General features: G+C 36.7%; 2 protein-coding genes and 1 long non-coding RNA gene across 3 annotated transcripts; 1 reads left to right on the forward strand and 2 right to left on the reverse strand.

Annotated features, from left to right (window-relative positions):
• The first annotated feature begins 1908 nt into the window (after window positions 1-1908).
• Window positions 1909-25405, forward strand: LOC149839550 (uncharacterized). The gene is made up of 7 exons (XM_090002617.1): window positions 1909-3454; window positions 9966-10383; window positions 10719-10863; window positions 22715-22830; window positions 22909-22987; window positions 23215-23448; window positions 24749-25405. Exons 1-7 carry the CDS (start codon window positions 2158-2160, stop codon window positions 25118-25120), a joined length of 2661 nt encoding a protein of 886 aa, XP_089858743.1. The 5' UTR covers window positions 1909-2157; the 3' UTR covers window positions 25121-25405.
• Window positions 25406-46500: 21095 nt separating this feature from the next.
• Window positions 46501-48082, reverse strand: LBD1 (LOB domain-containing protein 1). The gene is made up of 2 exons (XM_090004174.1): window positions 47835-48082; window positions 46501-47158 (listed from the first exon to the last, which is right to left on the reverse strand). The coding sequence occupies exons 1-2, from the start codon at window positions 48048-48050 to the stop codon at window positions 46799-46801; spliced, it is 576 nt and encodes a 191-aa protein (XP_089860300.1). The 5' UTR covers window positions 48051-48082; the 3' UTR covers window positions 46501-46798.
• A 3164-nt stretch (window positions 48083-51246) lies between these two features.
• Window positions 51247-54248, reverse strand: LOC149839552 (uncharacterized). The gene is made up of 2 exons (XR_016431498.1): window positions 54119-54248; window positions 51247-51578 (listed from the first exon to the last, which is right to left on the reverse strand). It is a non-coding gene; the product is annotated as an uncharacterized LOC149839552 (long non-coding RNA).
• Between the last annotated feature and the right edge of the window lie 17841 nt (window positions 54249-72089).

Genomic DNA, 72089 nt, shown 5'->3' on the forward strand with positions numbered 1-72089 from the left:
ATGGCTCCCAAACATAGGGTTTCTCGTTGCCTAGCATTTAGGAAATCACACCCCATGTCTTCTGCTTTTGTTCCTATTTTCAGTGCTTTTTTTTTTTTTGGATTTATAACTCCAAGAAACTGCAGCCGGCACGAAGTCCTGGTCGCGTTGGCTCAGTCTGCGATACGTAAGGTCATGTCTAGCAGCCAAGGCCCCCACCCCACTGCGTTAACCCCCCCTATTGGGTCTTATTTTCAGCGCTTATTCAAGCATATTCTGAGCAGATAACCATTGCTATGATAAGGTGCTCGGTGTTTTCAATATGGTTGCCAACCGGTCAAAACTGGATACTTTCACAACACCCCAACATTACTTTCATGTCCAAGGACAGGGAATGCATCCTCTCAGTTAGGGGTGGCAATTTCTGACACGACCCGCCAACCCGCCTCTTAGGCGGGTTCGGGTTGGGCTTAAGCCAACCCGTTTAATAAACGGGTCGACCCGCGTAACCCGTTTATTAAACAGGTCGGGTTCGGGTTGGGGGTATGCCAACCCGGCTGACCCGTTTAATAAACGGGTTAGGCGGGTGGGCCAACCCGCCAACCTGTCAACCTGACCCGCCAACCTGCCTACCTGCCAACCCGATCCGTCAACCCCCCAACCCGACCCGCGAACCTGAAAACCCGTTTACCCGACCCAACCCAACCCATTTATTAAATGGGTTGGCGGGTCGTGTCGGGTTACCCTTTTATTAAACGGGTCGGGTTCGTGTTGGCCACAGCCGACCCGTTTAATAAACGGGTCGGGTTCGGGTTGAGGTATGCTGACACGCCAACCCGACCCGATTGCCACCCCTACTCTCAGTGGTACAACTTGAACTGAATGAATGATCAATTCAACAATTGTCTAGATTCTAAAACACTGGTCATGGACAACAGTCCCAATGCATTGTTTTCAGCAACGTCTCTCACTGCTCCCAAACAACAACACAACGTCAGATTCAAGGCTCCCAAACATAGCCTTAATCAGCTTACAAAATTTTCAGAAGCTATTCTGATGAACCAGAAAGATAAAGTGGTACATTGAAGAAACCAAAATAAGTTTTTTGTTTAAGCATACTGCCGAACTCATCAATTGGATTTGATAAGCAGTCCAGTTTTTTAAATGTGATCTTCATGGATTAGACGACAACTATAAACACTTTGTCAATAATATAATCACCACAAAACCTCCCATATTCATCATATGCCTCTGGAGTCCCCCAAGCGTGGGCATGCTTATGACAGTGGATCCAATACCCAATTTTCAACATCAAAAGGGAGGAATCCCTTATCCCTTTTGGATCTATCAAATCAAATCCAGAGTCCAAGATTGGCTTGAACCACTCAAACCTGAACGCGTCTACGCCCTAACTAGGACCACATGACTCTGCTCCCATCGATCACAAAAAAAATCAACGGCCATCATACCTTCTCCGTGGATCCACATTTTTTTGTGGTCCGAATCCCACTTCAAAAAGACACGAACGATTCCCCCCAAAACGAATCAAGAGACGCAAAGTTACATTTTTTAAATATATAAGTAGTAAATGGAGAGCCGAGTGATCATTTTAATTAGAATACAGCTAATACGTATCATTGTTTCATCAATCTATCATGCTCCTACTAAGCGTCACGTCAGCTTTATCCAGGATCACTTCAACGAAAAAAGAGTTTGGACAAAAAAAAAAAAACAGGATTTGGATTGCCGCAGAGATGTCTGCGAAATGACTGAAATACCCTCGGGATCTGGATCAGCGTCCCAGGCGTCTCCTCTCGTGTTCCTCGTATCGGCTTCCTGACCGTCCATCCATGGCGATTATCCGATTCTCCGATTGAGCGGCCGTCCTTCTAGGGTTTCTTTCGCGTTCGGAAACGGATAGTCGAATCGCTTCGAGACAAAGATATCGTCTTCCCTCGATATCTAGTGTTTCGAATTTGCTGAGTTTTTTTTTTTCTTTTTTCTTGCTCATTCCCTCAGATTAGGCCGTTTTGGATTTTGGTGTAACTGTTTTCGTTTGAATTTCATCTTTCCTCGAATTCGGATTTTGTATTCTTGTTCTCGTTTCTATAGGTCTTTTTCTTGGTGTTAGTTTGGGTTTTGAGGGGTTTCTTTAGTGTTGGGGTCAGGGTTTTAAGGATGGTGGCATATGGGGCTTTGCCTGGACAGAAGGAAAAGATTTCTTCTGGGAATGAATCTGAATTCGGTCGCTCTCCCGTGGATTCCTTCATCAATTCTATGAATTTGATGAGGGAAGCGCTCGTTCCCCTGGAATCGGGCATCCGACGAACCGTGAAAGATTTGGAATTTCGGTTCTTGTGCGCAAAAGGCACTTCGGTGAAGTCGGATTCGCAATTGTTTGCTCAGTTGAGTGCTAACACACACAGGAAAGATTGCCGGGTTCATAGTTGTTGCTCGACTGGAGCCCCCCGAGACGCTGTTGTTGATGAGAGGAAGATGAACAATTCGATTAAGGTTCTTGTTAAGGGGCTTGGCGGCCTGGTTTTCCGGAACTCTGGGAGGGATCGTAGATCTGATTTCCCAAAGAAGGGGCTGGAAGACGAGGATATGAGTTCATCTACCGCTGGTAAAGATGACGTGTCGTGCTCGAATTGCTTGCAGTTTGCATTCATATGGTCCCTTTTGTTCAACAATTTCGTTCAAGCTATTCCGAGCCCTTTTAAGAGTGTGAAGAAGTGTTTCAAGAAACAGGGTAGGGAAAATGACAATGATGCAGCCTCTTGTCTTGCTCGACTAGATGGTAGAAATGTAATCCAGAGGAGTTTTGAGAGAAATCTTTTGTTTCCGTGTGTTGGGCCATCGCCAATGAATGACGCTTCTTGTGAAAGAACGCATGCCCAGATGAATGATAAGGAACATCATACTGTTAAAGACGGTGAAAAGCCCCCAGTTCAGATCCTCATTGGGTTTGTTTTTGATCGTTTCTCAACAAATCTTCGAAAGGTGGATCAAATTTGTCTAGAAGGCAATGCTTGTAATAACCATGATCACAAAGATAATGCTATGGATTCTAGGCCGGGTGAATCATCATCTCCGCTGTTTTATCATCTAGGGGTTGTAACTAGTATCTTGAAGGGGAGGAAAGCAGATGTTGATTCTCTTTTGGCAAACCTGAGGTTTGCAAGAATGGGAGGGGTACCACCAAGTGTGGTTGGAGTGACTTCAGCCAAAGATGATTGTCAAGATCGTCTCACGAGCACAGCTGATACTGAGGCTAGTTCCCCACAGAAGATTGCATCTGGATTGCTTAATATTCCATTGTCTAACGTTGAGCGGCTGCGGTCCACCATATCCACCGTGTCTCTGACAGAATTGCTTGATCTTGTAACCCAGATAAAAAAGTCTTCAAAAGACCACCCAGACAAGAGGAAACTCTTCTCCGTTCAGGATTTCTTTAGATACACAGAGTCTGAAGGTAAGGACTTGCATTCTTACATCTGTTTTATTGGTTTCTTTCAGCATTCCTTTCTATTGATCATTGTTAATGGCCACTTTAGTGGTCTGCGGAGGTTCAAACGAGGAAAGGCTTACGGTGGATACCTAGGCACCCAGAGACGAGGAAGGGCGTAGCAAGCGACCAAATGCTTTGGGGAGTTGAAAATAAGCATAGATCCGCAGTTCTTTTGACAAGATGATAATGCCTTGAGATACCTGTGATACCTTAAAGTAATATATGAAAACTAGGAATTTGAGGACCTGTGTGCTAACCCTGTGAAACACTTCAGCATACTATTAAAGTAAACCATTGCATAGGCAGGTTGCTTCTCTTCCTCCAACTTTCCTGGGTAACTGGTATCTTCACAGGGTAAAATTTCTCATTGTAAGATTTGTTCTCATGTTGCATGCCCTAAAGTTTTCTATTAGTGGTTGGTTGGTTACTTGTTCTACTTGAGGGGGCGTTGTTAGCCTAAACTCATCCATTGTTGCCATGTCTCTGAATGATACTGAACAAGACACCTGTTTCAAATAACATGATGGAAGCAGATATTCCACAGGTCTTGAAGCTATAAATTTATTTCTCCTCTTTGTCACTCTATGAGCTGTATGAGTTTATCAATTTAAAGAGCAATATGGAGAAGGAAGTGGTTTTAGCATTGTGAATGGCAGAGTGGCTGGCGGACCTATGGAAGACAAGGGCTGAAGCTTTGATTATATGTCTTAGCATCAGTTTATTTCATAGGTATTTTGTCTTGATATAATTCAAGCTGGTCTGTGTTTTATTCAATATTCACTGAAGGGACATCCTTGGGAGCACAACTATATATAGGTAAAGAATGTTGTGGATTACTCAGGATAAATATAAAAGTCAAGAATCTTGTGGGTCACTCATGATCAAATATATTCATCTTGAACTTTGGCCTAGAATACAAGATTCTTTTCAAAGTAGGGTGGCATCAGTCATAGGTATATGAACTTTTCATGGTCAACTTATATATTACATGGAACTGCAGTTTTTTATTATTTTGATATTGCATACACTGCACTGATCAATATAATCTCTGGTGATGTTATTATCAGACACCCATAGAGGAGGTTGAATCGATTCCATTGCTCTTTGTAATTATTATGTTTTGGAGACTTTAGGAGGGAGAAAAAATCATCCTTATCTTAAAGGAAATGTAATAGAAGAAAATAATATTCTTATTTTCTTATTCTTTAGAGGTAACAGGGACGAAAATGAATAGAATGAAGAAAAAGAGAAGTATCTCCATGTTTTTCTCTTAAGTGATGATGTAATTGAAGGTTCTAGTTTATGGACATTTTGGAGGAAGAAGCATTCCCGTCTGTGCACGGAATAGATGTGGAAGGGAAACACATAGGATGGAAAAATAACATCAATCTGCAGTATATCACGTCCTATTTTTTGCTTCCATGCTTAATCCGCAAGCTTGGGTTTGCATAAGTTAGGTGGAGGTAGTTAATTGAACAAGTATAAAACATTGAAAAACCAATTAGATGAAAACTAATATGTATGTTTCACACATATCCTAGGGGGGAGTTGTAACGACCCCAACTCATACTCAAGAAAAAACACAGGTTTTTTTTTTTTGAAACAATTGCGGAAATCTTTCTAGAGACCTAGGGCTTTTACAGTTTCATACAACTAGGAAACTCGACAAACCAGAAGGGATCTTACACCTCATCTTTCAATCCAAACCCAAACTGAATCAACTTTTTTAATTAAGAAATGATAGAGTAATGAGACAATTAAATAAGAACATCATAGTGCATAAAGGAAAATAAAAAGAAAGAGCCCCGCTGTCTATCAAAGTTTGCCAAACAATCATGTGATCCCCTCGTACCTCCTTTCATGAGCAAGTCGTCTCACTGAGCATCTGAGGCTGCGAAAAACATCAAAAGTAGGGTGTCAGAATCCAAAGAATTCTGCGTATGAATCCCTCTAATGAAACAAATAAGCATAAAGAATACAGATATGATTCATGCAATAATTTAGAGGGATGCTATTAGAACACTTTTCATAATTTAATAAGCAGTAAAGACATTCATCATGCAACATGATGCAATATCATAGAATTCAACCATGCATTATAAGTAAGGAACACAAATAAATATGCATGATCTAATGCATAACAGGAAGATGCATGATGTCAGTGCACTTGCATGAATAAATTATTATCTTTATCAAGTTCTCTTATCATATGCATGTCCCTATTAAGATGCACACAATTTAAGTTCCTCTTGTTTTTTTACAGTTGCCCGCAGATACACCAAATAGGTAAGAATTCTCGAGGTCAAGTAAGGTTTTCAGGGTAACTTAGCACATAAGTTGTATTTTATTATTGGGTTTCAAACTTAGCCCTCGACTGAAACAACCTTCAGAACATTAGACCACCTATCTAATGTCGGGACACTAGGGACCACCCATTCACAAGTGTCACTTTTCTTGGTATACCAAAACAACAGCTGTGTCTACACACCACTCCCAAACAAAGTGACAGAAACTCCCTAAAACCGTGGCCAAGCGAAGAACCTCAATATCAAGTTAAGGAGCACAACAACGCACATGGAGTTTTTGTATCCTCACGGTCCCCAAACCGCTAAGCCCAAGATTACCTTTTCGTAGAAGGAACATCAAGGGAACATAAATTATACTGTTCTCTTAATTTATCTTCTTATTAATATCAATTTTTATTATTTGTAATTCACCATACAAAATTAATAATATAAGTTCGCATATCCACATGCGAAGCTTTTCACGGTCCACCCGTGGCATCAATAGAACAGTGCAATTAGAATCACAATATCAAATAAGATTTTTGCAATGCATAAACAAGGAGCACACCGGCTCAAGGCATTCCACTGCCCATGATGATCTACTTTGATCATCCATGCATTCATATGCAAAAATAATTAGGAACATGCCAATGCATTAATTTCATGTCACATGCTTTCAAATGCATAACCATGCATGCTTGTGACTATATCCTTAAGCATGTATTTATATCCAGACGTATGCATTCACATAACCATACCCAAAGCATACTTCTATTCATGAACCAATTCAAGTAAACATGTGAACCAATACATGCTTTTAATCATGAATCAATTCAACTAAGCATGTGAACATTCATGAATCATCTCAAGTAAAACATCTGGATGCTTATATGCAAGCAGGTCCACGAAATGGCACATCAACTTTATATATACCCATCAATGACAAACTTTAGAAAGAAAGAAAAAGTAACTACAAAATAAAGGATCAAGAACATAACATAAACGAATTTAGGGACATGGTGTTGATTGTGCTCATCAAATGCCACGGGCCTTTGCAGCATGTCAGATATCTGCATTAGGTGCTGCTTATGTTGACACAAGATACAGACATAAGCGTTAAAAGAACTGTCACTATAACATAGCCATACACTTTCTTGAGGGATTTACAATGACTCAGCCTCTAAAATATTTTTGCGGCATCAGAACTTGCAAATCATTGATTGAGCCCTATGCCAATAGGAAATTTCACTATATGGTTTTGCTCACTCCAAGTCCATGCTGAATTTTTAGTGACCAGGGATTAGCTGGTGTGAGTCCCTGACTGGGAAACAACCTAATGACAAGGGGAGATAGAGAATAAAGAATTGCAACATGAGAAGTGGGAACTTAACCACACAATTAACATCACAAAAAGCACCCTTTACCATACCATACATTAATCCAAATCCAGTGCAAGTGACAAAAATCTGAAAATTTACTTACATATCTACACACGTTCATTTTATGTATGCACATGCATTAGAAAAATCTTGAAATAACATATCACGCAGGTATGTCATCTCGAGTCAAACCTGTTGAAATTCCACTCTTAGCATGGAATAAAAACCAAAACATATACACTTACCAAAAACTGGAAATTTCATGCATTACTGAATATTTCTATATATATATATATGTATGTATATATTTATATACATATATATTTTTATTTATACATATATGTATTTTTTTTTTAAAGGGTCTTAACACCCAGCCGACCCAGTCAGCTGGGGTCCCAATCAGGCCCTGCCGACCCTGGTCGGCTGAGTCTGGTCTGATCAGACCCAGCTGGCCAGGCCTGTGCTAGTCCAGCCAAAAGGCTGGACTGGGCTTGTCAGGACCCTGCCAGCCCAGGCTGGCCGAGCCAGCCCAGTCGAGGTTACTCGGCTGGGCCTGACAGACCGAGCACCAGCCTAGCCTGGGCCTGCATAAGTGCTGCCAGGGACTTGCAGTTAGGGGTGGCAAAATCTAACACGACCCGCCAACCTGCTTCTTAGCCGGGTTCGGGTTTGGCTTAAACGGGTTTGTGTCGTAAACGGGTCGACCCGCCTAACCCATTTATTAAACGGGTCGGGTTCGTGTTAGGGGTATGCCAACCCGCCAACCCGGCTGACCCGTTTAATAAACGGGTTAGGCGGGCGGGTCAACCCGACCCGCCGAGAGGGGGTGAAGCCCCCCTTCTCCGGCCCTCTCTAGATGGGCTGGAGAAGGAGGGTTTCCTCTTTTGATGAAACTCTCTTTCCCTTTCTAACACTCTTATTTTGACTTTTTTTTCAAAGTTTTCAATTTGCTTTAGAATTCTTTCTAAAACTTTCTTTAGCCCTCTAAGGCATATACAAGGACTCTTTTAAGAAGTCCTAATCAACCCTAAAATAAAAATTCGGAATTGAATGGAATTAATTAATTATTTGGTATGAAATAATTAATAATTATTTAAAAGTTTCCAAAAATAGCCAAATTAACTTGAGAGGCTGTTAAACCTTAATTAACTCAAATTTAAAGCTCCTAAATGAATTTAAAGCTATAAAATCATTGGGCATGGATTTGGATTTGGATCCAAGATCCAAATCCATTTCAAAAATCCAAATAAATTTTTGGACTGGACCAAATATAGATTAATATGGGTCTCGGATAGATCCCAGATCCATATTAATTTAGATCAAATCCATCGAATCCAGTCCAATCCAAATCCAGATCCAAATCGATAAACTGCTCATTTTTCAAAAAAATGTGATTTTGAGGCCAACCAGAACTCGAATTCTGGAAAGTAACATATCGTTGCGCTCGGCATTTCGAGGCGCATCCAACGATATATCACATGAATATAAATCCTGAATTTTGCTTGAAAATAACCTGAATTTCGCTTGAATTTAAAGGTTGAAAATAAAAATCATTCTCATGTTTCGATTGGCTCGTCTCGACCTAGCTGATGAGACCTGGGCCATGCCCAGACTCAAAAGCATCGATCTAAAATCAATGTTCAAACGATTTTTCTCCCATAGCCAATTTTTCGAAAAATCTCAAGTGTGAAAATATGCGATATTACAAGAGCAATGTTGTAGTTACAGATTGCAGTATCATACTGTATAGGATATATTACTGGTATACATATTTATCTTTACCAACTGATGCTGCTAATTTATAAGCTATAAATAAAAAATGTAAATGATATATAGCTAATTTACTCTTGAACATGAACTATAAAGCTTTAGGTACTTATGGTTTGTGAATGTTAACAAGTTCATGAAGTTTTTGGTGCCAAACTACCCTTCTGATACCTTATATATAATGGAACTCTCAAGAGTACCTCATATAATTTCTGAAAAGGTACACTCTTCTAAATTGAAGGTTTATGAAGGTACTGCTGTATTTTGAAATTTTGTCTTTGTCAATTGCATCAAATCCAGCAAAAGATAATTATACCAAATGGAGCTAGGAAGCTTCAGTGCTTGACATCTTGTCTGATATCAGCTCATATTTATCTGTTTACATATCTGTGCTGTCGCATGGATATTCTGTTTTTACTCTTTTATGCGTCACTATGTACCACTTTTGTCGGAAAACTCCATCCTATAGCTTCCCGTATGAATGTTTGATATGACCATATCAGTGTGATAATGCCAAAATCTCTCTGCGTGTGTATGTACGTGTATAGGAAGTCATCAGATTAGATGCCCAGAAGCAAAGGGGCTTTATCTTCATCTTTTGATATTTGTTATCTGAATATGGTCACGATAGCCATATGCTATGTCACAAGGATACGGCTGTGGGTATGGGGATGTAGCCATTTTTATGAAATTCCCAATATCACTAACATATAAGGGGATATGGTACGGGAGGCAAAATGGAGTGTCTGTGTGACATAGACGATATGTTGGAGAAAAAGAAAATGCGAAACTTTAGCCATACATTTATAGACAGCAAAGTTTTTCTATACAGGGAATAAATGTCCTTTGATTATCTCAGAAGCACTTCTTCAATCGTGGTTGCTGTTGTATTGTATGTCAGATTCTTCTAATGGATTTTTTTTTGAAACTGATTATGCATTGTTGTTGAAATGATCTCATGATGTTTGGTAATCCTAGTTGCTATAAAAAGTTGATTCTTTCAAGTGAATTGTGCACAATTAACCACATCTATGTATTATCCAGGTAGGCGTTTATTTGATGAGTTGGACAGAGATAGTGATGGCCAGGTAACACTTGAAGATCTTGAAATTGCAATGCGGAAGAGAAAATTACCCCATAGATATGCACATGACTTTCTTCGGCGCACGAGGAGCCATTTATTTGCCAAGTCCTTTGGATGGAACCAATTTTTGTCCTTGATGGAACAGAAAGAGCCAACTATTCTTCGTGCTTATACAACATTATGTTTGAGCAAATCAGGCACATTGCAGAAAAGCCAAATTTTGGCATCATTAAAAAGTGTAGGGCTTCCAGCCAATGAAGAAAATGCTATTGCTATGATGCGCTTCTTAAATGCTGATGCAGAGGAATCTATATCTTATGGCCACTTCAGAAGTTTTATGCTTTTGCTTCCATCAGAGCGGCTCGAAGATGATCCAAGGCAAGACTACTTTATAGAAGGCAATACAATAACAAATATTTTGTACAAAGGAGGTGTCTGTTATTATCTGGACTTTTTGGAGCTACAAAGTTTGCAGTTATACAGAAACAAGCAACATGTTTTTTTTTCATTTTTTTTTCTTCATTGAGATTTACGCCAATAGAATACTATTATAAGAGAGTTGTTCTTTTATGTGTAAGATCTGTAGCCTATAATGATGATGCCTGACAGAGTTTAGACATGAGCTACATCAGGAATTGTGAAGATAGTGGTAAATACTGTTGCTTTATTAGTATGTTTCCAGGAAATCTTGATATGATTTAATTTCCTGGCAGGAGTCTATGGTTTGAAGCTGCTACAGTTGTTGTTGTTGCTCCGCCAGTTGAAATACCTGCTGAAAATGTTATTAAATCTGCATTGGCAGGTGGCCTTGCTTGTGCACTGTCTACATCTCTTATGCATCCAATCGATTCGATGAAGGTAACATCTTTTCTTGCAACCATTAATAACACCTGTCTTTACTCCGTGGAAATGGCATCTGAGTTATATTACTTGCTAATGTGATTTGGGATTTTAATATTTGTCAAGTTATGCAAAAGTAAATCTCCGGTTTCTTAGGGGCTAATTCCTCCTATTGTGGACCAAATTTGGTGCTTGATTGAATCACTAATTTCCTTAATTGACATGAATTGGAATGGGCAAATGTACTAATTGGACCTGTATCTCAAATGTCATTTTTTGCAAACATTTTATGCTATATTTCTCCATTGAAAATAAGATGAGAGAGAATCGTTTACGGTGGATTGGACATATTCGGCGAAGGCCTAATGATGCTCCAGTTAGAAGGATGGAGAAATGGGAAAATATATTAGTTAAAAGAGGTCGGGGTAGGCCTAGGAAGACTTGGATGGAGATGATAGGAAAGGATATGAATGCTTTGAACCTCACCGAGGACATGGCATTGGATAGAAATGATTGGAGGAGAAGGATTCATGTGGAAGACCCAGAATGATTTTCTTTTTTGGTTCATATCGCCGACCCCAATTATTTTGGGATGAAGGCGTAGTAGTTGTTGTTGTTGTTGTTGTTGGTTGCTTCATGATTTTTACTGAGGCCATCTTTGCTTAAATTTTCGCTTGGACAAGTTTTTTCTTGTGTCAAGACTAGCTAGAGCAGAGTGGAGTTGTGAATCCTTTGACTTTTTGACACATTTGATATAACTATTCTAAATTTCCTCTGTGAGCATGTTTAAATGAATTATGTAGTTTTCAAGGCATTAAACTTTGGTTTACAATGCTAATATGTTTTTTGTAATCGGTTCTTCGTTTAAGAGAATATAATCATAAGCTTATTGTTGTAAGATTATTTTGGGATTGTGCATTTTTTTATCTTGTAAATATGCTGTATTGTTCATTATGAGCTGAGCTTGAGAATACCTGACTGTAGATAGTCTCTGTAATGCCCTAAAATTTCAAACTTGTAAAATTTTGAAAATACTTGGAAAACATTTCATTTTTCAGAGTTTTTATCAGCGAAAATGATTTTTTTGAAAAGCAAAACAAGTTTACAACTTTGGGCACGTTAGCATAAAAATCCATCATTTACCCAAACATATTTAACGAGACAAATAGTGAGTCAAATATTCATTATGAAAACTATCAGTTGTACAAAAGTTAGGGCTTCTCCTTATACAAAACTCCAACTAAAACAGGTGTCCCGGTCACAGAACTGCGAGCAGAAGAGTGAAGTCTCAGGCCATCTCGCATCCCGCCATCGGCTGTCTGAAAAACCTACTCGTCACCAGCGCCCATAAAATGGGTCAGTTTCACAAAAAACTGGTAGGTACGCAAGCAAGACAATATGAAACCAAAATTAAAGCAGGACATATTATGCTAGCATGATAATCAGTTTAAAGCAATAATTAAGTTACACTAGCATGAGTAGTTAATTACGCATGAAATAATCTATTTCTAACATGGATAATTGATTCCATAAGCGGAGAACAGTCAACTAAAGCAATTAACTAACAGAGGATATAAGCATATATAATGAGCAGTTCATCAATCTCAAAAATGCACATTCAAACAAATATTGTGAACAAGATATTATGTTTCGATATTAGCTGGCTTGTAGGTATGTACAAACGCGAAATGTAGAAACAACCGAGACTGATCTGGGGGTTTATTATGTTATATATTTTATGATACCCCAAATTGATAGTTGAGTCTGCTCCTAAGAGAACAGTCAGTGACCAAGAGAGGATTCTCCAAAGGCATTCGTGGCCACAGAAGCATTCTACTTCTGCAAAAGTTCATAGGATCTACCACCTAGGATAATTTCTAGTAGTGCCGTCCCCTAACACTGATGACTGAGGACATTGAGTCATTTGCCTGAGGGGTATTTGTTAACAACCTGTCCATCAGAGTTTTTGTACCATCCATCAACTCTCTTGATGAAAACAAGAGGCGAATGGGCACGTCAGGGGTTACTTAAGTGACACCTCATCCTATATGGTCTGATCCTTTAGACTCACTCGCACATCTTGCTTGTGAAGGCGAATCATCACCATTTTATGTGATTTCAACAAGGTGCTCATTGCACGTTTCGAGGTTTTCATCGACCTCTCATCTTACTCACCGTAGTACAAACATACCGTACCTGTCTAAAGGTACGACTACGATGATAGAGGCATGGATTTCTCAAAAGATAACTCAACACAGAGTTTCACAAGTACATGCTGAAAGAACTTTAAATATTAACATGCATAGACTTGCGAAACAGGAAACAATCATGCATGGTTTGGATTATCTATGAATCTGAAATGCTTCTCCCAAGTGTACCAACTTGGGGGAAAGCTAGTTGCTAAGTTGCAACCCACAACACTCTCTAGCTTTGCTTCGCAAGACTGCATACCTGAGATGCCGGAATTCGTGTAAGGAAACCTCCTCTCGAGACCGTAGCGCCTGTACGCAAATTCGCGTCTTTTTTAAAAAGAGCAAAAATGGTACGCGCTCTTACGCACCCTGCGAGACCTGCATTTAAGGAGTAATAAGTACTCAAAAAACGTGAGTCTGCGCTCTAAGTGCGGCGGCAAGGAAAAACAAGAGCAGAAATACGAAAGCAATTGCCTATGCACATAAAGCGCGACGGCAAAGCAAGTGCGAAATAGTAAAAGCAAATACAAGTCGGTGCATTCTAGCGCGGCGGCAAAATAAGTGGGAAAGACAGGAAAGCAGTAAAGAACAAAAAAAAAACTGCGAAAGTTAAAGCCTATGCACATCAAGTACGTCGACAATAGAAAGCAGTAAAGACAGAAAAGTAAATGCGAAAGTAAAAGCCTATGCACATCAAGCACGGCGGCAACAAAAAAACAATAAAGATAGGAAAATAAAAATGACAAGGATCGCAAAACCGCGTCCTTGAGTTAAAGGCGTACGCATATAGATATACGTATACATATATTGTCCTTTGTCCTTTCTTTTCCATTTTTAAATTTTAATTTTAATTGCTTTATTTTAATTCGTCCATTGTCCTTTGCATAACTTCCCCTACCTTGGAGAGTCGTGACGTTGCGTACGTCATCGAGCATAAGTAATATACGTCTTGGGGCGCGGGCGAGCTTTGTTGCGCAAGCTGCGAAGAACAAAAGAGTGAGTTCTCATAGTACGGGTGTTCAAAAATAAATGAAGGGGGTTGCAAACCCCGAACAGGGAGAAAGAGGGGGCTAAGCTCACTCGGACGAGTGAGCTCGCTACCCCCCCCTCCCTTCGAAACATAAAAAAGGGGGCAGCAAGGGTGGGCTCGGCTGTCAGGCCGAGCTTGACCCTGACCTGCACAAGAAGAGGGACAGGGGGTGGGCTCGGCTGTCAGACTCAGCCCGACCCCGGTCCAACAAGGGAGGACGAGGAGGGAGGCAGGGGTTCTGCCCCTGCCTGCCAGGAGATGTACAAACATGGGCTTCTTGCCTGAGAAAGTAGAGGGAACAGGGAGGGGTCCAGCCCCTCTTCTGCGTACAAAGAGAGCATAAGGGGCTCGGTCCCTCCCCTGCAAACAGAGGACATAGGGAGGGGGCTCAGCCCCTCCCCTGCATACAGAGGGAACGGCCCCTGCATACAGAGGGAACAGTTTGCCCCTCCCCTGCGAAAATGGGAAGGCAGGGAGGGGCTCAACCCCTCCTTTGCGAAAACGGGGAAAATAAAAAGAAGAAGAAGTAGAAGTAGAAGAAGAAGAAAAAAGAAGACAACATAGAGAGGGAGGAGGGTTACCTGAGAGGGCCGACGAAGGGGGAGGTTGAGTGCCGGCATCGGGGCCTCCTTCGGTGAGCCGAAGAGGACGAGGGAGGAGAGAGAGCACGTGAGGGAAGTGGGAAATGACAGCTAGGCTGCCAGTGGCGAGTGGCCGAACGCGGAGTGGGGTCGCCGACGGGGGCTCCGGCGAGCTGCAGGGGACGGAGGGGGCGTCGGGCGAAACAAAGGAACAAAGAGAGAGTGGGCAGCGAAAGGGGAGAGAGGGCTCCTCCGCCGAGGGTCGCCGGCGGCAGTGGTCGAAAAAAGGAAACAGAGAGGGAGCAGGGGTTGGTCGGGCGACGGGGAGAGAGAGAGGGCAGGGGGAGCAGGGTTTCTCGAATGAGAAACCCTCGCCCCTTGCGTGCTTTAAATAAGCACGGGGGAGGCGATAGGGTACCTGGGTTTGGGTCCGGGTCAGATCTGACCCGGGTCCTATATATATATTTATATATATATTTCTAAAAATTTCGGGCCTTACAATCTCAGCTTTTCATTGCTCGAAGAAAATATTGCTTCCATATGCATGTCATGTAATGTAATATTAACCTACATAAGTGGATTCACTTCTCTCTCTCTCTCATATATATATATATATAGGCTAACCTCGAGTATACCATACCCTCTAGTAGAAACAGCCTATTCCGTCACATTTCTTGATTTTTTTTTAAATCAAACCCTATGGGTTTGATCTATTATGGTTTGTTAGTTAAACACTATGTAACATGGACTCTTCTAACAAGGTACTGCACCCGCACCCGCACCCGCACCCGCACCCGCACCCGCACCCGCACCCGCACCCATGCGGGTGCGACACTTGGACACGGCTTCCTTTGTATCAAGTGAAGTCAACCACACTCTACCACACAAAGGTCTATTTCTGTCCAAAAGTAACTTGGACACGGCTTCCTTTGTGTCAAGTGAAGTCAATCACATTGAGGTCCATTTTTATCCGAAAGTAGATTCAGTTAACCCTAACCAAGTCTAGTTTTATCTATATTATATATATATAAATACATAAATGCACACACATACATGTATACATGTAAAGAGTCTTACACGCAATCAAGTCTACAAACAACTTGACAAAACATACATTCACCCAATATGGTAAACCAAAATAGCATACAAAATGCTCCACAACACAAACATAAGAATAGTGCATAAATGCACTTGAATCTGAATATGTAAGAGGTAAAACCCTCTACCTTTGTATTAAAATTACAATGGGCAGCATGCCCTTATTTATAGAGAGGTTACATGAGAGGAGCTATTAAAATAGCTGTTGGGCTACTCCCAACAGCTCTAATTAGAGCCATTGGGAGTAGCCCAACAACTCTATTCAAACAGTCAACATTTTGACTGTTTGACAGAACCTGACAAAAAGGCTGTTGGCTGTTTTGACAGTCCAACAGCTCTAGTCAATTATGACAGTTTGACAAAAAGACAAAAAAATAAGAAAGAAATAAAATTACAAAAATAAATAAATAAAAAAGTATTACAAGAATATAAGTATATACTTTAAATATATAGTTATATACATATATATATATACATATACATACTCTTGTATTATGAAAAGTATGCATATATATATATATAAATATATATATATATATATATATATATTCAAGTATATACATATATATGTCATTTTCTAACAGTCTCCCTCAAACTTATGGTGAAATCACCGAAAGTTTGTCAAGTAAAAAGTTGAATCTTGGTGAGCATAGTGCCTTGGTGAAGAAGTCAGCAAGTTGATATTCTGATGTCACATAGGGAAGATCAATAGTCTTCTTCAAATATTCTTCACGAAAAAAATGGCAATCCATCTCTATATGCTTAGTTCTTTCATGAAATGTATGATTTCGAGCAATGTATATCGAACTCTTATTGTCACAGCACAATCTTGTAGGATTCTAAAGGTGAATCCCCATATCTGAAATCAGTTGTTTGAGCCACACGACTTCCATAGTAGTAGTTGTCATTGCTCTATATTCAGCTTCTGTAGATGATAATGACACCTTTTGTTGTTTCTTGCACCTCCATGAAATCAAAGATTCACCTAGAAATATACAAAAACCAGTTGTTGAGCGCCTGTTATTTGAATCTCCTCCCCAATCAACATCAGAATATGCAATAAGATCTAAGGAGGAAGAAGAGGACAAAAAGACTCCCTTATTTATAGTGCCTCTGATGTATTTAATAATTCTCATGACTGCACTCATATGAGCTGATGTTGGAGCATGTTGAAATTGACTGGCTATATGTACAACATGGGCTATGTCTGGTCTTGTAATACTTAAATACATAAGAGATCCCACTAGTTGTCTGAAGGGAGTTGGATTGTCTAAAGGAACTCCATCATCGGCTCACATTTTCATTCCAACAATCTTTGGAGTATCAACAACTTTATCATATGAAAGTCCTGACCTGTCAATAATATCTGAAGCAAACTTTGTTTGTGACAATATGTATCCTCGGTTAGAGTATGAAACTTTTATACCAAGAAAGTATGTTAGAAACCCAAGATCTGTCATTTCAAAAGAATTTTTCAAAAACTGTTTTACTTTCTTGATTCCCTCCTTGTCACTACCTGTAATTAACATATCATCAACATATAAAAGTAAAATTATAATACCAACAGAAGAGTTCTTGATAAACAAAGCTGTATCAGTATAGCATGGTTTAAAACCATACCTTGTAATAACATTGTTAAAAGTATCAAACCAAGCTTTAGGTGCTTGTTTGAGGCCATATAATGCCTTTTTTAATTTAAAAACTTTACCTGAAGGAATTATTAATCCAGGTGGAATATCCATATATACTTCCTCATTGAGATTCCCATTTAAAAATGCATTTTTAACATCCATTTGAAATATATTCCAATTTTTAATAGCTGAAATAGCTACAAGCATTCGAACAGTAGTCATCCTGGCAACAGGAGCAAAAGTTTCTTCGTAATCTACTCCGTATTCTTGAGAATATCCTTTGACAACTAATCTGGCTTTATGCCTTTCCAAGGATCCATCACTTTTGGTTTTTACTTTAAAAACCCATCTACAACCTATTGTCTTTTTTCCTATAGGTAAATCCAGAATTTCCCAAGTATTAGCATCTTTAAGAGCTTCTAATTCTATGTGCATAGCTTTTATCCATTCAGGTAAATTTTTTGCTTCATTGTAACATGAGGGTTCAAAATATGAGTGGATAGCTATAAGACATGCTCTATGTTTAGGAGAGAATGAATCATAAGACACAAATTTATTTGGGATTCTTGAGGTTCGTTCTGATCTACGAATAGTGGTTTGTTCTTAAGGAATTTCTGATGCTTCATGATTACTTTGATTTACACCTTCATTGAATGCATTTCGATTTCTTCTAGTGTATACTATTGGTTCAACTATTGTTCTATTTTCAATAAGAGGTTCTACATAAATATTTTCATCATTAGACAATAGTTTGAACAAGAAAGAATAATCAGAGTTTATGTCTTCCGACATGTTTTCTTCAAATCCACTTTCATTTTCAACAAAATTAACATTCCTTGAAATGAGAAGTTTATCATTTTTGGTATCATAACATTTAAATCCTTTTTGTGTTTCTGAATAACCAATGAACGCACAGGAAATAGCTTTAGAAGATAGTTTATCTCTTTTATCATTCAAAACATAACATTTGCAACCAAAGATTCTCAGTCTTTGATAGTCAGGTTGATATTTGAATAATTTTTCAAAAGGAATTTCATTAGATAAAGTTTTGGAAGGCATCCTATTTATAAGATATACTGAGGTTAATGCAGCTTCAGCCCAAAGATTTTTTGGAACATTTTTAGCAATAAGAATTCTTGTAGTTTCCATAATATGTCTGTGTTTCCTTTCTGAAATTCCATTTTGTTGGAGGGTTCTGGGACATGATCTTTGATGTAAAATTCCTTCATTTTCTAAAAATTGTTTAAACTCATTTGACAAGTATTCTCCTCCAGAGTCAGTTCTGAGAATTTTGAGTTTACTTTCAAATTGATTTTTAATCATGTTATGGAATGTTTTGAAGGTTGCAAATACATCTGATTTATACTTAAGAAAGTAAATCCAACAATATCTAGTGAAGTCATCAATAAACACAACATAGTAGGAGAATCCGCCTTTAGAAGCTACAGGAGCAGGACCCCATACATCTGAATGAACTAATTCAAAAGGCATTGAGGAGTAAAAAGTTCTTTGACCATAAGGCAAGACTGTCATTTTACCAAGTAAACATTCTTTGCATTCAAAATTATCTTTACAAAGATTCTTGGTAATAGGTACAAAATTTAATTTTCTTATATTTGGATGCCCAAGTCTATGATGCCAAGTCCGTATGTCTTTTGTTTGGGCAGTGTTGCAAAATGATTCCTTTGGAATACAAAAGAAATCCATATAATAGAGATCTCCTTGCCTAGAACCTTCCCCAATCAATTTCTCGGACTGACGATCCTGCACCCAACATTTACTTGATGAGAAAATGACATCACATCCATGATCCGAGATTTGAGAAACAGAAAGTAGATTAAAATGAAGTTTTGGTATAAGTCTTATTTTCGGAATATAAAAGTTGTTATGTTTTGACAAATCATTTTTAAAAATTCCAACACCCTCTATTTCCAAGGCAGTACCATCGGCAGTGGAAACAAATGATGCATTAGGTTGACATTCGGATAGTATAGATCTATGTGGGGTCATATGAAAAGAAGCTCCTGAATCAAGAAGCCAAGAGCACATACCAGGAGTAGAAGAGGTTGCAATGGCCGCTCCTGAGGTAGATCCTTTAAGCAGTGGTTGCAATGCCTCCGTCAGTTGAGATAATGATTTGGTAAGGTCTTTGAGATTCAAAGTATCTTCATCTTGTTTTGATGGTGCAGCCGCAACACGCTTTTCTTGAGGCCTATATTTGTATCTAGGACATTGAGGCCTAATATGACCGGGCTCATTACATTTATGGCAAATGATTTTTTATTCTCCTCGATTCTTATTAAAATGAGGAGGTTTATATGGCTTGATATAGTGTCCTGGTTTTGATGCGGCAAGTGCGCAATACTCTTCTTGACCATTGCTAGAAGTAGCAAGCACACTAACATTTTTACTCATGTTTAGCCTAGTCTCTTCTCCACTAAGTTTAGTGAGAATCTCATGAATAGGAGGAGGTGATGAAGATGATAGCAAGGAGGCCCTTGTTTGTTCAAACTCGAGTCTCAAACCATAGAGAAAAGCGAAAAGTCTCTCTTCTTCAACTTGAACTCTCCGCATTTCTATACACTTTCCTTCCCATTTGGGTTCAAATTGGGCAAGTTGGGTCCAAATGGAAGATAACTCCATAAAATAATCTCTTATATTCTTATCTCCTTGTTTAATGTTTCTAACTTTTTCTTGGAGATAATACTTGTGAGCCATATCTTTTTCGGTAAACATACCTCTAAGATATTCCCATGCTTCATTTGCCTTTTTGTAACACAAAAGGTTTGAGGCAATTTTTGTCTCAACTCCACTAAGCATCCATGAAAGAATTTTGGCATTTTTCATTTCCCATTCATCTAATTTTTTGTAGTATTCTTCCATGGCTTTGTTTTTTTCTTCAAGACTAGTCTCAACGTCATTTTCACCTAATGTAATTTTGGGAGTGAGTTCAAGAATAGTACCTCTTACAAATCCCCACAAACCTTGACCCTTGTTGAATGTCTCCAAGTGTCCCGCCCAAATGTTATAGTTGCTTCCTTCAAGTTTGAATGGCGGAATGAAGTTGGAGTTGCTTGTATTGTGCGGAAAAAAATCACCCATGATGAATCCAAAGAAAAAAAGGAACCACCAATCACGAAAGAAAGAAGACACGCTTTACAAGGCAGCTCACCAATGCACGGTTGATCATACACCAAGCTTTGATACCATGTAAAGAGTCTTACACACAATCAAGTCTACAAACAACTTGACAAAACATACATTCACCCAATATGGTAAACCAAAATAGCATACAAAATGCTCCACAGCACAAACATAAGAATAGTGCATAAATGCACTTGAATCTGAATATGTAAGAGGTAAAACCCTCTACCTTTGTATTAAAATTACAATGGGCAGCATGCCCTTATTTATAGAGAGGTTACATGAGAGGAGCTATTAAAATAGCTGTTGGGCCCAACAGCTCTAATTAGAGCCGTTGGGAGTAGCCCAACAACTCTATTCAAACAGTCAACATTTTGACTGTTTGACAGAACCTGACAAAAAGGCTGTTGGCTGTTTTGACAGTCCAACAACTCTAGTCAGTTATGACAGTTTGACAAAAAGACAAAAAAATAAGAAAGAAATAAAATTACAAAAATAAATAAATAAAAAAGTATTACAAGAATATAAGTATATACTTTAAATATATAGTTATATACATATATATATATACATATACATACTCTTGTATTACGAAAAGTATGTATATATATATATAAATATATATATATATATATATATATATATATATATATATTCAAGTATATACATATATATGTCATTTTCTAACAATACATACATGCATACATACATATATATATATATATATATATATGTATTACTGTCACCGTTATCGATGATATTTTGAAAATACTGTGAGAAATACCGATATTTTAAGGTAGCCAATATAAAAGGTAATATCTCGCGATATTTTTCAAATATCACAAGAAGACAAAATATCGCAATATTTTTTGGAAAAAACTCATTTTTAAAAGTTTGAATTTCCTATTTTTTTGCTTCTTTTATATTTTAAAACCATTAAAACATGTTTCTTTATATTTTTGGAATTAAAATAATGCAAAACTTATTATTTTCTTAGTTTTTTGTTGTTATTTATATTTTTTCAATTTTTTAAACTCCCAAGATATTACTGAGATTTATCAACTTTTGAAAATCTCTCCAAGAAATACCCTCGTCATGAAATTACATTTAACGATACAGGTGACTATGATATATATATATATATATATATATATACACGCATCACAGTTTTTGAAATTGCCATGTCTTACCCCCCACACCCGTATCCGCGTCCGCACCCGCACCCGCACCCGCACCTATGTGACATAGGTTAAAAACATATTTTAGATCATCCGATCACATTGTATAAATAGATTTTTTTGAAGGCTTCAAAATTCAACGGTCCACAGTGTGTAAAAGTTTCACAATTGAGAAAATCAAGTTTTTACGTTGAAACTACTCAATCAAAAGTGCATTCCTTAGTAAGTGGGCCATGCTTATTTTTAGAAACATGGGGGTGGGGAGGGTCTTTGATTTGGGAAGCTAAGGAAATTATTGTCTGAGTTGCTTCACCCCAATTTATAAATATTTGGGCCTACTTGGAACTAAGGCAACTTTAGACCAAATACAAGTTTCAGAATTTGAAGTTTGGGTTGGTAATTTTTGGTGGTGATAATCCCACTCAATGACAGGGTATTTGATGTTTTAGCTGATTTAATTGGAGCTTCTGGAGTCCTTCTCTAGAGATGCTTGGAGTGTCAACTATCTGATTGACATGCACTATTTAATCTCAATTCAAACAATTTTTTATGCATTAGCTGGTAGAGGCATGTTCTTTTTGAGTTATTTGTGTTTTGTTTTCTTCTGGGGTATGGCGTTCCTCTTCTGATTTGCTTGTTTACTATTAATCTTCTTATCATCTCTTTCGGTATTCCTGGTGGTTGTGAGTCTTGCAATTGTGATACAGTTGAGTTGCACATGGCTGAGGATGCCAGTTTATCACGGAAGATCTTTGTGGATGTTCTATTCTTGTAGATGGTGCGAGTTATATTGATAGATGAGATTCTTTGTTTTTTAAAAGGCAAGCTGGGGTTAGGCAGACCCCATCAGTTACCCAATAATACCATTGGGATTTGAACTTACCACATCCCAACACAAGGTGATGTGTACTCACTGCTCCTACCAGACAACCAGAGTCCCCATTGATAGATGAGATTCTGTTCATGTTCTTCAGGTTATTTTGATATAGTTTGATTATTTCTTGGATTTTATCAGACCCGAGTGCAAGCATCAACTTTATCGTTTCCAGAACTTGTAAGGAAACTTCCACAAATTGGACTAAGGGGGTTATACAGGGGTTCCATACCAGCAATTGTTGGACAATTTTCAAGGTAAGTTTGTTTTAAGCAATTCCTTGTGATTGAAATTTGTTTATACTTATCTGATTATGTCACGTTCATTATCAACAGCCATGGACTACGTACTGGAATCTTTGAAGCTAGCAAACTTGTGCTAACCAATGTTGCTCCAACACTTCCTGAAATTCAGGTAATTAAGTTTTTTTTATTTGGATACAGTGGATCTCTTCTTTTTTCGTTTCACCACTGGCTTAGTTCCTGCTGCTTGCCAGTTTACCAACTCATTTAGGCCTGTAGTCTATTTTTTCGCTACACTGCACATTTTTCATAGACGTGTGATTAATTCCAGTGGATGTACGTGCTTAATAAAATTAGCTAGGGGTGCTGAAGAGTATGTTCTTTATCATGTCATTGCAGGTCCAGTCACTTGCCTCTTTCTGCAGCACTGTTCTTGGAACGGCTGTTCGAATTCCCTGTGAAGTGCTGAAGCAGCGGTTACAGGCTGGAATTTTTGACAATGTGGGAGATGCAATAGTTGGCACTTTGCAACAAGATGGTTTGAAAGGTTTCTTCCGTGGGACTGGTGCCACATTGTGTCGGGAGGTTCCTTTCTATGTTGCTGGCATGGGACTATATGCGGAAGCAAAGAAGGTACTGTTGATCTGATGGTGTCAGTAATTACTCTCACGAACAACACTCCTGAAGATTGTTGATTTCTCATTATATGCCTATTAAGCTATGTCACGTAGGGTAGGGTGCAGGTACGACATGGGAATTTCTAAAACTATGGGTATGGGGGTTATTGATGCACACATGCACATGTATGTATGATTTTATGTAACTAAGAGTGTGTGAGAAGGACCGTACAAGAGTGGATAAAAGCAACCTTTTATGCACCTTAAAGATGGATGAGAATGATTCTACATAACGGATAATGGGTCGGGTCCTGATAGGGCCATATTCGAAACTGGTGACACATACCCATGAAGCGTCAGTACCAGTACCAGTGTTAACACCGGTCAGCATGGATGCGGTGCCCTTCTGGAAGTACCAATGTTATATAGCTATCAAGCTATGATATCCAATGGATGAGTCTTTAGCAGGGTTACTGGAAACACTATAAGAGTGGGAAACATGTTTCACTGGAAACCGTTTTGGAAATGAGAAACACTGCAATTCCGAAACGTTTGGGAAACACCAAAAAATTCATGGGAAACACGTTTCCCACACCATGGGAAACAGTTTCCCATGCGTTTCCCCTCACGTTTCCCTTTCGTGGGATAGATGTTTTTTGTTTTATTAATTTATTATATTACATTTTGTTAATCGTTTCTCATGCATTTCCCAGTTTGTTTCCCATGTGTTTCCTGATTCATTTTTCAAATTATTTTCCGTTTCATATGCACCTGAAAAGCCTCATTTCCTGTTTCCGTTTCCCTTTTTGGCAACTTTAGTCTATAGACCGTCAAAAATTCGCTTGACTTCATCATAGCTGCCAATCAATTTAGAGAGAGAGAGAGAGAGAGAGAGAGAGAGAGAGAGAGAGAGAGAGAGAGAGATTCATTGGTTTATCCCCTTTATTGTGGCCTTGTCCCAATGGATAGGAGAGACGATTGGATAATGGACTTTCTTGTGGAGCTGATTAAAAAATTCTGAAGTTTTACTGAAAAGCTCACTTCGGTTTAAGAGAATTTCAGATAGCTTGATGCTCTTAACTGCTTTCTCAGCACCCCTATTTTCCCCACTGCCATTCAATTAATTAGATTGGTTTGTCCATTATTCTTCAGGGCTTGTACATAACTTATCTTTGAACTTGTGCTTTTATTCAGACAAAAAATTAGACGACGAAAGATGCTTGATTAATGGCTGTGTTCGCATTTGTGCTTCTGATATGGATATCTTCATTTCCTGGCTATTCAACTGTTGCTGACATGGATACCTGCATTTTCAGGCTACTCAGCAGAGCCTAAGGCGTGAACTTGAACCCTGGGAGACAGTCGTGGTTGGTGCCTTATCTGGTGGACTTGCTGCTGTTGTCACAACTCCATTTGATGTTATGAAGACAAGGATGATGACTGCTCCACAAGGTGTTTCAGTTAGTATGACAACCATAGCTTTCTCAATCCTGCGTAAGGAAGGCCCATTGGGTCTGTTCAAGGGAGCGGTACCAAGGTTTTTCTGGATCGCACCACTTGGAGCCATGAATTTTGCCGGTTATGAATTGGCAAAGAAAGCAATGGTTGGAAAAGATAATTCGGCCGAAGAAAATTCACAAATAATAGCTGCTAGCAAAAGCCAGGTAAATATACTGGTGCAAAAATAGTTGTTGCTGCTGCCAGTCAAATTTTTTTAATGGACACATCTGGTGGCTGTATTGTATTTGTCGACATCCCTGCAGTTTTACGAGCGTATGTTGCGGTCTATGGCACATAGATGTGCTGTTATTAGCTTGCATGTAAATGATATAAAGACATTGTTTGTAAATTGCTTCTATTAGTATGTTAAGCAAGCTTCACCAGCAGTGCCTACTCTTACCTGTTATGTGCAGATGATGTCTACAGTCACCAAATGTTGATATCATGTATATATGCAAAAATGAACTGCTAAATTCTGTTGAGGTTTTTTTGTGGTGCATTGATCGTACTCTCCTATATACGGCTTAATTTTTTTGTTGTATGTTTTGCTGGTCGGAATGTTTTGTTGTAATAAGTCATAATGTCATATTATAGACGAAGTATGTGAAAAAAGTTATAATATGAAGTGAATGCGTAATGGTTATAATAATATATGGGTGGTCATGATAAAATCATCACGTGATGTGGTGTAGTGCAGTTTTTTAGATTTGTACTGGGTGCGAGTCGGGACCCTAGTTCCCCTTGTCAGACTTGCCGCGTGTGTGTGCGTGCACACACGTGTGAAATGTGAAGCCATCGTATAGGCAAAATGTTTTATACTACTTGCAAGGATCGGCTAGGGTAGTGGTACGCAAAACTTTTCCTTCATTGTAAGAATTTCAAAATGACATGATTGTTTGCTGTGGGTTTGTTCCCGAAAATACCCACGTCACGCAAGAATTTCTAAATGAATGAGGTTGCTTATCGTATTATTTCCTTTTTAAAATTGTTCCTCCGATTTGTTTCAGTAAAATGCCCTTATAGTTATGTGAGGTTTCCGTTTTGTTTTTTCTAATTATTTTTCTAATTATAAGGGTTTCCATTTTGGGGAAAGAAAAAATGCTATGAGAATGACTTTTGTTTATCACTTATGTGAATATGCTAAGTGGACGACTTAAACTGGTAGAAATGATACTCTCTTTTCTTTTTGAGTTTTAAAAAAAATGATTGTATTTTATGAATAATTTGATCTGATTATCTAAAAACCTTGCAATTTTTTATATTCTCTCAATGTCCAAAATGACAAATATTTGATATTGTGAGGACTCTTTTATCCTTTGCAACTGCCAATTTAGGTCTTATTGAGATAAAAGTGTACCTTTCTTCCGTTAGGTCAAACTCTCACTTAAATCTAGAATTACAGGTTTTTTTATGTAGACCTCATGAACTCGCATAAATTTATTTGTGTATTTTTTGACTCTGGCTCAAAACTAGACGAACTTAAATCTGAATTTTAGATTTTTATCGAGTCCAAAAATGCAGGTTTTTAATACTAGGTTACTAAGATACAGATAAAAAAGTAGGTATTTTCAGCGAGAAACAATCACCAAAATGATTATTTCTTGTTATTTATGGTTCTTTTCAGAGGCTGAAGAGACAGAATCTGAAGACATGCCAAACATGTGAACTTGTACCACATTCATCTGCTTTTCAATGAGCCCAAGAATGTCAAAAACTAACTTACGAACAGAGATATTTAACTTTGTCAATCTGACAGTGTTTAATAAAACAAAATATAGAAAATAACAGTATTTGGATCCAAGGTGTATCTAGATCCAAAAATCATAAAAATAATGAATCTACCAACCTCGTAATGCTGATTTTTTAGAAGCTCAAATGTTGAAGTTAAACGAATGGTCCCACCATGATCGTCATTCTATGGACCCCTCCTAAATTTTGAAAACAAAAACAAAGGATTTTCTACTAAAAGATATATTTTTTAAAATACACCCGAAACAGAATCCAGACTTTAAGAGAGTGTGGGCATTGTTCTTCAAGGTAAAGTTTCTTTCCTCCTCCGATAAGCAAGAATCAACCTAATTAGGAACCCTCGATCATTGTTTTTGAAGTGATGATGTTGCGGAGATTCATACCTCGTATGCGAGGCCTAGAAGAAAACGAATTCAGTGGTGGGAGCTACCAAAACTTAAAAAAAGGCACTAAAGCAAATAACATACAAACGTTAGGCTTATCAAAACTTATAAAAACACACAAAATAAATAAAATACAAAAATAAATGAAAACCAAATCTGACATTGAGCTTAGATAACTCTTTTCACGTTGACGAGTATGGGGGAGTACGAGAAACACTTCAGCAAGGCACAAACTCCAAAAGTGGGTGAGACAAGGAATCTAGGTCTTTGGCTAGGCTACGCTAGGTTAGGGTCTGTCAGGATTTCAAAAAAGTGATAATACTATAAGGAACAAAAAGCATATGTTGGAATAGGAGGTGGCTACCTATTTATAGTTTTTTAGGCAGATCCAGATACATTTTCTACGTATCCAAGATTCATCTAGATGTATGGCTTGTATATGGGTTGCCTTTGAATGAAAGGTTGAGATTCATCCAAGGTTTAGTGCCTTAGAGGGTGATTTTATCTAAGTAAATGGCTTTTGAGAATATGAAAGTTGCCGAATGCAATTTTGGAAGGCTAATAAGACAAATCTCATTCCAAAGGCATGCAAAAAAATATGACTCATAAGAGGCCGGTGTTGGAGGATGTTGACAACAAGTTGCGATGACGACAACTTTAGCCTTAACGATAAGTTGAGGTGTCATCATTGAAAACCTTTGACGACAACTTTAGCCTTAACGACAAGTTGTGGTAACATTATTGGAAACCTTTGACGATAATTTTTTACCTCTGAAAACAACTATAGCCCTAACGACAAGTTGAACTGTCATCATTGGAAACCTCTGACGCCAATTCATCATCTTTTGGAATTGTCGTCAGCAAAATCGTGTAAAACATGCCTGACATGCTAACTAGTTTTGTCCATAACTTCATATCCAGATGCCGGTTTGAGATAAATTTTATTGTGTTTAAAAGCTTACACACTCAACTTTAATTCACTTTTTAAGTGAGAACCAAATTTGACTATTTTTGTACTAAAAATGCACTCAAAGTAGGCCCTACTTAAAAAAAGGATTTTTACTAAATAAGTTATCTTGTTTTGGTTATAACTTTCAACTTTGATGTCATATTGACTTGATTTTTGGTTCGTTGAAAAGCTGAGATTTTGCAGTTTAATTTTCTTTTTGGAAAAAAAAACTTGAGAACATAATTTTAAAGACTAAAAATAAAGTTGAATCTGAAAAAACTTTAAAATAGGTCGAAAACACTGGATTTTGGTACATGACTTTGACATGAAATGACTTGATCAAAATTTGTGTGACTACATATTTCCAGGCATTTGTGAAAATATTCCAATCATTTTTCGAGTAGATTATACATATAAGTGATCGTAACACACACACATATATATAAAGTGATTGGTTCCTCCTAATGGTAGGAGGGTGTGGATAGTCCAAATGTTTTATTTTTTTGATAGTTTTTTTACAATATAACCTTTCAGATGTGATCTATACAATTTTTTTAGTTGGAATCAGTCATCTTATTATAACATGCAAAAATGTTTTTATAAGGATTCAAAATCAATAGCTTAGAATTTTTATAAATTTTAAAGATCATAAAATCATATTTTTTTGTCAAAAAAAAACTTTATCCAACAATCAATTCCTAGCAAATAGATCATGTTGAACACATTTGTAGGGTCAGATTTATCAAACATAGCTTAGAACATTGAAAATCAGTATTGTCCACAGTTTTTGACAGTTAAGAGGAACCAATTTCTCTATGATTTGATTGGTTTCAACTAATGTTTGGAGGGTGTGGACAGTTTAAAGGTTTTATTTTTTTAGTTTTATAGAATCTAACCTTATAGATGTGATCTACATAGTTTTTTAGTAAGAATCATCGTTTGAATCATCTGATTATGGCATGCAAACATGTTTTTATAAGGATTCAAAATCAATAACTTAAATTTTTTAATAAATTTTAAAGCTCATAAAATCATACTTTTTCATAAAAAAGGCTTGATCCATCAATCAATTTCTATCAAGTAGATCATCTTGAACATATTTGTAGAGTCAGATTTATCAAACATAGCTTAGAACATTGAAAATAAGTATTGTTCACACTTTCTGGACTGATAGGAGGAACCAATTCCAGTATATGATTGATTGGTTCCTCCTGGTGGTATGGCAGTCTAAATGTTTCATTTTTTTATAGTTTTATAAAATCTAACTTTACATATGAGATCTATATAGGTTTTTTTAACAGGAATCAACTTTTCAAACAACTGATTATGACAAGCAAATAGGTTTTTATAAGGATTCAAAATCAATGGTTTAGGATATATATATATATATATTCCAGGCTATGTTTGATAAATCTAACCAAATAAATGTGTTCAGCTTGATCTATTTACTAAGAATTGATTATTGGATCATGCTTTTTTTATGAAAAATAATGATTTTATGAGCCTTAAAATTTATAGAAAGTCTAAGCCATTGATTTTAAATCTTTATAAAAACATGTTTGCTTGTCATAATCAGATGATTGAAAGGATGAATTCTACCAAGAAAACTATGTAGATCACATTTATAAGGTTAGATTCTAAAAAACAATCAAGAAAATCAAACATTTTGACTGTCCACACCCTCCTACTGTTAGGAGGAACCAATCACTCCTAACTCTCCATAAGTGTGGATAGCATTAATTTTCAATGTTCCAAGCTATGTTTATTAAATCTGACCCTACAAATGTGTTCAATATGACCCATTTAAGACGATATTATACCATCAATTTTTAAACCTTATAAAAACCTACTTGCGTATCAGAATTAGGTGATCCAAGAGTTTATTCCTATAAAACCAAGCATGTAAAGTGCAATTGTACGGTCAGATTTAAGGAAAACATAGAAAAACCCTTCGAAGGTTTGGTTAACACAGTGGTTAGCTAGAAAAGTGGTTAGTAGCTACCACTTTCTATATATTATATATATGTGTGTTTCCCTTTTCACATATCCTAAAAAAATCTCATTTTTTCATCTCAGTTTCTCAACACATTTCCTGTTCTCTTTTCCTTCCTAGCAACCTTAAGTACAAGAAATACCCCTCGCTAGTGAATTAGCAGCTCGATGACATAAATACACTGACACAAATTTGCGCCACTGAATGTTTACCATATGGTCACAAATCGGAGGCTAGTCTTGCGCCATTAAAGAATACTGGCAACAAAAATGCACCACTGAAAGTGCACTTTCACTGGTGCTGCATCTTTTTGCCAGTATTTGAATCAGCAACACAATGTTCACTGGTGCATTCTGTGGCGCCCGGAGAGTGCCAGTGATGGTCTTTACAGGCGATTTTCTAGCGGCAGTAATCGTCCTGTTTTTTGTGAAGTATGGCGCAAGAGTCACAAAATTGAGGATGTAGGGCATCAATGCGTCTGATACGTGATACTGCCAAGTGTTTCAGTTTTAGAACTCCTTACTGCAACATGCGGACCCACTCGAACTTGCTCTCTGTCCGCCCATGCATTGACAACGAAGGCCACTGTCACGAAAACACATCACGGATTTCTCTGTGGATCTCACTATAAATTCCCATTAATTGATATTCCATATTTATTGCGCACACCAATTTTGTTCTTGTGATGGTGACCGTGCTGGCTATGGTTAAAACTTCATGACATATAAACCTAACCATAGAATAAAGCAACCAGTAAAAGCGATAGATACAGATAGTATAAGTTCCTCTCCATATTCTAGCTGAAGAATTCAACATTTAATATGGTCTACTTGGGCTTCCGAGTGGATGACAAGAAAGCCATTGACTTTCCTAATGATAGCCATATCCCTCTCATTTTGTTTAGACTCTTAGGTCATCAGCTCCATCTTTTCCTCTAAAAGGTGTAGGGCATTTTGAGGCCAAAAAGACGACCCAATTAGTGGTGTAAATCCATGCCAACCTGCTTTGAAAAATTAGAAGTCTTCGTTTAGGTTGGGTGAGGTATTTTTTTTTGAAAGGCAGGCTGGGGTTAGGCAGACCTGTTCAACTTACTAATGGGGTATTGAACATAGAATTAACGGTCCCATCCCAACAGGGAAGTGCACTGACTAAACCTTTTATTATTGTACGTAATTATTTAATAAATATGATATTTTCTTGCATTTTGATGTGTTCTTTGGATGATTAATGATTTCATTGTGAAAATTGGTTCTTCGTTCAATCGAATTTGGGTTTGGTTCGGATTCATTGTGTTTTGGGGACACATTTATCATTATAGCAAAGGTTGAAGAACAATTCAGGTAAGGGAGAGGTGAAGAATTTTCACAAATGATTAAAGATATTTTTGTCTTGGTTGTATGAAAAACGCATGTATTGAGTGAAAGACCTAATGAATTATGAGACACATGTAGTCTCACTCTTATAATTGTTTTGTTTTCAAGGACTCGATATCTGGCAGACGGATGGTATAACACGGAGAACTCAAGGGTATCTGCAGTACCAAGCCTGAGACTGCTTTTGGGGGGTTGTTTTTTGTATTATGTTGTGCACATACTATATATTTTGTAAATCTTTATGCTGAGAAATGAAATAACGTAATTTGTGCAAATATTTGTACATACAACAACAACTATGCCTTCATCTCAAAACAATTGGGGTCGGCGATATGAACCCAAAAAGAAAATCATTCTGGGTCTTCCACATGAATCCTTCTCCTCCAGTCATTTCTATCCAATGCCATGTCCTCGGTGATGTTCAAAGCATTCATATCCTTTCCTATCACCTTCATCCATGTCTTCCTAGGCCTACCCCCGACCTCTTTTAACTAATATATTTTCCCATTTCAAATATTTGTACATGATTGAGAAAAATATTTTGAGGTTGAACAATGGTAAATTATGATTGGCTTAAGGCTGGTGCCTAAATGGTACATGTTAAACATAACGTTGACCTAATGCTGGTGCCAAAATGGTACAACAACTAAATAATTAAAATATTAATTTGCCCAAAGATGCGAACTGTGAAAATTGTGGTCCTGGTTTGGAACCGTGTTTTGAAAAAAGAGATTCAAAAAAGGAAAAGTCTTTGCTATGCTTGAAAAAAAAAAAACTGGGCATTAGTGACAGCTCTTACCAACCACGTGGAGCCCTCCTTGACTTTTTGACAGCTCTTACCAACGTACGTATTTGTATTCTATCCTACCGTTGCCAGGAAAGGCCAGTACATTTGCTCATATATGGTCCAACTAATTTTTGTCATCCAGCGGAAAGCGTCTCTGTTGCTGCCCTTTGGGCTAATCTTCATAAAGCTCTGTAATTTTTAACGTTATAATCATGAAATGTGATTATTTTATTTCTTTCGAAGGAAAATAATACTCCAACCTAGTCAAAATCGAGTAATTCTCCAAGTAGACTACAGCATGAAGAAACCATTTCTATTGGACGCCTTGTTGGCAGATATTCATGAGGCACTCTGTTCATTGATACTAATGCTTAAATGATTTAATTTTGTCCATTGTATTCATGGTGCATTTTGGTAGATTAAAGAGTGTTTTGTTAAGTACATCAATGAATTACGATCAACGAGATAATCAAATCTCTGTCTTTTTTGTTTGATAGGTCAGGGAAAAATCCCTCAACCTACATATTGGCTGGCCTCCTGTTATCTTGAAATCTTATACCGACTCTTGGATTATAGAAATGGATCATAGGTATTATAGGCATTATAGGAATGGACTCTGGGATCATCTGATTCTGACATGTGGGTAGGTTTTTATAAGGTTTGAAGTTAAATAGACGTTTTACAATTTCAATAAATATTCAAGTTAAAAACTTCATGTTCTTTTGATTGTAAAACATGATCCAAATTTTATTTTCTAGCAAAACCAAGTTGTCAAGATACATCTGTGGGGTCAGATTTACGAAAAACATCCCAAAACCCCCTATTCGCTCATGGTAGGCTCATAACTGTTTTAGGCACCTACTCTCCAATATATATATATATATAGTAATATATATAGTAATTGGTTCCTCTTAATGGTACGAGGATTGAACAGTGTAACTTTTTTAATTATTTTTTGACACTTTTTTTAGAATTTAATGTGAACAACGTTGTTTGTTTAGTGGGAATTGGCTTTTAAATCATCCGATTATGACATGTGAGCAGGTTTTTGTAAGTATTCAAGAATCAATGACTCGGATATTTTATAAATTTTAAAGCTCATAAATTCATAATTTTTAATAAAAAATCATGATTTAATATTCAATTCCTAGAATGAATCATGGTGAACACATCTGTAGGGTCTGATTTATCAAATATGGTCAGGAAAATTGAAAATCAATGTTGTCCACACCTTATGGACGCTTAGGATTTTTGAGATGGTAAAAATCAATAGCTCACAAGTCATGAAAATACCGGTGGTTTAAAAATGTTATACAACATCATATTGGAGTCGAGTTTAACACATACAAATATTAAATAAAATGTGCTAAACATAATCCAATAGAGTTGGCTTTTGGAGAATACATCTATGTAAATCAAGCGTGTACCACCTTAAGCTATGGTGGTACTATACCAACATAGAAGCACCTGTATATAAATAGATAGAGAGAGATTATGATAAATATTGGTGTTCGTTAATTATGTCCAATGAAGATATTAAGAATTATTTATGTTCTAAGGTTAGTAGATGCGATAATTGAATTTGGATGGCAGGATTATTAGCGCTATGGCATTAATTTTCACCATGGGAATATGAGAACTGCTGTATGAATTGAATGGGGCATTTACAATATTTATTTTTTTTATAAAATTTGACCATGCAGATGTGTTTGGCCTGGTGAATTTGCTAGGAATCGACTGTTGGATTGTGTATTCACGATGAAGAAAAATAATTTTTTGATGCTTGAATATTTGTGAAAAATTTAAGTTGTTGATTTTCAAGCCTTAACAAATCCAACTTATGCATCGTAATCAGATGATTCAAGAGTCGTTCTGTATAAAACCATGCATGTAGATATCACATCTCTATACCTCGATTTAAGAGAAAAGAGCAAAAAACCCATGAATCTAGGTCCACACAATAGTTATCATATTTTCAGTTCTTATATTGTAGCGGCCATATATATATATATATATATATATATATATATATATTGTATTAAACATGATAAAGACTTCAAATATACTAAAGAAAACATGCTAAACACATGTATCATTAGATTTACCACTTGATGGCTAGATCTACTCAAACATGAGTGTGCATCACCATATGGTATCATGGTCCAAAACCACCATATATTTCTCCTATATATATACATAGATGGGTTGGGAGAAGGTGTCTACCAAAGTTACGAGGCTAAGGCACGAAAATAAGGGCTTTGAGTTGTTTTCATAAATTTGAACTCGCAGATGTATTCAACCTGGTCAATTTGCCAGAAAATGACACTTGGATCATGTTTTTTCAATAAAAAATGTAATTTTTCTAACTTGAATATTTATAAAAATGGTACACGGTCGATTTTCAAACATCATAAAAACCTAACCATGTATAAGAATTGGACAATGTAAGAGTCTATTCCCATAAAATCAAGCATTTAGAACACTCTGTATGGTCAAATTTGAGAAAGGCATGAAAAAAAAACTTTTCACAACTTGATAAGTTGGCGGTAGGCATGGATCGGAGTAGGCAGTCGCGCAACTACCACCTATACTATATATAAAGTAGGTGCCAAAAACAACCAAACATGGGTTTTTGAAGTATTTTCCATAAATTTGACCCTACAAATGTATTAATATAGTTAATTTGCTAGAAAATAACACATGTTGTAATCCCATAAATTTTTTTATGATTTATAAATAAATTAAATATAAATTTTTGTGTAATTATGACTTGAAAATTGGTTATTGATTGATCTTGATTTAATGTAGAATTTAATTCAGCAATTTTGGTTAATTTAAGGTGCAAATTGGAGTCCATTTTGTGCCTAAGTCTAATGTAAAGTGAAAGTAAAATTCAAGCAAAATTCAAGATGTTAAAATGAATTTGGGCCCTAGTTAGATTCTAAATGGGTTGTGGATCTGGTAGGAGACCCAAACTAGTAATTTTGGATTTAAGATGGATTAGAAAATGCATTTTTCTAAATGGACCAGTCTCTATTCTAGGTTTTTTCAATTGGATTGGATCCAGAAACAAGTATGTCAAAATGGACCAGACCATATTTTAAACCCAACCCAAAGTCCCTCTAAGGTGCCACATGTGGGATATGGGGCCCAGTGGGTCATGCCCAGCCCATTAAAGTGCCACATGTCCACATGAGGGCCCACATGAGTTGTGAAGGTGGACAAGGGCATAGTGGTCTTTTGCACCCTCTCTACGCTAAGTGACATTTCTTGAATGCATAAAAATTCTTCAGGTGGGACCAATGAAATCTGAAAATTTGAATAATTACATAAAGTAAATGAATTAGGGACTGCAATAATTAGAAGTTACCAAAAAAGCTTTGAGTGTGGTAACTCTCTCTTTACAAAATGGTAAGTTTTTTGAAAGGTAATTGCTTTGGCCTTCATTACTAGCTTTGCCTGCTTGCGAGACCGGAATGAATGCATTTTAGGCAAACGATGCTAATACCGCCAGGTCCTACAGGGTGGCCCTGCCTTACCGGTTACGATTCCATCGCCCACGAAGATCAACGATGCAGGGACGGTCTCCGCTCGCAGAGATCTTAATTAAGAAGAAAAATTAAGAAGTAATATTAAAATAATTAAAGTAATAGAGGGTTCGAGAAGAGGGTGGGATGCCCGCCCCTAGTGGACCCCACATAGTTAATTAGGTTAATTATCTAAGTAATTAGGTAAGTCAGGTTAAAAGGAAAGTGAAAAAAATAAAGAGTTTCCAACAAAGGAAAACTAGGTGGGTCGACCCCTTGGTGGGGCCCACAAAGATTAAGAGAGAGGTGGTTTGGAAAACCACCTCTCCCTTGAATGTAGGGAACAGATGGGGCGTTGCCCTGGTGGGGCCCACAAAAGAGAGAGAGAGGTGGTTTGAGAAACCACCTCTCCATAAAAAGAGGATCCTTTTTTGGGATCAATCTCCTTAGTGGGACCCACAAAAAAGTTAGATAGCTCTCCACTAAAGGAGGGACCCCCTTGGTTGACCCCCCTAATGGGCCCACATTAGAGAGAGAGAGAGAGAGAGAGAGGTGGTTGGGAACCACCCCTCCTCTTTTTGGGGAAAATGCCCCTCTTTTCTCTCTAACTCTCATATCTTTCCCCTTATTTCTCTCACTGAGATATCTCTCATCTCTCTATCTCTTATATCTTCTCCTTCCTTCCTTCTTCATCAAGCTTGGAGAGGTGTTGACAGCCATTAATATTGTGCCAAGGTGTTGAAATAAGAGGCGAAGGCAGGAGTACATACGAGAAAGTGATAAAGGTAAGGTTTTTTGTAATAATGAACCCATGTATGGCCTAGTCTACATGATCCTTGTGGGAGAATCTACTCCCTACGCATAATACAAATGTTGAATGGTTGAGATCTGAGTTAGGTCTGAGATTCGATGCTTTTCAATATATTTTCAAGGTTTCAAATCCCAAAAATGGCTTTGAGAAATCAATTTTTTGAAAGATCCATGTTTCGTATGATTTTCCATGTATGTGATGGATGATTTTATGAAATAATATTTGGATCTATGTTAGAATCATGTTAGGATGTTATTATGCATGATCTAATATTGATTTGATGATTTAAAGTCATTTTTAGCATGTTTAAATGTCAGATCTTGTTAAATGATAGATTATTGATATATATTATAATGAATATGTTGTTTTCCTGTATTCTTGAATCAGATCTGAGATTTTATAAAATAGAACTAGTCAAATCTAATCGTTAGATAAATAAAAAATTTGGGGTGAATCTTCAATTCGCTGATATACAAATTTTGGTGGAAACCTTGCATCAATCCGAGATCGGATGAGGGAGTTATGCCTTTTGCAAGATGAAACAATGATTCTATCCAAGACAATATTTTTGTTCCAATACCTGTATTTTAAAATTCATAATCCCATAAATATAATGTTTTTTTGCTTTATTTTTATTGTGGGTGAAAGCTAACATGACAGAGAATCTGAAATAAAAAGCATGTACACTATTCAATATATTCTGTGAATTAAAAATCAGGCAACAGGCTGTAAAAATAGTTATGTCCTTAAATTTGGGTTGTCCAGGGACAAAAACTGGTTATAGTATAAAATATTTAATTACATATTGATAATAATTTTGGTTTCATTTTTCGATATGCTTACTGTACATATGTTAAACTATGTTAAAAACAATTCTTGATTTTTTGTTCCATATTTATGCTAGCCTAATGGACTGTCCAAAGGATGGACCGACCAGACTCGACCTATCTAGTGATAGAAATACATGTTTCTGTGTCCGATTTACTTTAAATCCATTTTTAATGATTTTGGTATGTGGTTTGATTTTGTGTTTAGCTAACACATAGAGCTATACCTTGATTTGTTTTACAAAATAGGAAAAAATTGTCCATGCAGTTCCAAAAGTAGGAACACTTGCTTGTTTGTGTGTTTGGGTAATAAAAGTGGAACCCAAGGACATAAAATGATTCCAGAGTTGGACCAGACCTGTTATTGACATAATTTAGTATAGTGTGCAATTCTAATATAGGTCTTGAAACTATACATAGTTTGCTAGCATTTTAGATTGCTAAAGTACAAGCAGTGCATGATTTCTTGTAACATTGCATGAATGCATGTGAATGAATATAATGCATTTTAACTTGCATGATGAAATTGCATATAGTATGAATGAATGCATCATGAATTGAATACATGCTATGATGGTGCTGTAAGACATATGAGAAATGCATGCACATATATTAGTGGTTCAGTGGAGCCCATATAGTGCTAGCAGACGTGAATTATAATCGGGGTTGTGTGGCATGTTTTGTGCTATAAGGCGTATGAAAGATGCATACACACATGAATACTCTTGCTACGGACAATGAGTGCCAAGTGTCCTAAGGGTAATATTCAGAAATTTTCAATGTTTAATAAATTCTAAAAATCAAGCCTTTATGAATCCTGAACCAGTTTGGATATGATTTGAAGTCCAAAAATCTTAATTTGAATAATTATTGGATTCAAATACTAATTTGAATTCATATTCAAACTTTTGATAGATCCAAACAGAGAGTTTTTCAAAGTCCACAATTAAAGGAATATTCATAAATTAAATTATCAAAGATAAAATGGTAATTTGCCAATCTAGTAGCATATTTAGGTAAAATTATCAACTATAAAAAGGGAAAAAGTAATTTTTATATTAGGGATATTTTTAGGAAATTAACAAAATTGTTAAGGGTAAAATGGTTATTTGCCATCCCAGTGGCAAGTTTAGGTAAATTTCTAAACCATAAAAGGGTAAAATAGTAATTTTTATACCCAAGTGGTATTTTGGTTATATGGGATCTGAATAAGGGTAATTCAGGTATAAAAAATGGGTATTAAAATATGATTTAATATTTTATTATTATTTAAAACCATGTTCTCTCATAGTTTTTGAGGACATAAAGCATGCTTTGAACTATGTTTACATACACCAAATCTTGTTTGCAATTCAAGTATAAAGCATGCTTTGAACTATATTTACATACATCCAATTATGTTTGCATGCATAAATTCAGATTAGTATGCATACTTTGATCTATGTTCGCATGCTTTAAATCATCTTTACATACATTAAATCATGTTTGCATGCATCAATTCAGGTTAGTATGCCTTGAATGCTTGTTATAAAGATTGTTATTCAATAATAAGATTAGGGTTTAATAAAACCCTATAGACTTTAAATTAAAATGCTTGAAATTGTTGTTTATGAAGTGAATTATTTTGGCCAGGCTATGACCAAAGTTCGAGTAACATTTATTGCCATAGAGCATGTTGATGAATATGTATCATGTGATTATTGTTGAAAAGTATTATTATACATAAATTTTTCTTATGTACAAGTTGTTAAATGAATCACGCTTACACATAAACTTAAAGTGATTTTCTGCCTTCATAGGCGAAGTGCCTGTATATATAAAGTAACATTTAATGAATTAAAAAACCTAATAAAAAAACATGGCATAATACATTGGTGGCTTACCTTGGAAAGGATAGGTAATACAAGCCTCGAGTGACATGAAAATGATTTTGGGAGCAATAGATTCCCATGAGTCTCCAGTCACTCACAGGATGTATCCAAATAAGCGTTTTAGTGGCCTTTGGGGGGAATTTTCCTGGTTGCAAACCATTACCTTTAGGATATGTACACTAGTCATTTGGGGTAATTAAAATACACATGGCATAATAAATCCCTAAATGGTCTCGGCTGTACGACGACTAGTGGCCTGCGAGTACCTGTAGGGTTAATAAATATCTAAACAAAAGCTCTAATATTTGAATAATTACTTACAAGAATGGTGGACAATGCCATTGTAATTAAATGTATAAATTGTTATTTGTATTAAATGCATGAGTGATTATTTGCATCATACTGAATACATGAGTTGTTATATACATTATATAGCTTGAATCTGAATTATATAATTAGAGTTAAATCATTAATTCCTAAATATGTTTTGACATTTTAAGTTACCTGGAATTGGTATTTACTTACTAAGTTGTCACAAGTTTGACCCCATGTTATAAAAAAATACAACTTCAGGTACAAGACACCTTGCATGACAGTGGATACTGGATGGGAGTGGCATAGAAGAATCACGATTTTCAAGATCCTGGAAAAACTTTAGGATTTTTATTTTTCAATCCTAAATGTTTAATTGTTTAAACATTTGTAAATGATTATATATAATGCATGTTTGATTTAAATTATTCCTTGAAATATACTATAGTTCTTAGAATGTAACACACCCGAGGTTTTAAACTGAAGTTTAAAATCGTTTCCGTTATTTATTTTAAAAGAAAAAGAATTTTTTTAATTTTTATGTTTTTTTCAAAGGTTAAAAATCTCAGAGCGTTACACTAAGTTAATGAAATATACACATAGACGTAACATGAATAATAACCTCAAGGGAGATTTACCTTAAAGAAGGTATAATGGACATCCGGTTTAAAGGTACCAGGCTACCAAGAATGAGCTATTGTTTGTGAGCTTGTGTAAATCTATCAAAGAGTAGGTAGTTTGGCTCGTACGAGTGGTATGGTACCGTACAAAGGTACTTGGGCTAATTCACTGTCTCTTTTGGTGTCAAATGATAAGGCACATATGTTTAAATGCACTAAAATTTTAATAACTCACATAACCCATTTTGACATGTCTTACCTGAAGAGGGTAAGAGGTACAAATTATGTGGGACACAGTTGTAACTTTGAGAGTTGTGGGCATCTCATTATCCCCACTCCTTAGAGTTAGGGGAACACAACTACCTTAAATGAATCCATAGTGGTATGTTCTAGGACACTATAGTGGTCATAGGTTGTACAACCCAATTATTCAATCGCACCAAGTGAGAATATTTTCTCGACAGTAGGCCACCACTACAAGAAATCTGTGGATTAGCGATGACCTAAATTTGTCGCTAATCCGACGCTAATCTGTCGCTAAACTGTTTAACGATGGATTAGCGACGTAAAACTTTCATCGCGAATTTTTCGACGCTAAGTAGTGCCAAAACTTATCCGCCGCTAAGTTTGTCGCTAATTTACGAGGGATATGATCCATCATGAGTCCTTCACTATTTTAAATTAGCGATGGATAATATCCGTCGCTAATCCATCGTTAAATTTAAAAAAAAAATAAAAAAAATTGCTCGCTACCGGCGCGTTCTCCGGCAAGGAGCAATTTTTTTTTCACAGAACCAGCGTGTTCCAGCAGGCTGCGACTCCGCGCGGATCCGGGGGGAGCTCCTCTTCAAGTTTCAGGTCTGCCACTAGAACCAGCTGAAGAGCTTCACGACAGGGGCACGTTCCGGGGGGAGCTCCTCTTCAAGTTCCAGGTCTGCCACGAGAACCCGCCAAAGAGCTTCACGGCGAGGGCGCTTAGCTTCAGCTGCGACTCCGCGCGGATCTTCGCGAGCTGCAGGGGGAGGAGCAACGAGTACGACATAGGGGTGTGGGACGGCCACACCGGGAAGCAATCAGATTTCTACTACGAGACCCCCGGTTGGTCCGTCGGTGACTCCGGCAGGCTCCAGTGGCTCCCCAACAGCAGCCTCCTCTTCGTCGCCACTCTCTTCGACTCCGGCAGGCTCCAGTGGCTCCCCAACAACAGCCTCCTCTTCGTCGCCCCCTTGACGTCTCGACTCCGGCGAAGCCACGGCGACTCCATTTGTGACTTCTCCATAGGTGGGGATCGACTCTTTGTGTGTGTCGTCAGCGGGGCTTCTGACGTCCTGAGAAGCACCTCAAGTGGGGATGGTTTAAATCGAACGGGAGGGAAAAACAAAGGGAGGAAAAATTTTAAACGGAGGGAGGGAAAATTTCGTGCCTCAACTGGGATGAAAATTAGCGACGGAATTAGCGAGGGAATTTTTTCGTCCCTAATCCGTCGCTAAGTAGCGACGAATTAGGGACGGAAAAATTTCCTCGCTAATTCCGTCGCTAATTAGCATTTTTTGTAGTGTTTTTGACGACAAAAAAATGTTGTCGCTAATCCCTCGCTAATTAGCGACGACTTTAGCGACGAAGATATTTTCGTCGCTAATTTTGCAAATATTTCAAATGTTAGCGACAAATAGTTTTCGCTCGCTAATCCGTCACAAATTTCCGACGAAAATAATCCGTCGCAAATTTCCGTCGCTAAGTAGCATTTTTCTTGTAGTGCACCCACGATGGATTGTATAACAGTAAGTAACATGGGGTATTAAAATACATAGCATAATAAACCCCCATGTGATCTTCTCTGTTGCTAGGCCTTCAGTACCTGACAGGTTGATTAATTAAAAGAGAAACAAAAGACTTATACTTGCATAGTTTGGTTGTTAAACATGTGTGAATACATTCCCTAATATAAGAAAAAAGTTAAGGGTCTCATTTATGTTCAAATTGTTCATGCATTGAGTTGTTTACATGATCGAATTAGTGTATGCTATGGACTTGCATGTTAGATTGCAATTACTATAATGTGTTACATATAAATTGTAACTGCTACACCGATTTACATGTACATTATTTTGATTTTTTTGAATTTGACATTTTTCATGAAAGGTTTAATTAATTACTTGTTAGTAGCATGTTGATTATTTAACTGCAATGTTAACAAATGTGTGTATCTTGTATGTTACACTGTATATGCGTTCTTTGTTAGCCTTACCCTACTCAGGATTGGAATGAGTCTGAACCAAATATTTTTACATAAGTGCAGAATAGCGTACTGGAAAATGGTGGGATGCTGCAGGCCACCGACCTATCCTTAGTCCTAGGGAAAAACATCAATTTGCTTATCCTAGATGTTTTTGAACATTGATACATTTATTAGTTTAGTTTTCTTGTTAATGACTTTTTAATTCAATTCATGAATGGTTTGCTAACTCTGATTCTGATTTGTAATAATAATTACGTAGTTATTATAGACCTGGACCCAATGTCTAGTATAAAAATCGATGTCAATCACAAGCTGATTCAACTTACCTGTAACTCGTGCAAAGTTTTATCCAAACTTTATGTCTTTAAATTCTGTTGTGATTTGATTTAGAAATAAAGGTCTTTTATTATAGGTGGTATAAACAAAATGGTCGCATTTTTTGTGTTAGATTCATTACAGAATTGGTATGAGAATGCAAAGTTTAATTTTGAGTAACAATTATATTTTAGTGTGAAAACAAAATTGGTATCAAAGCCAACCTTAAAATTTGAGTTTATGGTCTGATTAAGAACCCCATGACAATGAAAAAGGTTGGTTCATGGCCATACAACAACCCGACTTCACCAAGTATGTTCTAATTATGTTATTGAATTTGATAAAATTGCTATGCTTAGATGTACTTGTTTGAAATATTTGTATTGTCATGAACTTAGAAATGAGAGTTCTAGGGTAACATAAAATTGACGTTGTTCGAGTATGTGACAATGTTCTAGGCATTGGAACATTATTGCCCCAATGTCTATGTGATCGAGGAGGAGTGGGTGATGAAGTTTGCTAGGGGCTTGAAGCAAGCACTGAGGGTCAAGCTATACACACGTGGGCCGCAGTCCCTAGACGAGGCCATAGAGATGACAACACTCCTTGAGGATGAGTCCAAACACTCCTTGTCATCTCTATGGCCTCGTCAACTTATGCGAGTTATTTTTTCTATGTTGATGGCATGGCAAGGTAGGTATAATGATGTGATGGACACCGTAAGCAACTTGGCCGGGGTCATGGCTCAGCAGGTTGCTGCCATGCAAACCATGAGGGACAACCTACAATAGGTTGCCTAGGACCGACAAGCTGTAGGTGGTGGTATCACCTATAAGAAATTCATGGACATGGATCCACTAGCATTCACCGATAAGACAAATCCAGAAGTAGCATAAAACTGGGTATGGAGGATTAAGAGGATCTTCTGAGTGTTGGAGGTTCTCGAGGATCGCAAAGTCAGTTTTGGGTCATAAAGACTCAAAGAACATGCTGAAAAATGGTGGAAGATCATCTATAAGGTTCGGTTCCAAAACAGACCTGTGACTTGGGCCCAATTTCTTGAGGTCCTCAATGTTGTTTATTTCCTCAAGCACAAGAGGGCAAAGAAGATGTAGGAGTTCTTGGACCTGTAGTAAGGGACGATGACGTTATTCGAGTATGCGACAATGTTCTAGGCATTGGAACATTATTGCTTCAATGTCTATGTGATTGAGGAGGAGTGGGTGATGAAGTTTGCCAGGGGCCTGAAGCAAGCACTGAGGGTCAAGCTATACACACGTGGGCCGCAGTCCCTAGACGAGGCCATAGGGATGACAACACTCCTTGAGGATGAATGGAACAATAAGCCAAAGCCACAATGACAAAACCGAGTCAAGGTAGAAGTGACAACTCTCCGAAGAAGAAGTTTAGCGGGAAAAAGTTCACACCACCTGCCAAGAGACACAAAAAGAACAACAAGAACAACAAGAACAAGCTGCAACAACAACAAAATGAGCATTGCAAGAGATATCAGTGATTCCACCATGAACAACGATGTCTGTGTGAGATGGGTGCTTGTCTTCACTGCAGAAAGATAGGGCACTATATCCGTAACTACTGCAAGAAGAAGGTGGACGATGAGAGACGTGCAGCTAGGGGTAGCCCTAGCAGCAACAGAGACAAAAGAAGACCACTGATCACATTTATGCTACCACAACTTTTGAATTGGAGCATAATGCTGATGTCATTGAAGGTACCCTCCGTATCACTAGTTTTGATGCTAGGGTCCACTTTGATTCAGGAGTGATCCATTCTTTTGTCTGTACAAAATTCTCATGTATGCTGAATGTAAATACTGTAAACTTGAATTATGTTCTTGAAATTGTAACACCCTCGGCGATATGACCATCGCTCGTGGGTACTTGCCTGATGTAGAGGTCAAAATACTTGTTAGTCACAAACTGATTCAACTTACCTGTAACTCGCTCAAAGTTCTATCCAAACTTTGTGTCTTTAAATTCTATTGTGATTTGATTTAGAAATAAAGGCCTTTCATTATAGGCGGTATAAAAAAATGACCATATTTTTTGGGTTAGATTTTTGGGACGTTACACATGTATAGGTTTTTTTCTGATGGAAAAATATAAATTTTTGTTTTAATATTTATAAAAATTTTACAGCATCGATTTTCAAATCTTATAAAAACCTACCCACGTATCAGAATCAAATGGTCCAAGAGTTCATTCTGATAAAATCAAGCATGTAGAACACATTTGTTTGCCCAAATTTGAGAAAAAACATAAGAAAACCCTTCAGAAGCCCAACATGCTAGTAGTAGGCATGGATTGGAGAAGGCAACTACCCCTAGTCTCTCTCTCTCTCTCTCTCTCTCTCTCTCTCTCTCTCTCTCTCTCTCTCTATATATATATATATATATATATATATATATATATATATATATATATATATATATATATATATGGATGGATGGAAGTATCATCCGACCAAAAAAATATTGGATGTGCCATTGCGTGCCAACTATAGGCAAAAAATGCATTTAGCTGTTGTTGAGAGCCACTAAAGGTCTATTCAGCACAAAAAAATTGTGCCGCTAATCTCTCATGCGATCAGTGGCACAACGAAGTTCGATTTTGGTTGAACTTTTTGGGTGTCCAACAATACACCCGCCTCTCTCTCTCTCTCTCTCTCTCTCTCTCTCTATATATATATATATATATATATATATATATATATATATATATAGTTAGAACATTTGCTACCTCTTCGGGTAAGGAAGCCCCTAGTTAGAACTCATAAGGAGAGGTTCTTTTTTACTAAAACTGACCTCTTGAAATAGTAGGAATCAACTCTTTGACATATTTTTCCAATGTAATTTTTTTTTTGGGTTTGAAAATTTGGTATATTGTAGGTCATTGATTTTTCAACACTTATAAAATTTGACATATATGTTAATAAAACATGATCCAAAGGTCTCTGCTAAACTTAAAATCAAGATCACATCTACAGGGTTGAAAAAAACTGAAAAAAGTAAAATTATTATATTTTTTTGTTAGGGTGTTCCATACCTAGGAGGCTAGCAAATATTAACCTTATAAAGACATGAAAATCTCTGTTCAGAACACGCACACACATAGTTCTTCCAGGTGAAAGGAAAACAATCATTGCTATCTGTCACAGGTTTCAATGAAAACTATCATGTACCTCGTCGCTCTTTGGGTCATGCAATGCATGTGCGCGGCCGATTAGTTTACAGTGGCATGGTATCATCCATCTGGTTTGGGAAAGCTCCTTTGTTTTGATAAAAAGCACCAACAAAGAACTGGCTTGCAAGAGAGAAAAAAATCATTTGTATTTTGACTATTTGGAACAAAAGTGCCCTCGTCCTATGGCATTAGTTTGCAGAACATATGCATCAATGAAAAACCAGGCATCATTAGTGATATCTTTATCAAGAAGGGCAAGATGCATATTCTCTCTTCTTGCTAGAGTTGCCAAGCCTGACTCTTTGCCCATCTTGATGCAGCTTATTATATGATAGTCATATATATGTGGTAATTTTTCGGGCTGCATAAGATGTTTTGGCCAAACTTATTGGAGTTGCCTTTTTCTATTCCAAAGTTGGCATGTGGTATTGATCAAGGCGAAAGGTTTGAAAAGTAAGCGACTACTTTGAAATGCAACATCATCACTACCAACCTCGAACCAGATCATTATTTAAAATTGAACATTACCAACTACGGAGAGAGAGAGAGAGAGAGAGAGAGAGAGAGAGAGAGAGAGAGAGAGAGAGAGAGAGAGAGAGTTAAGAAAATAAAAGATTTCCTAGAATTAGCATAAAGTTGACCGTTACACAAGAGCAAGAGGTCCGCCCTTTCTCATGCCCCTCGTTTTCAAGATTACATGTGGGGAGCGCCATTAATTCATGCTCGAATTGATTTGTTTCTCATTCTCAGTTTTTCACATCACCATGAATTTCTTTTTTTATTTTAGTCAAGCAGTTTGCTTTTTAACTTTTTCTTTATATATAAACCTTTTGAACTATTGTTTTAATCTCCTTTGCCCTAGCAACCAAATTAATTTTTTTGAGAAAATTAACCCAGGAGAGGCTGATCATGTCCAAAGAGGCTCCCACAGTGCTCCAATATTAGCATCTTCCAAAAAGCCACCATTTCCCTGCTGGAACTGGAGTTGGAAGGTGGTGTTGCTGGTTGCAAAAGTATCACTTGGTTGGGACATGGGTTGTTGAGATTGGGCCATCTCCATGCACAACAGAGCCACCAAATTAGCTTGCTGGGTCTGCATGTTGAGGATCTGGGCTTGAGCAGTCGCCAATTGCGTTTGTAGATCACTCAATTGCTTCTGTAGTTGAAAGATTGCTCCTGCACAGCCATACACCGGATCCCTGGTGCGAGCATTTGCTTCATACACCAAGCTACTCACTGCATCTGCCCGCTGGGACTCTGGAAGATCCTGAATTAAACCATGCAAAAAAAAAAACAGTCAAGAAGAATTTCTAGCAATATATATATATATATGGTGTACTAAATATGTTAAAATTATACTAATTAAATTTACTATTTAATGGCTAGATCTAAGCAAATAAGAGTGTGTACCACCTAAGGTATATATATATATAAAAGTGGCAGTTGAACAACCTTAAGGGCGCAACTACCAACGCAAGTTTGTTGGCCATTCATTGCAGCCAGCGCAAAGGACGCGAAAAAACTGACAAATAACTTGAGATATGAGGACTTCCAGGATAATCTTAGCAGTTCCGTCCATCAATCAAACCGTTCCATTCCAAGTTATCGCGTAATCATGAACCACATTTTAAAAGGACAGGACACGTACCGGATTTTGGCATATATGTACTAAATTGACACCTAATTGATCAAAAGGACAGACTTTGTTGCATTTACAAAAGGGGCGTTCTTAGACAATTCAAGACTTCAAAAATCATAGGTAATCTAGAATTAATTGTTTACGGTAAACGAAAACATCATTAATTGTCATCATCAAGCCTCATCCCAATTGCAAGAACTCTGGGCATTGGTTGTACTAGATATATACCAATTTTTAGAAAAAGTTTTTTTTTTTCAAGCTCTGTAAATTTAAAGATGTAGTAAAGATAGATAAATGGAAATACCTGAAGGAGCTTAATGATATTGCTAGAACCAAAAACTCGGTGAGCCGTAATGAACTTTTGGGGCTGGGAGGGCGGAAAGTAGGGGGCTAAGACGCATTGTTCGACGCATCGGCGGCGAAGGATCTTGCAGGCAGCACAAGGAGAGGCAATGGGAGCAGGAGGTGTTGGAGATGAAGGGGAGGAAGAGGATGTGAGTGCTGACTCGCTTGACTGCATCTTCAGAGAGAGAGAGAGAGAGAGAGAGAGAGAGAGAGAGAGAGTCTTGGTGTCCCAACTCAAGAATGGCTCTTTCTCCACTCTGGAATTCCCGTTGGCGAGGGGGGAGGGGGCAAGGCAGTATATATAATAAGACTGAAAGGAGGGGAGCCACCACACCACGTGGTGACGTCATACGTGAGAAACTTGAGTTGAGGTACGGGTAATGAAAGTCTACTTAACTCGGCGTGTGGGTTAGGTTTGTCCCTCGTGAAGGATCAAGCTGCCATGCTCAATTCCTGGCCGAATTAAAACTCTGACTTGTCATTCATACGGCCGCATGCCAAACTTCATGGATTCTGTACCAGTTAAGGTCCAAACAATTTTGGGTGTTATACATTTGGATATGGATCCGGACCTTCAACAAACGTCCTGCCTGCCTCCAGCATTCATATTCCTTGCGGGCTTTTTGCTTGACATCAATAACTGTGCGTCTGGGTGCTGCCTGACAAGCACATTCCCTGTTTTTCAACCGTGTAGGAATTTGGTGGAACTGGAATCCAATTTGTTTCAAAATTCTCTTTTCTCCTGTTTTTGGTAGAAGGATTTTGATGAAATTGGATTTCAGTTCCACTTAATTCCATAAATCCAAACACATCCTTAGTAACACCAAAGGCCTAGGAATTTCTAGATATTTTTTAATCAGGTCAGAGGGTGCATGGATTAATCCGGGCACTGCAAGGCTTTTGGTTGGACCTATAAAGGGCGAAATAAAAAAACGATGCTTGAACCTGTCTGGTCCTCTACGTCATTGGTTAGCATAGCCGAGACCAATTTGCTTTGAGCCTACATGTACCCAATCAAGGCCTGCTAAAAGAACTTGCATTTCAGTCTCATTTTATACCGGGCCGCCATGACTAGGTCTGGGCTTTACTGGACCTAGTCTCTAATATTGGAACCTCAGTCAAACCCTACTTTGGTTGTTGCCCAAAAAAAATCAAGAACCTTCTTGTTCTTTTCAGATTTTTAACAGAAAAAATAAAAGTAAAACTCCATTTTTGGAAGCCCTGGTCACCAAAAATGCGATCTCTGTTTAGTTTGGACAAATGATCCGGTCCATCACAAGAAACCTGGACCCGTTCTAACGCGTATAATACCAAATTAGGCCTCAACTTACGGTAGAGGTTGGAAATGGATGGTCTGGACGTTGACTGACTAACTGACTCTGAGCTTAGTCTCCCCTCAACTTACACGATATTTTAGTTGAATGGTTTTCTTGTCATTTGCGGAAACTTGAGCTATCCCAAGAACATATTTTCAAAAAAGAAAAAAAGAAAAAAATTCATTAAGTTCATGATATATATATATATATATATATATATATATATATATATATAGAGAGAGAGAGAGAGAGAGAGAGAGACTAAAACGGTGAGATAAAAAGGGTCAACTCCATCGAGAATGAGGCCCACATCCATTTGTCTGTCCTACATTTTTGTCAAAGAAGATGAGGTCTGACCATCTAGATAGATCCATTTTCCTTAGAAAAAAAAGAAAAGAAAAACCTTAAGGTCCATGACAGAGAGGCTCGAGTCGTAATACGGACAAAGGGGGACGTATCCAGTTGGCCACCTTCTGAGACCTGGCAATCGTCCAATTACCACTGCCAGGTTACCAGAGCCAGAGTTCAATTTGGGGTCGATCAAGATAACTGGATGGTTGAATCACACTATCATAGCCGATGGGTCTCGGGTTCGAATGGGGTGTGGACAACAAAGAAAAAAGATCCAGGATTCAATTGGAGTAAAATTATCATGCGGGTAGGCCAAGCCTGTCTTAGTCCACCAGACCTATATATTTCCGGTTGATCTGTGCAATCAACTGTAACATATGTCGATAATACAAGAAAAAGGGCCGCCATTACTCTCCATGTCAGACTTGGCCCACCAGCAGCACCTACTATAACCCATGACCCATTTGTTCATTCAAATAGAATAAAATGTAGCTGTTCCACTCAAAGAAGTTTGTTAGGTTTTCCATCCCACTTTGGCGGGTTATCTCTCACAGTCAAAAACAGGATGAAACTTTCAACTAAGTGCTTTTAAATTAAAAAGACAAGACCGACCATGTTTTATCCACAAATATTCTTGGGTTAGAGAAACGAGTGCATATTTCAACGCTATTAATTTCCAACCCTATAGAGATGGAAACTTGGTGATGGTCATGCAAGAAACCATTATATGCCGACTTGTTTGAAACCATAAGCATGAAAAAGCGCCCACTCCCAAGTCCCACTCGAGAGATCGATGCAGGGGCGATCCGAACGAGCCATCTGTTTCTTGGGACATTTTGACACAAAAAGACAGAGGTATTACCTGATTTTTCTGGTGGCTCCTCTCATTTTGCTTCCCATCTCACTCAAGTAACCAATATTCCTCCCAATTAATCCACGATTGACCCATTTGACTTGTTGACTTTTTGCCCGCCTTCAACATGCCTCGCTCTAATGAGTCGAAGAATTGAAATGTAAGGCCTCTTCCATTCGGGTTTGGATCTGACCCAGACCTGATCCATTTTATATTTACAGTTTGTTTGGACTCCGTCACGCACATATAGTCAGAACTAGCTAGGCCGGGGACTCATCCACGACAAACCTCCGTTCTATCTATGCATTTTTTTTTTGAAAGGCAAGCTGGGGTTAGGCAGACCTCTAACAGTTATACAACTATACTATTGAGATTTGAACTTGCAAGGTGACGTGCACTAGCTGCTCCTACCAGATAAGCCGAGCCCCCTTTTGGTCCGAGCAGGTTGTATGTTACCCCCTGAACACGGGGCCGCGTGTTCAGGGGTCTGAATGAGTGCCATGTGGCACTCATTCGGCTGGTTGTGTACGGAGGAAGGAATATTGCAAAACCCAAGATCTTCCTCCGTACATAACCAGCCGAATGAGTGCCACATGGCACTCATTCGGACCCCTGAACACGCGGCCCCGTGTTCCAGGGGGAACATACACCACCCTCTCCCTTTTGGTACCGTTCTATAGGAGCCGGTGAACTAGCTAGCTAGCCTCGTCCAACCTAGCTACTGTCCTCAGCTTGTAAATAAAACTCGAGGATCATCCCTTCGACCATCAAGAAGATGTTCCCAGTGCTGCTTTAAGATGGATGCTCAATGAGAATCAATCGTTGGATGTCCAAGAGAACGAACAATCACGTTGGATGTCTTAATTTTACAAGATTTTTTATTGCAGTCTTTCTTCCCTAATCCATCTCTATCATATTTAGAATCCTTCTTATCTTGAGAGTTCTCTTGTTGGGAATCTTTCTCTTCTTGAGAAACTTTCTTGGGCTGAAAACTTCCAGTAAAGGATGATGACAAGATTTCCTTTAGCTCTTGGTTTTCTTCTTGCTTCTTATCACCATGATAGGATAGGATCCTCCACACTAGTATCCAGATAGCTTACGGGAGAGGGGGACAGAAGCTTGGAACGAAAATTGTGAAACATCTTACGGGAGATTCCCTTTGTAAAGATGTCATTTATATGATCTGACAAAAGTGACAAACAGACCATTAATCTCATGACGAGCAACACGCTCTTGAAGAAAATGATAGTATGGTTTGATATGTTTAGTGTGAGCATGAAAAACTGGATTGTAAGCCATATACAAAGCTCTAATATTGTCACAGAAAAGAGGGATTGACATAATAAAACACAAAGATCGTGTAACAGGTAATGAATCCAGAGAGAGCCATAGATTTGTATTCTACCACAGCACTAGAGCGAGCCACAATAGGCAACCAACATACCAAATATATCCAAGAGACAAATATAATATTTATTCTGAGTGAGATTTAAAGCAAAACCAGTCTCATAAACTTTCAAACCGAGAAAATGATGTAAATCACCAAGATCTTTCATCTAAAATTCTTAACTAAGTTTGGTAACTAGAGAGGACATGACAGACAAACTATTTTCAGTTAAAATAATATCATCAACATAAAGCAAGAACACCAAAAAGATATCGTGATGATGAAAAAGGCTTGTTTGATGCATCGTCTAAGATTGGACAACACAGACAAACATTACAAACAGAATACATGTTTTTTTTTGTTCTGTAACAACTGTACTAAGGCCAAAGTTTGTTTCAACTATACAAAGAGTTGTGTTTCTTGTGTCCAATGTTGGTTTTACGTTGCGTGCCGACAACATTAACACACACAGATAATGGGTCAGATAACTTTGTTTTGGATTGTAAGACTCAATCTACCCAACCATATAAGTATATTAACATGTTTATTATGAATTTTAACCCTGGATATGGATCTCAAATTGGATCTAAAAACTAAAAAATATTTAAAATTTGAGTAATTTGAGAAAAAATAACAATTGATATTTTTTTTATATATAAATGTTTAATCAATGTCATATTACATCTAATTATGAAAGTTTATCATAAAAATATCAAACCCTAAAATCAAATTAACTATAGAAATCAAATTATCAAACCCTATTAAATCATAAATTATCAAAATGCAAGAAAATAATCATAAATAAACCAAAAAAATTAAACTATAAGAAAAATAAACTATAAAATTAAATAAAAAAACCCTAATTCAAACCCTAATCAGAGAAAACAAACAACCCTAATCAAATACAAGAAAAACCCTAATCAAATTAACTTTAAAAAGCCTTAATAAAAAAAATGGATTCAAAGCCCTAATTATAGAAAAAGAAAACTCTAATCAAATCAAAGAAAACCCTAATCAAATTAACTTTTAAAAATTTAATTCAAAGCCCTAATTATAGAAAATCAAATAACAAAATCTTAATCAAATTAACTACAAAAGTTCTAATTTAAGAAATTTGATTTAAAGTATTAATCAATGAAAATAAAAGAAAAAAACACTAATCAATGAAAATAAAAGAAAAAATATAATTAATGAAAAAACTATTCAAAGCCCTAAGAAGAAGAAGAAGAAGAACAAAGAACAAATAACAGAGAAGAACAACAAAAAAGAAGAAAAAAAAAATAAAGAACGAATAACAAAAAAGGGGGAGAGAGAGAGAGAGAGAGAGAGAGAGAGAGAGAGAGAGAAACGAAGATGGGAAAGAAAGAAGAAAAGGGAGAGATAGAGACACTAACGAAGAAAAGAGAAAGAAAGAAGAAAATGGGGACTAAATGTCATTCTCACACCTTCACCGCCTGGCTGCAAGAGAGAGAGCGAGAGTCGAGGGACCCTTCTCCCTTGATTTTTTTTAAAATAATGCCCCTGGCTTCCCTGTTTTAACCGTAACAGGGGTGGAGCAAAATTTCCAATAAAATAAGGATGCGATGGACGCACTCCGCACGTCCACCGTATCCAAGGTTTGTTATATTCCCAGGTTCACAGCGTGATTTTCGTTCATAATCGTGTGGAGACAGGGGATCAAACAACCCCTAAGCAAGGGCAGAGCCACATTGGGAGGAGGGTGGCACATGCCCACCCTAACCTGCTGAAATCCCCCAAGGGGTATGGGTCAGGGACCCACCCTGACCCGTAGTAGTGCCCACCCTAACCGCAGAAGGCCAATGGTAGTGCCCACCCTGACCCGATCGGGTCTGGGTCAGGGTCTGGGTGGGAATTGGTGCCCCGTTAAGCCCGACATGCCCTGAGTCCTGACGCTCCCCTTTCCCAATTAAATCTCTAATCCCTAACCAAACCCATGCATAAGGCCAAATAACTGCAAGACTTCTCGGGTGTGCCCTTGTTTTGCTAATCTAATGATAGCAACATTCATGGTTTCACGATCCCTTTGTGTAATTGAATCAAATAGGTTAAGTGCTTCCCTCTGAGGCATTGCATCAAACATATGGCATGCATCTCTAGGAAGAGTTTCATCAGAAGATTGCCGCCCAACTCTCTTAGGAATTTGAACAAACACTTGGTCATCAACTCCTTCAGGACTCGAACTCTAGGCAACACCATGAAAGTGGGCACGATGGGAGCATGTTAACCTCAATCTTCTACGACTAACGAGATTATGAAGCGATGCAAATACCTTAATAACCATCGACAATTGTAGCCAGAAATTGAAAAGTGCCTACCGTAAATTACTCGTCGAAGTTACCCACTCCACGGATTCTAGCATTTTTCCGGTGTCGAAATTCGTTCGTCGAATACACAAATCTGTGAAGGCAACCATCCTATTCATTTTTGTTGTTTTGGGAACACTCTGCTTCTCGGTATCATATGAACACGACTCCTCTCAGCAAAAGGACGGATCTCATCATGTGACATATGATGGAAATACATGCTATATTGATCCTAGTTGTCCACTTAGCACTTGGGATTAGTCCACGCTACCCAGACATGGATCTCACTCTAGCCGTTCAGATGCATCAATTGGACGGCCAGGATTGACATGGGATCGTGCGACATCATATGTCATAGAATAGGATCCTTTCTCGAGCAATCTCTACTCAAAAAGTAGACATTGGAGTTTGGATCCAGATCCTTACATGGATCAAGTTTGACCCAAACGGGTGGAACCCTTTAGGGATGTCAATGGATCAGATTTTATACAACAACCGATGACTCTGTTTAGTCGGATTCGGTAAGCCAAATTTGCTTATAATCGAATGTGGACATGGTCTTGACTTTTTGCTAGTGAATCTGACAAATATCCAAATTAATTTGATGGAAATCTGAATCCCATTACATGTAAAAATACATGATATGGTATGAGCTTTTCACCATCTGTATCCAAATCTGATTTCAAATCCATCTAATCATATATGGTATTGGCTACATCTGATCCAAATCCGAACTGTTTACATATCCCTAGAACCCTTGGTTCTAAGTTCTAACATAGAAAACATAGAAAGTTGTTGGATCCAGATCTAGAACCCCCAATTCCCTAGCAACTGACATATTTTTGCTGCACCATGGACGTGATCTTTGTACAATGGTTGGATTTTTTTTACCAAAAATCTAGGCAATATATGGTCGGATGTATAGGTTCAAGGTCTAAATCCTAAATAATTGGTCCAACTCTATAGATCTAAATTGGATCAAAATCGAAAAATGGAACCAATCTCTGGATCTTTTTCTTTTGCACTTGTTAGTATAGTTTATTGTCATGAAAGTTATTTTTATTATTACTGTGTATTTGTACCCACCCTAGCTTAAATTCTTAGCTCCTTCCCTGCCCCTAAGTGAACGTGGCAGGATCATCATGACTTTCAACAAATCCAACATGCAAGAAAAAAATCATTGAACCAACGAAGAGCTTGTTTGAGGCCATAAACAACCCATTGAAGACGACAAACATAGCTCGGATAAGTAGGATGCACAAATCTTGGGGGTTGAGTCATGTAAATCTCTTGCTCCAAGAACCCATACATAAAAGCATTTTTAACATCGAGTTGACGATTTTTCAATTGCCTGAAACAACAATAGATAAGAGTAATCAAAACACTGGTAGGCTAAATAATGAGACTAAATGTTTCATCATAATCAATACCTTCTCACTTATGAAAACCTTGAGCAACTAGTCGAGCATTGTGACACTCAATAGTAGTATCTGAACGTTACTTAATTTTAAACACCTATTTATATACCCAAGAGTTATTTCCTATTAAAGTAGAAAACTCATCAGCCATCCATCATGTCATTCAAGAAACTTAACCGCTTGTTTGAAGGTGGAAGGTTCAAAAGAAAGGGCTTGGGTTATAAGGGCCAAGGGAACTTCGTAGCAAGCCATGCCTTGGGAATACAAGTCTCATCCATGGAACGAAATACCATGGTATGAGTACGGTGGCATAGGTGGAGGAAAGGAGGAAGGCATGATAGTAGAGGTAGGTGACTCAGCCGAAGAGACCGGGAACGGCTCAACTGTGACTGTTAGAGGACACAACGCTAGGTTGCAAGGACTACTCAAGCAAAGCAAAACAGGCATAAACAATGACGAAGTAGAAGACAAACATCATTCAATGCCGGCATAAAAAATAACATGGCGTGAAACATAGAATCAATTTTTTAACAACATCAAGGCATCAATAACCCTGTGCATGGGACTGTATCAAAGGAAAACATATTTAGATGTTTTCCAATCCATTTTTTTTAGGATAGTCTCCCAAGTAAGGATAACAAAGGCACCCAAACACTTTCAGAAGATGATAATCAGGAGGCTTATCAAACAACTTTTGATAGGCAGACGATTTCGATAACACTGAGGAGAACAAGTGATTTATTAATTATACAGCTGTTGAAAAGGAATAGACCCAAAAACTGTAGGAAGACTAGCATGAGAAAGAAGGGTCAAACCAGTTTTAACAATAATGCTTCCTCTCAACCAAACCATTTTTCTCAGGAGTTCTATACGCCTAAAACCCAGGCTGGATGCTATTTTCATTCAAAAATGACATAAAGAAAGAACTTGCAAATTCACCTCCTTGATCACACTGAAAATATTTAATATTTGCAGCAAAGACATTATTTACCATGGCCACAAATCTTTTAAAGCAAGCATATGCATCATATTTAGCTTTCAAAGGAAAAAGCTAGGTAAAACCAGTGAACTCATCAACAAAAAATATATAATAGCAATGAAAGGGAAGGCCCCCAAATATCTGAATAAATCACCATAAATGGAATCCTGTTTAGTTTATCAAAAGGCAAACATTTGCTTTTTCTAAACTGATAGTAGAACAAATTTCATCAAGGTTCTTATTCAAAACAAGAGAATCACAATCCCATAAAAATTTATCTAAAACTGGTCGCCCAGGATGACCCAACCGATCATGCCAGCGAGAAGCTGACGACGCCTTTATTGAAATCAACACAGTAGCCTCTAAATCAGCTTTGCCGAAAAGTGGATATACTGACCAAGGTTATTTTCATGACCTGTATTTGGAGAATATGAGCCACGACCCCTAAGCCTTCCTCCAAATCTATTTGATCGTCCTCCCCGATAATTCGATTGTCCACGTTCATGAGCAGAAAAAAGAAAGCAGATGCATTGGTAGCGTTAAAGTTGACTTCTCCGTAGAGACTCTCAAGTCTCTATTCATGACTAAGAAGCGAAGTTCATAGTTCATCAAACGATGGAAGAAAAGAACAGGTATACATGGCAGTACCAAAGGATTCATACACACTTTCGTCCATGTAGGACATGAAAAACCAGATCCTCAACATTGATTGGTTTTTGAATGATGGCCAAAGCATGAAATATTGATTTTATTTTCTACAAATAATCAGTAATATTCATGTTACCGCTTTTGAGGCTTGAGAGTTCCTCCTTCAACTGAATATATCTTTAATAGGACCTGTTGGCGAAGCCGTTTTCAAGAACACACAAGACTTCTTTAAAACTTCTGAGGCCAACAACCAGGGGCGGCTCAAGAGAAGTTGAGGCCCTAAGCATATTTCAGTGGAGGCCCATATTTCTTCATTTTTTTTTACATTAGAAGCCCTCAGCATGTGCCATGTTTCATTGAAGACCCTAAGCATGTGAAATACAAGCATTATATTTTTTTAAAATTTGAGGCCCTAGGCGGTGGCCTCAAATCTCAACGAGGCCAGCCGGGCCTGCCAAGAACGAGCGCAAACATTGGCTTGAACAATGTGGCATTCAACCAACTCAAGATGGGTTGATCAGATGGAAGCCATGAGACATAATCTGTAATCTGGATTCACAAATTCCTTTCCATCAGCCACTGTTACAAGGCGATTTGGTTGTGGAAATGAACCACCTACGTACCCCATGAGATCATGGGTGTATAAGATTGGCAAAAACTGGCTTTTCCATAATAAGTAATTGGTTCGATCAAGTTTAATCGAAACCAGGCTGCAAATATTGAAGGTGGTTGATAGAGCTGTTGATATAACTGTCATTGATGAAGACGTCATAAAAGAATTGAATCACACAAGAACACAATTTTGACAGAATATGCCTACGTCCACGATTTCTCTCACTTAATCGACGATATTCACGAGTTCCTCTTTCTAATATTGCTCATGTACAAGGAAGGAGACCATGATATTTTCGTGGGTCTCTAAGGTTTCTAATTTTATAAGATTTTTTATTGCAGTCTTTCTTTTCTAATCGATCTTTATCATATTTAGAATCCTTCTTATCTTGAGAGTCCTCTTCTTTAGAAACTTTCTTGGGCTGAAAACTTTCAATAACTGACGATAATAGGGTTTCCTCACTACAAGAAATTTTACCTTTATTGGCATGAAAATCGTGCCAGTAAAGACATGACTAGTGCCAATAAAGACCTTTACTTGGGCTATCAATACGTCATTAAGTGCATTGGTATAGCCATTACTGATGTGGAATGGTAGCGCCAGTAAACATTGTCTTTATTGGCGCTAAATTTATGCCAATAAAAATCTCTTTATTGTAGCTAATATAACACCAATAAAGATATTTTTAGCATTTTATTTAAAAACGATAACATCTTCACTGGCACAAAAAAAAATTGTGCCGGTAAAGGCCACTTTTTTGGCACATTTTTTGTGTCAAAAAACATCACTTCATTAGCACAAAATATGCGCCAATAAACATAACTTTTTTGGTGCATTTTAATGCCAAAAAATGTTGTTTTTGGCACATATTTCATGCCAGTAAAGTGATGTTTTTGGAGCAAAAAATGTGTTAAAAAAGTGGCCACCTTTACTGGCATAATTTTTTTTTGCACTAGTAAAGATAACTTTTTTCTATTTCCTTATTATCAATCTATTCATTTATTCATGAACTTGCTTATACATTCAATAATTATACATGTTCATTCATTCATTAACCTACTTATACATTCATTGAATACAAAAACTACTTATACATTCATTCATTCATAAACTTGTTTATACATTCATTCATTTATTCTTTGGTTTATTCATGAACCTGCTTATACATTCATTGAATACAAACAATGCTTATACATTCATCTAATCATTTAACTTTCATACACATACTACTATATATCTTCCTTCAACTCTTCATAACTACATATTTCATAACTCTAACATTGATAATTGAAACCTTTTAATAAACACAACATACAAAGCATTCATACACGCACTACTATATCTTTTCTGTCAGTCCTTCATAACTACATCCTTCATAACCCCAACATTCACAATTGAAGCCTTACAAAAAACACATGCAAAGCAATTACAAAAACACTACTATATCTCTTTCTTCAACCCCTTATAACTATATTTGTCATAACTCCAACATTTATAATTGAAACCCTACAAGAAACACAACATGCAAAACATTTATACACACACTATTATAGCTCTTTTTTCATCCCTCCATAACTACATTTGACATAACTCCAACTTTCACATATACAAATACATAACTCTAACCCACTATAAAAAAAATCATGCATAAATTAGAAATAGTTTTAAATAAATGTCAAATAATAGACAAAAAAAGTTTAAATTCAAATATATACGCAGTATCTCAATTCATGAATTATATATAGCAGAGACAATCTCAAAACCTGGGGTGCACCACACTTGTACGAGGCCTGTAAATAAACAAAGGTAAAAGAATTACAGACATATGCATACACATAATATATATTTATATATATATATATACTAAATATAAATTCATGTACAGGATTACAATCTTCAGTTATATAAACTTGCCTAAGGAGCTTATAAGAAACTTGTTTGATTGTTGGCCACCATTTTCATAAATAGCTCATTCATGAACCTGCTTATACATTCATTGAATACAAACAATGCTTATATATTAATCTAATCATTCAACTTTCATGCACATACTACTATATATCTTTCTTCAACCCTTCATAACTACATCCTCCATAACTCTAACATTCATAATTGAAACCTTTTAAGAAACACAACATACAAAACATTCATACACACAATACTATATCTCTTCCTTCAGTCCTTCATAACTACATCCTTAATAACCCCAACATTAGCAATTGAAGCCCTACTGGAAACACAACATGCAAAGCAATTATAAAAACACTATGATATCTCTTTCTTCAACCTTCCATAACTATATTTGTCATAACTCCAATATTTACAATTGAAACCCTACAAGAAACCCTACAAGAAAAATGTGGATTAGCGACGGACGCTATCCGTCACTAATTCGTCGCTAAATATTTTTAGCGACAGATTGATGATGGCTTAGCGACGGATAGCGTCCGTCGCATAATCCTGATCGCTAAATAGCGATAGAACTAATCTATCACTAATCTGTTGCTAATTAGCGACAAATTAGGAACATATGACATCTGTCGCTAAACAAGCACGAATATGGTTTTACGACGAAATATAATCTGTCGCTAGTCCATCGTTATTTTAGCGACGGATTACATTCCATTGCAAAACCAAATATTAGCGACGGATAAACATCACAAAATTAAAAAAAATAATAAAAAAATCTAAACGAATCGGGTCTGATCCATAAGAAACTGGGTCCCAAACATAAGCCCAAGAAAAAATCTAAACGAATCGGGACCCGCGCCAGGGGGAACCTCCGAACCCCCCTCTAGTAAGGAAAATATATATGATACTGCTAAATAGTATAATACAGTTAACACTTGGGAAAAAATGCCATTCTTACCCAAAAAGAAAAAAAGAAAAGAAAAGGCAATAAGAATGCCTGAAGTATATTTAAATGAAAATAAAGTTAACACAATTGAAAGTGGACAAAGAAAACATGATTAAATATAGAACAAAGTAGTATTAGGCCATGCCAGATTGCCTGCAATTCATTCAAGTTCATACTCGTTTGAATAGGAAACTAAACTGAAACGATGATTCCCATGTAACATTTATAGTGATTACTTGGTTCTTTGACAAGAGAATGAACAGACTCATGCTTAACAATCATTCACTACGTGAAACGACTAATGACAATATTCCTGTTTACAAGAATCAATGCAACAAAAAACTCCATGAAATGGTAGATGACAAAAAAACAACAACTATCACTTACAAAAATAGAAGTATACAAGTATGCACCAGTAGCAGCTGATAAACCCATTGTCGTGGTACCCTCTAGAAGTGACCGGAGCTGGTTGACAAAAGTTCCAATGAGCAAAAGAGCAAGAGCCTCCCACTGCTTAAGATAAAACCACCATCATGATCAGAGGAAGAATACAACATCCTTGACTGCAACAAAAAGTAATCATTCAACAATATCTCTTTCAAGAACATCAAGACCACTTAAGCAACTTATGATGTGAAGATACAATTTTTCAGAAAAACAAGACAGGCAACTCCAACCTTTTATAAGAGACATTTAACCATATTGTCAGAATTAATGTTCTTATGTTTTACATCTGAATCAGGAACTAAGCAAATCATAATCCCTGATCTCAATCCTTGTCACTGGACAAGCTTCAGTTTTTTGTTCTTATGTTTTACCTACAAGGTTGCAAATCTACAGAACCATGACACAATCCATACAAACTGAACCATTCTTCAGTCCTGATAAACAACAAGAGGCAGTGCAAAAAGGGAATCTACACTATATTAAAACAAATGCCAAACATATGTATTGTAAAAGTTGGCATTCATCCTGTTAAACCAAATGAGTTAATAGGTATAGAATAGTATAATTTCAACAATCATAATTCACAGAAGCCTACCTGTAAATAACCTAAATGCTGTAGGCAGTTCTCTTGTCTGTGTTGCCCAGAAAACATCAGATTTCTCTGACATGTATAGCCCAGGATCAATGATTGGTGGCTTTGCCCTTTTGTCCCTATAGCAACAATGTAGACCTCAGACTGAAGATCGAACACCAAAAGCAAAGAAAATAAATCACTTTAGGAAAAAGACTCACTTTTTCCATTTGAGTTGACTAGTATGATCGATGAAGCTCAGGTTTCTTGGTAAAGATGAGAATATATACAGAATATCTGCACAACATAGTGTTACAGTCATATAACATGCATAACTTTAAAAACAACAACAACAACAACAACTATGCATAACTTTAAAAAGGAAGGAAAAAATAGAAACTCCACATGCCAGAAGTTTCTAATATTAGACAAACTAAGCATTGCCTTGTAGCTGGGAAATGTGATAAAACTTTAGCAAAGAGAGTCAGACAAAATAGGAAAACTTACCATCTTGTGTAACAAGTGGATACTTTGACGAACTTAGATTTATGAACCAGTCCCATTCTTTGCTCTTCTTGCAACTGGAGATTCTAAGTCCAAATGAACCACATACTGATTTAGGGGATGATATAGCGCACACAACGTTCTCCACAGTTTATCCAAATCACCTTTAGAACCAGATACTAAGTAAGCTAGTCTAGGAATTGGAGAGGCAGCGGGTGGGGGAGGGAATGCGACCTTTGATTCTACAAAAGTGGGATTTGTCTGATTCAAAGCTAACTTTATTGGATAATTTGAAAAGATTGCATTGATCGTTTGTAAAGAGGAAACAAGCTCCAAGTTTGAAACAACAATAAGTAGGAAAAATAGGATAAACAAACTCATGACAGGAGGATACACCCATTTCTTTTCCATGTTAGTAGACTCAGATCCTGTATAGATAGTCCATATGCATCACAGATCCCTGTGACCCAAAATGGTTATGGTACCTCAACTCCAAAGCATACATATGCCAATGAAAACATGCAACACAAAAATAGGACCGCCAAAAGACATACTGTATCTTATCATACTAGCAGAATTTTAAAATTTCCCAACTGATGCAAGCACACACAAATCGTTGTTGAAATCAACTTCAGAAAGGAATAAAGGACACGCTTGCAGAGGCAACAACTCTCCAAAGAAGATAAAGAAGGGATGATTGAAAATCTGCAAAAAAAGATCAAATCAAACAAGGAAAAAACAAGATTCAAATGAAGAAACAAACTAACACATATAGATATAGAAACAACAAGAAATTCATAATAAATTCAAAAATTGAACGATCAGAAAAAATGAAGTGGCAAAAGCAGATGTCAGTCACTAGGAAATGAACCACTGTGGTGGATCGTGCAGAGGGTGGCAAAGAAGGGGGCGTCCAACAGTGGTTGGGGCTCCCGACGACATGGTAGCAGCATCAAGTCGCAGTAGGGGTTGGTTCGCTTCTGATCGGCGCCTGAATAGGGAAGAGTAGGGGAAATAGAAAGAGGAGGAGGAGATCACGACACTGAACCTGGCTTCCGACGTCGGCAGTGGAGGGTTTCAAAGAGAGAGGGGGTCGCCAGAATGGCATGGTGACTATGCACCAGTGGGTGCTCGGACAAAAGGGGAAACACAGAAGAAAGAAATGAAGAGGGGAAAAGAAGAAGGGAAGGGAAAGGAGAGAGGAAGGAGGGGAAGACAAGAGTCGGCCGACGGGGGTCAGCGACGACGTGGCTCCGACCGATCTGCGGACGAGGAAGAGAAAGGAGAGGAAGAGAAGGAGGGGGGGGGGGGAGGCTGCGTACAACGAAAGGGCGGAAAAGTGCGAAGCAGGTGAAAAACAATAGCTAGCGACGAAAACATTCCGCCTCAAAATTCAACGCTAATTAACAACGAAATTAGTGATGAACAAATTGTATCGCTCATCCGTCGCGAAGTTGCGATAAAGTTTAAAATATAATGTTTTCATCGCTAATCTGTCGCTAATTAACGACCGATTTTACGATAAAAAAATTTTGTCATAAATTCCATCGCTAATTCCAATTATAGCGACAACTAATTTTCTCTAGTTAATCTGTCACAAATTTGCGATGAAAAAAATCCGTCACAAATTTCTGTCGCTAATTAACATTTTTCTTGTAGTGAAACACAACATGCAAAACATTTATATATACTATTATTGCTCTGAATTCATCCCTCCATAACTACATTTGCTATAACAACAACATTCACATATAAAAGTACATAACTCCGACCCACTATAAAAAAATTCATGCATAAATCAGAAACAATTTTAAATATATGTCAAATAATAGACAAAAAAAAGTTTCATTTCAAATATATATGCAGTATCTCAATTTACGAATAATATAGAGGAGAGACAGTATAAAAACCTAGGGTGCACCATACTTGTACGAGGCCTGCAAATAATCAAAGTTGAAAGAATTACAAACACATACACACACACACACTATATATATATATATATATATATATATATATATACAGATTCATGTACAAGATTACAGTCTTCAGTTATATAAACATGCTTAAGAAACTTGTTTGATTATTGGCCACCATTTTCATGAATAGATCCTTCAACTCTCCAATCTGAGATTTCAAACATCTAATTTTCTCTTGCATTTAAGCTATATTGACGTGATACTAATTATTTTGATGCAAGAGTGTTGCCTTGCTTGGACCTTCACCGAACACGTCCTTGGTGGATACTCCCATGCCAAGCATTCATACACGCCTATATTTGTTTAGTCCTAAAATTTGAAAGAGGACATCCACTTGCGATGGGCAGTCAATGGATGAATCCGAGGTTTGAGACATTTAAGCTATCATGTCTCTAATCTTATATTGCAAGACAATGTATTGATTTAATAATAATTATATCTTTTATCTTCATATATAATTCTTATATGATTAACATCGAACTCTAATGAAACAAATAGGCCTTACTATTGCGTGATTTGTTTATGGACTTACAACCTCAGGTTTTTTGCTAGTACGAGACATGCAAGACATCTCTCCTTGAGAAGACTTGGCCCCACCATCACCAGCCCACAAATAAATAAAATATAATTAAAACAAGCAAATGAATGGCAAGCATTTAAAATAGTATACAGATATTCTCGTCTCACAATCATGCGAAACTCTTTGTGCCTATCATGTGTAGATGTTTTTGTAAGGCACAATGAGTTGTTTTTTTTGCACTTAGAGCCTACGAAAACATGTAAGTGATATATATATATATATATATATATATATATATATACACATACACTATCACATTTGAATATATAAGATTGTATACAACATTAACATATCATGAAAAATACAAACCTTTGATTGATGAGTATCAAAATAACGCATCAAGGCCTCTCATTAAAGATTAGGGATATAAGGTGGACATGTAATCAATCAGTAATTGAGACTACTATGTTGCTTGTAAATCATCCTAAGCTCGAACCAGAAGTTTCTTCCAGCTCTGGCGTATTTCTTTATCACCCATCCCTTCATCATTTCAGAAATCTCAAACATTTTCTACATTAATAATATATGTATCTTAAATATTGTTGAAGAAATAAATGTTAAAGATAAAATCGATTACAAAATATAGCTATAAGGAATATAAATACCTAAATAGAAGCCCAAGCATCCTCCTTGCGAGTAAATAATAATGGACATCAGTTAAAAAAATTCAATGGTATTTGGTCAGGATCACGTGCGATAGTTCCTATGTAGATACTAAGGTACTATGTCTCCCACCCTATATGTTATCTATACTTATTAATGACAACCTTGTGCTTCTGCTATGTGGCCAAAGCACGTATGTGCCCTCGTTGTTTTATAGCTATTACATTAAGAAGATAAGTATTGATAATTTATTACTTACAATAAACAACACTATGTTATCAATATGACATAACAAATACCTGATGACTCATCCGACATTTCAGAATCTTGCATCAATGCTTGTGATGATACTAGACTAGCATTTTGCATCTGTTGAAAATAGAAAATTAAAATATAAAATCTCTAAAATCTAAATCATATATGAAAAAATATATTTAGCAAGCATTCAATAAATAAATCATAAAATAGTAATTAAAATATAAAACCCCTAAAATCTAAATCATATATGAGAAAAAATATATTTAACATGTATTCAATAAATAAATTATAAAATAAGTAATTAAAATATAAAACCCCTAAAATTTAAATCATGTATGAAAAAAATTAACATACATTCAATAAATAAATCATAAATAATAAAAATATAAACCCCTCAAAATCTAATTAATATATGAGAGAAAAATATATATAGCATGCATTCAATAAATAAATCATAAAATAAATAATTAAAATATAAAATTTTTAAAATTTAAATCATATATAAGAAAAAATATATTTAACATGTATTCAATAAATAAATCATAAAAAAGATAATTAAAATATAACACCCCTAACATCTAAATCATATGTGAGAAAAAAATCATATTTAACATGCATTCAATAAATAAATCACAAAATAGGTAATTAAAATATAAAACCCCTAAAATCTAAATCATATATTAGAAAAAAAATATTTAACATGCATTAATAAACAAATCACAAAATAGTCCATTAAAATGTAAAACCCCTAAAATCTAAATTATATATGAGAAAAAAATACATTTAGCATGCATTCAATAAATGAATCACAAAATAGGCAACTAAAATATAAAATCCCTAAAATCTAAATTTAAATCATACAGTGCGTCAGTATAACATCTTTACTTGCGCGATCATATTTTGTGTCAGTGAAGTAAACATTTTTACTAGCACAAAATAAGCTTACACCAGTATAATGTACCTTTATATTGTCATGAGCATATTTTGTGCCAATAAAGAAGCTTCATTATTGAAGTTACATAAGAGGGGCACCAATAAAAAGGTAATTTCGGGTAGTGCCTTTATCTTTTGGTTTCCTTTTTACTTCTTATCACTAGGATGGAGAGGATCCTGTTAAGATAAGGAAGTTGTACACGATAATTCAAGTATGATATTTTGATGATGAACAACTGGATTTCAGCTATGGCAATAAAGAAAGAAGAAAAGAATTGAATAAGTTTACAAGTTCAACATTGAAAAATTGATTAAAGATTTTATGCAAGTGTAAATCTCTTTAAATTCTTAGATTCTTGTAAGAGCCTTACTTTGATTGCATATCTCACTTGCATTACACCTAAAAATACTTAGAAAAACTTTCCTAAAAAGAACCCTTTGCAAAAATCATTTTAGAAAGCCCTTTACCTATATTTTTAGTTTTATCAGTTGACCAATAAGTCTCATCAGTCGACCGATTTTCTAACGCCTATTTTTTAAAACCAAATGTCTATTTTTTGATCAGTCGACTAATCTACTCTTAGTCGACCAGCCCGAGAGTTCAATTTCTGGAAAGTTTAACAGAAGTTGACTGGAAGTTTTCTTTTAGTCTACTGATGATTTTTCATCAATCGACTAATTTTTCTTTAGTCGACTAATTTTCAAAATCCTAAATTCAAATCTTTTTGGCTAAACACAATAGTCAACTCATTTAATAATCAGTCTGCTAATATTTGATTTCAGTCGACTGATAACTTTTTAGTCGACTAATATAGTCATTTTTCTGAACTTTTCAGAAGTTGCATTCTTTCATTCTTCAAACATTTTGACTGTTCAAAACTGTTAGTTTGTCACCCCTTCGTACCACCAACGTCTGAGATTCTTCAGCTATAAATAAGAGTGAGATCTACATAAAAAAAAAGAATTAAAACATCGAATTCTGTGTTTTTCACTCTTATTCTTTCAAGCATTCATTTTTTCACTCACTAAGTCTTTTCACTCAAGTTCTTCACTCTAATTTCTTTTGTGAGTCAGTGAAATCGTGAGTTGAGTATTTTTGAAGCCTTAGAAGCCTATGCAAACCTATTCCACTTCCTTTGTATTCATAAGAAAGGCTCATAGGTTGATTGTAAGTTATTTATTTCAATTTTTCTATAAAAAGATAGAGTCTCATTGGTTCAAAGGAGAAGTTTGCTTTCAGCAGAGTTGTTGTTGAAAGTGAGACCGATTTTGGTTTGTTTGATCTTGTGGTGACACAAGTTTGATAGTGAAAATTTGAAGCGGGTTTTGCTTGGGGACTGAATGTAGGTCTGGAGGACCGAAACAAGATAAAATCTTTGTGTTCTTTGTGTGTGATTGCTTTGCAGAATTCAAAATCTTTCAAATTCCAAAGATGAAGTTTAAAAGCACTATTCACCCCCCCACCCCGCCCCCACCCCTCTAGTGCTGGTTGCATCGATCCTAGAGTACTTTCATTTGGTATCAGAGCAAGGTTTGATATCTTTTAATTTTACCATTATCTAGCATGGCAACAACATCGTCTTCTCAGCACAAAGAATGATGCTCCTCAGTTCGTCCTCCTCTCTTTAATGGAACAAACTATGGATACTGAAAAGTAAGAATGACAATATTTCTATAATCCATGGATCTTGAAATTTGGAGAGTCATTTCTGAAAAGTATCAAACACCATCAACAAATTTCAACATATGGACCGATGAAGCAAAGAAAACTGCTTCACTCAACGCCAAGGCTATGAATGCTCTATATTGTGTCGTTGACAAGGTAGAGTTTAATCAAATCTCTCAATGTTCCTCTGCAAATAAAATTTGGTATACTCTTCGTGTGACTGATGAAGGTACTTCAAAGGTCAAAATATAAAATTGCTTCTTTAGTTCATAAATTTGAATTATTTAAAATGAAGTAAAATGAGTCAATTTTTGAAATGATAACAAGAATGACCGACATTACAAATACACTCAAATCCCTTAGAAAAGATTATTTACAAGTGGATTTGGTTAGAAAAGTCTTGAGGTGTTTAACTCCTGAATGAAAGAAAAAGATCATAGCAATAGAAGAAGCCAATGATTTGAACACCCTTTCTCTTGAAGACTTGGTTGGTAATTTGATGGCATATGAAGTTCAACTTCAAGATAGACAAGAAGAAATCTCTTGCATTCAAGGCCACTTCAGATTCTGAAGATTCAGATAAGGATGAAGATATTGCCCTTATCACTAGGCAATTCAAAAGATTCATCAAAAAGAGGAGATTTCAAAAAAAAGGTGAAGAAAACTGAACCATCAAATTCTAATGAAATTAAGTGTTTCAACTGCAAAAAGGATGAACATATCAAAAGAGATTGTCCTCTTCTCAAAGTCAAGCCTAAGGACCAATTCAAGAAGAAAAAGGTATTTCAAGCAAATTGGGATGAAAGTGACTCTTCTTCCGACGAAGAATCAAATGAAGAAGTCGCCAACATGTGCTTTGTAGTACAAGAAGAATCGGTAAGTCAATTTGATTATGATGAGTTATTAGAAGCTTTTAATGAATTATATGCTAAATTTAAAAGTCTAAGTTCTAAAAATAAAGAGTTGAAAATAAAAAATTTGACTCTTGACTCTAAGAACAAAGTGTTACTTCAAGAGATGGAAGATCTCAAGAAAGAAAACTTTTCTCAAGCATCTAAGATAAAAGAAATTGACATTAGAACCAATGTTTTACAAAAAAAGATATCTAGTTTGAAAGAAAAATCAAATGATCTTCTATCTATAGTGACTAAGTTCATTAATGGTCAAGAAAATCTAGAAAAACTTTTTGGTTCTCAAAGATGCTCGGTTAACAAAATTGGATTGAGATATAGTTTCTTTGATACTAAAAATAGACCAAACTATGTGGCAAAGAATCATTAAAGTCAAAACTCAAAAACATTGGTTCAAAGAACTTAGTTTTGTAGTCATACATATCATGGTAGAAACATACCTCATCATGGTACTTCCAATACATATAAGCCTAGACATAATTATGCATCTTTTCATGCTTCTTTCTACAATTTTAGAAATGCTAACACATTTTATGATAGAAATAATTATTATTTTCAAAGGAAACCAATATCCAAATGGATTTGGGTTCCTAAGACTAACTCTCATGGACCCGAAAATGAAAAGGGGACAAATGTTTTGTCTTCTAATTTTGTTGTAGGTACACAAAATAAGGAGCAAGTGGATCTTGGACAGTGGTTGTTCCAAACATATGACTAGAAGGCCGAAGTTATTTTTCACCCTTCAAAGTAAGGATGGAGGAACCATCACCTTTGGTGACAATAGCAAGAGAAAAGTAATCTGTATTGCTAATATTGGTAATCCAAAATTTCTCTTGACAGAAAATGTTCTTTTAGTAGATGGATTAATGCATAATTTATTATCTATTAGTCAATTATGTGACAAAGGTTTTCTCGTTTCTTTTGAACATAATTTATGTTTGATTTCTGATTCGTGTTCTAAAAAGATCATCTTTAAAGAAAAGAGAAGGAACAATATATATGAACTTTATCTTGATAAGTTACCCACCCTTAATAAAAAAATGTCTTATTGCTTCAAATGAAATTCAATGGTTATGACACAAGAGACTTGCACATGTTAACTTCAAATTAATTTCTAAGTTATCCAAGAATGATCTTGTTAGAGGCCTACCTAGAATATCATATAAAAAGAATCACTTATGTGATGCTTGCCAAATGGGTAAACAAATCAAGAGTTCTTTTAAAGCAAAAGATATAATTTCAACAAAGCGTCCACTCAAACTTTTACATTTAAATCTTTTTTGGATCATCAAGAATTCAAAGTTTGAATGATAGTAAATATGTTTTTGTCATAGTAGATGATTATTCTCGTTTTACTTGGGTGATTTGTCTGAAAAATAAAAATAATGCTTTTTCTGAATTTTCTAAACTCTGTAGAAGAATTACAAATGAAAAATCTACCTCTATTATTGCTATTCGTAATGATCATGGAGGAGAATTTGAAAATAAATCTTTTTTAAAGTTCTGTGATTTACATGAAATATCTCACAACTTTGCTTTTCCTAGAGCGGCTCCCAAAAAATAGAGTTGTTGAAAGAAAGAATAGAACATTGCAAGAATGTGCTAGAACTATGCTTCAAGATAAACATTTACCAAAATATTTTTGGGCTGAAGCAGTAAATACAACATGTTATGTTTTAAACCGTGTTCTTATTCAACCATTTTTTACATAAAACTTGTTTTGAATTGTATTATGATCGTTTTGATAGCAAATGCTTCTTGTTAAATACCAAAGATCATCTTGACAAGTTTAATTCAAAATCAGACGAAACAATATTTCTTTGATATTCTTCTAGAAGCAAAGCTTATCATGTTTTTAATAAAAAGAACTTATTGCATTGAAGAGTCTTTACATATTGTATTTGATGAGAATGGTGAGCAAATTGTACCTCTAAGAGAAGGAAAAGAAGTCATACCTCAAGGAGAACCTTTGATAGAAATCACTTCACAAGAAAACATTCCTCAAAATCTTTCACCGATTTGGGAAGAACTTTGTAATTATTCACATAAGCAGATTATTGGAGAAATAAAGAGTGGTGTCCAAACTAGAAGTCAGTTGGAAGAATATATTATAAATATTGCTTTCATATAAAAAATAGAACCAAAGAATATCAATGAAGCTTGTGATGATGAATTTTGGCTTTTGATCATGTCTGAAGAACTTAACCAGTTCACTCAGAACGATATATGAGATCTAGTTGATAGACCAAAGGATCATCCGGTAAATAAAACGAGATGGATCTCCCGGAACAAGTTGGACGAGAATAGTGAAATTATTTGAAACAAATCAAGGCTAGTTACTAAGCTACGTAGGCTCAACCGAGAAAGCTGAAACCATGATTCAATGGCTCTTTTTTGCTTAGCTTATTGAATGAATGAAAATCACCATATAGGCGGCTCCTTTGGAAAAAAAAGAGAAAAGGTACATACATGTCAGGGTTGGTATATATGCACTTACCCTGGATATAGTAAGAATTTGTAAAAGATACAACATGAGACTTAAAAAGACAGAAGCACAAGGCTATAACCAAGAGGAAGGCATAGATTTTGATGAAACCTTTACTTCTGTGGCTCGATTGGAGTCAATTCAAATGATGCTTGCTTTTGCTAGCTACATGAATTTTAAGTTATACCAAATTGATGTTAAGATTGCATTTATGAATAGATACGGCAATGAAGAAGTTTATGTAGAACAACTACCAGGCTTTGAAGATGAGAAATATCCAGAAAGAGTCAACAAATTAAAAAGAGCTTTGTATAGACTCAAACAAGCACCAAGAGCATGGTATGAGAGACTATGAAGTTTTCTAGAACTATCTGGTTTTTCCATTTATCGGGTAGACTCCACTCTATTTATTAAAAATCTAAATTCAGATATTCTTATTGTGCAAATTTATGTTGATGATATAATATTTAGTTCTACTAATGATTCTCTTTGCAAAGATTTTGCTAAAGCTATGCAGAAGAGTTTGAAATG

Source organism: Nuphar pumila, chromosome 4 (genome assembly GCF_984573655.1).
Source record: "Nuphar pumila chromosome 4, dmNupPumi1.hap1.1, whole genome shotgun sequence".
NCBI lineage: Eukaryota > Viridiplantae > Streptophyta > Magnoliopsida > Nymphaeales > Nymphaeaceae > Nuphar > Nuphar pumila.

Bases quoted from the DNA above. Each gene is read 5' to 3' on its own strand.
- LOC149839550 (XM_090002617.1), top strand. From the start codon at position 2,158: ATGGTGGCATATGGGGCTTTGCCTGGACAGAAGGAAAAGATTTCTTCT. The intron at 3,455-9,965 runs GTAAGGACTTGC...TGTATTATCCAG, and splicing joins TAGATACACAGAGTCTGAAG to GTAGGCGTTTATTTGATGAG. The intron at 22,988-23,214 runs GTAATTAAGTTT...ATGTCATTGCAG, and splicing joins CAACACTTCCTGAAATTCAG to GTCCAGTCACTTGCCTCTTT.
- LBD1 (XM_090004174.1), bottom strand. From the start codon at position 48,050: ATGCAGTCAAGCGAGTCAGCACTCACATCCTCTTCCTCCCCTTCATCT. The intron at 47,159-47,834 runs GTATTTCCATTT...GGTTTAATTCAG, and splicing joins ATATCATTAAGCTCCTTCAG to GATCTTCCAGAGTCCCAGCG.